The sequence below is a fragment of the Artemia franciscana genome, chromosome 14 (assembly GCF_032884065.1).
Source record: "Artemia franciscana chromosome 14, ASM3288406v1, whole genome shotgun sequence".
In the NCBI taxonomy this organism is placed as follows: domain Eukaryota; kingdom Metazoa; phylum Arthropoda; class Branchiopoda; order Anostraca; family Artemiidae; genus Artemia; species Artemia franciscana.
The window spans coordinates 21,018,985-21,087,398 of NC_088876.1; the positions used below are offsets into that span (position 1 = coordinate 21,018,985).

Sequence of the window (68,414 nt, forward strand, 5' to 3'; positions counted from 1 at the left end):
CACTGGTGAGGCTAATGAGGCCCGTCTTGCTCTTTTCATCTATGTGCCGGTAGACCTGTGAAAACAATATTTTATGCTACATAGAAAAAAAAAACTTTTACAATAAAGAAGGGGGCACTGTTCACCTCACTTTCACCGATAATACAGAAGGAAACGGAAAAAAAAGAAAGATTTAATACCAATTCTCCCCTCCCCCCTATACTCTTTCCTAAATTGGCATTAATATGCACTCTGTAGGCATCTGTATCCCGCGGAACATACCATCGTATAATTTTATGAAATTTGGAGTAAATTAGTTTAGTTAACCGAAGCTTTAAAATAAATATCGGAAACATTTTTCTGTAGGAATCACTTCGTACCACCCTTAGTCTGGCCTAGTCTAAACAATGAAAGATGAAATACTAAATGCAACCCCTCTCCCCAACACCTCTTACTGTATTTGCCTTAAGGCTCAGGGGGATTTTGAAAGTCGGGGCATTAAAATTTTCTCTTTTAGGCATCTGGCTTCTGCCTACACATCAACCCACTGCCCCTCCTTCATAATAACAAAAAAAAAATAAAGACATCCGAGATCTTGCTTCTGGCAAGATGAATAAAATTCCGCATTTTGCAGGTATGAGCTTTAAGCATATAGGTCAAAGATCCGGTCTTTGACCTATATAGATCTAAACTAGTTTTATTGTTTGGCCAGTTGCCAAATTTTGGGATAGTTATTTCATTGCGCAACGATTGCCTTTGGATATAGTTGGATTGATCTGGTTTTTGTCAGCCACTAAAGACAAATTTCTGAGAAAAGCTCAAAGGCCGGTACGAGGGTAAATAAGAAAGGGATATCAAAGGTAAGCTTTTGACATAATATTTAATACACTAAGATGAGCGGCGAAGGTATATTACAACTGATAAAGGAGATGCAAAGTCTAAGAGCCTCAGTAAATAAAATAGAGGTTTTGGCTGAGGAAATTGAAGCCGATTTTTTCGGAATAACCTGCAAGGTAGAGGAAGCCAACAGAGCAATTAAATCGGAGATAGCTGGACTGGCATTAAGCTGCTCGACTGTTAATAAATATTTGCGGAAAACCCAGTCCAAGATAGATTTTCTTGAAAAATAATTGAAGAACATGAATTTCATTATATACAATTTTGACCCAAAACATCGTCTAGCGTCAGATATTTTGTCATGTTTAAATGAAATTTTCCCGAATTTGGTTCTAGAGAGGCGAAGCATAAAGGATATTTTCCGCCTTCGTTCTAAAAAAATGGCGTGCCCCTTGTTGTCATTAAATTCATTAGGAAGCCTCTAAGAGATTTGGTGTTGAGATCTTCTGGGCTATTTAGCCGTCATAAGTTGAATATATCCCCTGATTACAGGGAAAGAGAGCGTATGGCTCGAGATAAGCTAAAACCACTTCTAGCGGAGGCTAGGTCAAAAAATATGCTTGCTAAATTAAGGGGGGTGAGGCTAATTTTACAGGACAAGATCTTGACGTATGATTTTGAGGATGAGAAAACAATTGAAGTAAGAGGTCCGAGTGCTAGAGATATAGTCCCGATAGCTTTGGGAAAGTTTCAAGGTCAGAGCCGTCAGTCCCTTGACCATGAGACCTCAACGCGTAGCAGGTCAGCATCTATAGGTAGCTTGCAAGGATATTTTTCAGCCAATGAAAATGAATTGGACGATCCAAACACGGAAATTCGAACCATAACGACATTTATTACACCGAAAAATACGGTTGCTTTGAAGATGCCCAGGATGCCTGAACTACGGGCCAAACGCGACCATGCTAGGGTAATAAGTCCAAATGACGATCAAAATCAGCCTATCAGAAAGTCACGATTAGTGGGAGTACTCAACCAGGAAGCACCAATTGAGGGCAATGATGGTGAAAGCGTGTCAATAGAACAGCCGAGTCAAGGGACTATTGTAACTGTCGGTGATGAATAGGAAACGGGGGGCCATAGTAAAAATTCTAGTGAAAGGGTAGTACGTATGGTGCATTGGAATATACAAGGTTTTCAGCGACAAAACTAAGTAATCTGTTGAAGGAAACGTGCATTGATAATGACAAGAAAGATATTGTTGGACTAGTAGAAACATGGAGTGATAGGAAAAACCCATTAAGTGTTGAAGGGTACGATGTTTTTGAAAGAGTGAGAAATAAATCGAGTAATGGTCGACATTATGGGGGGATAGCGATATTGATCCGAGATGATATATTTGATAGCATCCGTAGGCTATTAAGTGCGTCAGAAAATATAGTGTGATTGCAAATGTCCATGTGGGATAAGAGGTATGTTATAGGCTGTGTATATATATACCCCCTGAAAATAGTTCTTATATGAATGAATATACATGGGACATATTAATTGAGGAGTATGTTAATTATGTTGAGCTGTTTAGTGACCATTTTTTTGTATTACTAGGTGAATTCAACGCCTACACGGGTACGAGTACGGAGGTTGAAGACACGCAGGTGGATATTGGCAACCCTTGTTTATCAGGAATGGAGAGTATGGTTGAATGGTATGGAAGAAATGAATGCCCGAAAGGTAGGACAAGCAAAGATGAAACTAGGAGGAAAAATAAGTGGGGCCATAAGCTGATAAATTTTTGTAGTGAGGGTCGGTTGATAATTTTGAATGGAAGGGTGGGTAAAGATCATGAAAGGGGAGATTTTACGTGCTTTGGCTCAGGGAAGCCTAGCGTAATTGATTATATTATGGTTGATAGGAGGTTATGGGAAAATTGTTTGGATTTTTATGTTATGGATGTTGTAGGATCAGACCATCAGCCAATAGATGTAGTCATGAAGGCAGGACAGGTGAAGAAATGGATGAATGAGATAGAGGGTGAGAGATATAGTTGGAGGAATGAGGGAAAGATGGAAGATAAGGGTAGGAAGGTAATGAAGCAGCAGATTAGGGTAGATTGTATGGAGGAAAACCGTTTGACAAAATTTTTGGAAAGTGAATAGATGCAGAAAATGGCGGAGGAATGCATATATATACTGGGAGAAGGGAATTTAGAAGAAGCTGTGCCAGAAATATCAGAGGAAATATAACAGAAATGCAGTGGAATATCAAATAAGAAGGAGATGATGAGAAATACAAACGAATTCTTTGATGAAGATTGTCATTGGCTGAAAGTAAACCTTATTCATCTTCTCAGGAAAGTGAAAGGAGCACTAAATGACCAGGAAATGAATAAACACTTATCAGAGTACCGAACAGAGAGAAAAATCTACAAGAGGCTAATAAGAATGAGAAAAAAACAAGTAGAAGAGATTAGGGTTATAAAGATCAGCGAGGAATACTTGTCAAAAGACCCAAAACAGTTTTGGAGTGAAGTAAGGCGGGAATTCAAGGCCAATGACAAACACGCACCTCCAGCTGAGTCGTGGAAAACATACCTGGAGCAGGACACTAGCAAAAGGGAGCAATATGGAGAATGTATATGGAGTTTAGCAGAGGAGCTACGAGAGCAGAATGGTTTCTCCTTAAGACAAGAGGATTATAGTCTATTAGAACCGATCAAGGTAGAGGAAGTTTGAGCTAGCCTAAAAGGAATGAAGGGATCTTCGGCGCCGGGGGTGGATTGAATACCAGCAAAGATTTGAAAAATGGGGAAAACAGTTCTAGTACCAGTTTTAGCAGCAGTTTTCAGTTTTGTGACTGAAAAAAGGAAATGGCCTGATTAGTGGAATGTGTCAGTAGGAATACCAATTTTCAAAAAAGGTAACAGGCAGGATCATAGTAATTATAGAATAATTAGTTTAGGAAATGTGATGAGTAAGATTTTCTGCAAGTTTATAGAATCAAGATTAGGGAAGTGGTTGGAGGTAAAGGAACTGTTATCCCCTTTTCAGGTAGGGTTTAGAAAAAACCATAGTGCAGTAGATCATATTTTTGCTTTGAGAATTTTGGTAGAGAAATATAGGAAAGGAAAAGGGGGGGGGAGGTTATTTGCAGCCGTTTTAGACCTGAAAGGAGCATATGATAATGTGGATAGGAACCTGTTAATGTTGAGCCTGTTATCTTTAGGACTGCCTCACTATTTCGTATTGTTGCTGTGCGAAATGTATAAGTACGTGAAGTTAGTAGTGAAAGTGGCGGGAAAGTGCTCAACTCCGGTGCAATCTTTATTGGGACTAAAGCAGGGATGTGTGCTGTCACCGAGATTGTTTAGCCTTTATTTAAATGATGCCAATGAATTTTTCGTTAAGAAAAATGCACCAATGTTATCGATAGATTTGCTTAAACTGTGCTTACTACTATTTGCTGACGACATCGTATTACTGGCTGAAACAAAGGAGAAACTGCAATAATTATTAGAGATTACGGAGGTTTATTTGGAGAAGAAGAAGTTAATCCTGAACACGTAGAAGTCAGTGGTGATGGTATTTGGTCGTAAAGCCATGGAAAGTGAAGATGTGAATTTTTTCTTTAAAGGTGAAACTATACCAGTGAATAATGAATTTGTTTATCTTGGGTTAAAGTTTACTAGTAATGGGAAATTCAGTGGGCATCTGGATCTAGCAACTGCAAGGGGGAGGTATATTAGCGGTGAAATAGTGAGGAGTAGCCTTAGACGGGTGAGAGATATTAGAGCACATAAGAGAATTTGGACAAGTAAGATAGTACCGGCGATGCATTATGGAGCAGAGATCTGGGGCTATTGGAAAGGTCCAAAACTTGAGGTGGTTATGATGAGACATTATAAGAGGACGTTAGGACTATGGGATTCGTTTAGTAATTTGGTAATCCAGGGGAATTTAGGGCTAGTATCGCTACGATCTATGAGGCTAGTGACTATGGTGAGATATTTGGTTAGGATACTGGATATGCAGAGATTTGTGGTAGCAAAGGCAGCATACTTAGAGGCGTTGAGACAGAATAATAAAACAGGATGGCCGGCGGAGATTAAGGATATCTTAGATAAGTGTGGATTAGGGGAATGGTGGAATGAAGGAAAGGGGATTATGGGTATGGAGGAAATAGCAATAAGGGAGGTACAAGAGAGGTTGAAGAACCAAGAAATACAGATATGGTGGGCAAGTCTGGATCGTTCAGGGTCGTTAAAATTGTATAAACAGATAAAGGGTAGTTGGGGGGAGGAGGTAATTTGGAAGGTTTTGTTAAGTAGAGAGGATTTGAAGGCTTATTTGGACTGGAGGGGAAATGGATTTTTAATTGGGGAGAAAAGAAAGTATCAAGGGAGAAAAGAGGAGAAGGTAGAATCTATTGTTTGTCCTATGTGTGGATCTCAGGATGAAAGTTTAATACATTTTTTGTGTGAATGTGTCGAATTGAATGATTGGAGGCGAGAGATGTATGGTAAAGAAAAATTGAATGACATGTGGATCGTAGATAGAATGAAAGAGACAAATTTCCTCAGTATTAAAAGGATAGCAAGATTTGTAAGGATTGCAGGGGCACATCGGGAGCGTTTTCTTTAAATAGTATTAATTTAATTTAGTTAATTTGTTGTTTGTTTGTTGTTATGTAATTTTCCTATGGCCCACGGGCTTTTTCTGGAATAAATTATTATTATTATTATTATTATTATACTGTAGGGTTCTGTGATACGCTGAATTTGATGCTATGATTTTAATTATAATTTTAAGACTTCTTGAGGGACATTCCACCTTTTTTCGAAAATCGGACACATATTTTCAGTCTCTTAATGAGTAAGACCAATCTTAATAAAACTTATACATTTGGAATCAGCATAATCAGCCAATTCTTTTGATATATCTATTGGCTCCGTTTTTTTTAGTTTTAGTTACTATTGAGCCAGGTCGCTCCTTACAAGTTTACAAGATTTTAAAAAATTGCGTTTTCTGGATTTATTCTGGGTTTACTTCTGGGTTTATTAGGGGTAATGGACCTAAAAGAAGCAACATCGAGCCTCCAACACCCACAATCTTAGTTGGTAATCAACTAAGAAACTTGACAAAATTTATTATTACCCAGGAGCTTATTCGACCATCAAATTATGACACACAGATGAAAAATGAACAATGTGAGAAAACACTAGAAAGCACTTTCCAGAGTCATTGCTGAAAGAAGTTACAGATGAATTTAAGGAACTAATTGCTATTGTTGCAGCCAAAAATATTCAAGTTCCCCAATGATTAGAAAACAACCCCCCAACTAATTAACAATGTTAGTGATATAGATAAACTGATAGTGTTACAATTGAACGCTTTTTCACTTAATAATACAAAAATGATGGAACTTTGCTCGTATATTAATAAAGAAAAAGTGGATGTAATTTGTCTCCAAGAAACACATTTAAATAATCTGAAAAAAGTGTCCATACCAGGATACAAATGCTATCGAAAAAATAGAGATTCTGGCAGAAAAGGAGGTGGAGTGCTCATTTTTATAACTGATAAAATAGTTCACTACCCATTACCATTAAAGCAACATGACCATGAAATAGATGTGGTAGGAGTATCAATGTCTTTAAGCTCAGGAGACACTTTAATAATTAAATCTATGTATAACCCAAAGGGGGATACTGATATATATAATATTTTATCAACAGAAGCAGAGGGTCACAACTCCTTTATTTTTGGTGACCTAAATGCTCATAGCACTCATTGGGCAGATATTCAACAATCAAACCGAGCTGGGAAAAATGTTGAAAGACTACTGTTAGAAAATAACCATATAGCAGTTGTAACACCATATAATTTGACAATATATTATAATATAAAAAACAAAAAAATTTCAACCATTGATATTCAACTAGGTCCCGCTGCTGCTGTTGACCAGGTTTCAATAAGTAGAGTAACAGATCTACAAAGTGACCACTGCGCTATTAAGACTACAATCTCTAATATGTCTCACCAAACTAAACCTGGAAAAAGGAAGTTTATCAACAAGAAAGGTAATTGGCCAATGTTCAAGCAAATCCTGCAAGAAGCCAATTATAATTTACTTGATGATTTTTCCCAAATTCATGATACAGTAAAAATACTTAACAAAACTATGATGGACGCTGCTCACAAAGCAATTCCCAAGACATGCCCCAACACTTGGGCTCCAACTGGCAGTAAGATAATTAAAAATTGGTGGAATGAGCTATGCTCTACTGCAGCAAATTTATGACTAACATAGATCATCAAACTGCAATATCTAAGATTCACCAATACGTAAGCAAGATGAACGGCAAGAGAATGACACTTGATGATCGCAAATATGAAATAAAACACCAGGGTCAACTAATAACTTCTGACTTCCTAAAAGCTGATATTTTTGCAAACACATTCATGAACAAACCTCTAGACACTGTTTTGCCAAATCCACCCCAATCTCAGACAAGTTTTAGAAAGAGTCATAGTGCAATGGACAACATAGATAGAATAGAAACAGATATGACAGATGCTTTACAGGAGGGCGAAGTTGGTATTGCTGTATTGTTTGATTAGACAGATGCATATGGGAATGTAAAACGTAAAAAGTTACAAGAAATTATGCATAATAAAAATTTTCCACCTCTGGCGATCTCAATTATAATGGATTTATTATGTGATCGTTCCTTTCAAGTACAGATAAATGAAATACTGTCTGTAAGAAAACAAGTTGAAGATGGTCTCCCACAAAGAACTGTCATAAGCCCTCTTTTATTTACACTATATATTTCTGAACTAAAACTTAGAAGCCAGTCAAAACATGGAGAATTTGCTAACGATCTCCTTGTGTGGAACAGACATAAGAACATAACTTTACTCCAAAACATCATTCAGGTAGACATATATGATGTGTGCCTGTTTTCTAAAGCTTTTGGACTCCCATTTCTATACCAAAAACAAAAGCAATTGTGTTCCATAAACGACAAGTAACCCTTCCGAAACCCTTAAGGATAGAGGAGAGTGAGATAGTCTATGAGCCGTCAGTTCGGCTACTGGGCATGATTCTTGATTCTCGTTTAAAATGGCAACCATATTAACAACCATATTTAAAGACTTGCAGGATCTAAATGGGGATCTTCACCAAAGATGATTATTGACTTTTATAAAATGTATATTCGATCTAAATTGGAATATGGCATACAATTTCTTACAAATATTCCGGTTACTTTGTTCAATACCCTTGAGACACTCCAAAATTCAGACATCAGAATTGCTTTGGGGCTCCACAAACATACTGCAGTGGTTAAGCTCAAAGAGCTTTCTGGACTACCTGCTCTGAAAGACAGGGTTACTATGCAGAGAAACTGCTACTTCACAAAAATGCAAACATATGGCAAAATCCATGCAGTTTTTCCTTCCACTTTTGGAAATCCTGCCAAGCCCCAACACCTACTATCTTCTTTTAGCCACTATCTAAAAGATTACCCAAATTGGAAAAAATGAACAGGCGGATAGTTACCCTTTTCCAAAATCTCCACCATGGGAAATGGTGGCTCCTGAATGTCATCTTCAGTTAGTTTCTAAAAACAAGTCACATTATTCAGATCAGTATGTCTGTCAACTCTTTGCTAATAAGATATCCTCACACATTCCTGAACATATTCTAGCTTTCACGGATGGTTCAGTAAAAGGATCAAGAGCAGGAGCAGGGGTGTGTGTTCCTCGTGTTTCCTTGAATATATCAGCAACTCTTCCATCCCACACTTCAATTCTGTCAGCAGAGTTATTTGCCATACATAAAGCACTTGAAACTATGGCCAGACTAAACCTTTCGTCAAAGAATGTGTTAATCCTTACAGATTCAAATTCTGCAATTCAATTAATAAGAAAAATAAATTATGAGGCTGCTGATTCAGATTTAAAATTAATAAGAGATGATCTACAAAGATTAAAAAATGTGGTATTTTTGTTTGCTTCCAGCATATTCCTAGTCATAAAGGACTGATTCATAGCGTGACTGCTGATAGGCTAGCAAATGAAGCAGCAAATATTGACCCCCATCCAGAATCAAAATTTGGGAACCTACGAGATATATGAAACGCCGTGGACAAATAAAGTGTCTACCATTTCGAAATTCCCCATTTCGTTCTAGAGAAGACACAGTGTAGTACTATAAACTGAAATCTGAACAGAATTTCTGAATTCTGTCCGATTTCAATGGAATTTGTATCATTCTCCACTATGCAGGTGGTGTTTAACAACAGAGGAAACTCCCCAGCACATATTTTTTGATTGCCATATACTTGCACCTGAAACGAATAAGATTAAGATAATTTGTAAAAAACAAGAGATTGAAAAAATGTTTGACTCCATCATTAGTTTTCAACTACCTCCTAATACTGAAAGGCCGATCTATAGGGTGATGATTCAAATTATGAAAAAGACAATGCAAAACGAGCTAATTTATTAATGAAGATCTACTGTGCAGAAGAGAGCGACAGTGAGTAGGAAGAACCGTATTGGTACCGGCCGGCCTCCTGGCCTTAAACTGCTGGGGACAGGTAGCTCAAGTGCTCGCACATCCCACAAACCAAACAGAAGAGAAGAGAGGATGAAAAAGAAGGATTGATAGTGCCACCTTGAAGTCAAAGGGGTGAAAGGACTGTATGCAGTCTGTATAGCATCATACAAATTCTGGAATTGGAATTATTCCAAGATAGACTCAGGCCTAACTATCATTGCTATGGCTATAAAATCGACTGTAACATTTCGCTATATTTATCATCTACGGAAGAAAGGATAAAGCATATAGGCTAATAGAAAAGAAGTTAATAAAAAATGGAGTGAATTAAAGCATAGAACGCATCACACCCTGAAATGAAACGTGATTCAGTACTTTAGATACATGCATTAATGTAAAGAAACTATCAATGAATCGTGGCGAGATCAGCAATGTATGTATTACTTGGGTAGCCTATGGCAGTACAGCTTTTGTGTTTCATCTACGAATTTTAAGAATTAGAGGTCTTAGTACTAATTATAGTACTGTTGATAAAATTTTAGTTAATTGACTTCTTGCTATCTCGGGAAGGGTTCAGGTTAGGAGAATGAAACTTTCAGGGATGGGTCTACAGGCTAAAGTATGTCCCAGGAAGGTGTTTTAAAGTACCCACCTCTGCTTCTTCTCTCTCTAGAGGGCCCTGAAATTTGTCTACAAGACAGGTCTATACCTATTGAAATTTGACAAAACGACATTATACCTTAATTTTCAGTTACTAGTTGCTTTTTCTCTGTCTTTAGTTCTGAAAATGTATTTCCTGTTATTTGAGTAGAATTTTGAGCCATATCAATATTTTTTTTCAAAATTTAGGAAATGTATTTGTATATCTTTAAAACCTTATAAAATGGAATCAAGCAGAAGATCTATATATGTAAAGTTTCACTTCTATAACACATATTTTTAAATGTCATCAAAGGTCAGGGCCCTCTAGAGAAAGAAGGGGTGGAGGTAGTTACTTCAAAATACCTTCCCAGGACATACTTTAGTGTGTAGATTCATCCCTGAAAGTTTCAATTTCCTAACCTAACCCCTTCCTGAGATAGCAAGAAGTCACTTAACTAGAATTCTACTTTATTTTTTTTTAGTTTTCTGGGTCAGATAAACTATGTGGTCAACAGAGCTTATTGTAATTAGCCTGATTGTAATAGCCTATTTAATATTATAAGTATAATTATTTTGCCCTATTGAATGTAGGGTAAAATTGTTTAAACATTTAAAAAGACACTTACTACAGAAAAAAAACTTGCTAACCCATGGGACCTTTAAAACCAATCAAGATTATATTTGAGCAACATTTGGCTATCATAGTCATTGATCCTTTATGTATAATAAGCCACAACTATTATGATTTACATTATTATGTTTCCTCTAAGCATGGAGAATGATCAAAAGTGACTTTTCTTCTGTATAACTTTTTGAACATCAAATATGATAGATAAGTATGAATAAAGTTATACAGATGACTTTTTGGTTTTCTCCTTTAATTCATTGATCCAACTAAAATGTCATTCAAAAGAAACTATATTACCTTACTGAAACATAAAGAAAAAATAAAGGTAAATGTTTACTTTTGTTCCAAGTGTTCTAAACTAGAGATTATGCTGCAAAGCAGCTTAGTTTCCAGTTTAGAGCACTTAGAAGTGCTTCCATTTCTGGCTGACCCTCCTCCTACATGGGGCCAACTAAAAATGCATAAAGTGGACTTGCTTACAGGTAACATTACCTATAGAGTAAAGCATATTAGCCTTGTCCCTGAGCCCTGCAGGAGGCAGGGCAAGGTCTGTATTCTATATTTATTTAATAAACCTCATTTGACTAGACCTAGCCCTGCTGCCTGCAGGGCTCATGGACTAATATGCTTTGCTCTATAGGTAATATTACCTGTAAGCAAGCCCACTTGATGCATTTTTAGTTTGCCATGTGGAGGAGGAGGGTCAACCAGAAATGGTTACACTTATCTAATAATGACAAGGAAATAATATATGATTGTCAGAATCTTGCTATATGCAGTAATACACACTTTAGAGTACTTGGAACAAAAGTAAACATTTACCAAAATAAAAAATTTTATAGATAGCTTGTTATAGTCTGTGCCTACATAATTTCATGCATAAAGCTACCTAAATAAAGTTGTGCAGATCACTTTTTTGGTAATAAAAAACTTTTTCCTTATGTTTAACCAGTAAATTATTGTCAATTACTACTATTTGCAATACAGTATAAAGTCAAAACCAAAGACAATACCATGCTTTTGCTAATTATTTAGAATGGCAATAAGTCATACAGATGACTTCTTAATATATCATTCCATTAAAAAGCAAAATGAATAAAATCTTACAGATGACTTTTTTGGTAGCCTAATAGAAATTTTTTATACCTGAGTAATAGAATATTGTCATTACTACTGTTCAGAATGCAGTATAAAGTCAAACAGAAAACAATATCATGCTTTAGTTTTCTCCTTAGACATATATGATGCACTAAAATGTTATACAGAAGATGGTAATGTTTAGTTTCATTCCAAGTGCTCTAAAGGGCATATTACTGCAAATAGCAAGATTCTGATGATTGCATATTGTCTCTTTGTCATTTATAGAGAAGTCCATCTGTTTTTTAGCTTTCTAAAATCCCCCTCCAACAAGACTAAAAATTCATAAAATGGGCTTGCTTACAGATAACATTAGCTATAGAGCAAAGCATATTAGTCCAAGAGCCATGGGGCAAGGTCTATATTCTGTATTTATTCAACAAAGAGTAGTAAAACTTAAAAAAAAACTCAAACAAGGTTTAATAACAGATTTTGATGATTCTGACTTTGATGATCAACAAGTTTTTGAGGTCTTGAAGCATCTTGACACAAATAAATCACCAGACAATCACGAATTTTCAAACCATATGAACTGAGAGCTTGCAACAGTACTCACTGAACCACTGACATATTTGTATAATCTGTGTCTGGCATCTGGTACTTGCCCTTTGGCATGGAAAAAAGCAATAATTAAACCCCTGTATAAAAGTGGCACAAAAACGCAATTTAAAAACTATAGACCAATATCAAACACTTCATTTTTTTTTTCCAGAGTTATGGAAAAACAAATTGTCAAGAGAATACAAAATTATTTCAAATCAATATCTTCTTTGGCATCCATCTCAACACGGTTTTCATAAAAAACGTTCATGTAATACACTGGTTTTAGAAGTAATTACTAACTTCCATAGGATGGCAGATGAAGGTTTCAGGTTTGATTGCATTTATATAGATTTTTCTAAGGCATTTGATAAAATTTCTATTCTGCTTATACTTCAAAAGTGTGAGGTATATCACCTTGGTGCCAGAACATTGAATTGGGTTGGTGATTATCTAACAGGCAGGATGCAGAAAGTGATTGTAGGTGATGCTTTGTCCTCTGCTGAGATAGTTTTAAGTGGCGTTCCACAAGGTAGTTGCCTTGGTCCAGTACTTTTCTGCCTTTTCATGACTTGCCTCTTGTTGCCCACCATTCCACAATTAAAATGTTTGCAGATGATGTAAAGCTCTACCACTCCTTGACAAATTCAGATGAAGCTTCATTGCTTCAAAAAGACTTGGATGCAGTGCACAATTGGTGTAATGCTAACTCCATGTTTGTCAACGAAAATAAGTGTAGGGTCATCCATTACTTCAGCAAAGTAGAACAAAGTTACCAATACCATCTTGCTGGACATTCAATCTTACCTGTTGAAAATGTATGTGACCTTAGTGTTCATTTTGATTCTAGTATTAGGTTTGACAAGCATGTCTCTGAAGTAACTTGTAAGGCAAACTATCAGCTATTATGTCTTAGACGGAATTTCTGTAAGTTTAATCTCCATTCATTCATTGCCATTTATAAATCAACAGTTTGACCAATACTTGAATACAATTCGTCAGTATGGTATGCATTGAATAAAAATGACAGAGCAAGGTTTGAAAAAATACAGCAAAGAGCAACTAAGCTTGTACCGTATTTGAAACATTTGCCATATGAAAATAGACTGCACAGGCTAGGATTGTCAAGTCTTCAATTCTGAAGGGATAGGGCAGACATTGTTAACACATTCTGTATGATCAAAGGCATTGATAATATAACTACATCAGAGTTCTTCACATTTAATGACACTAACAGGACCCATTATCACCTACATAAATTGTACCCCTCACTTTCAAAAAGGAAAATAGGCCAACATTCATTTTACAGCAGGGTGTGGAAGCCATGAAATGACCTTCCACCTAAAATATTTTTAACAGATGACATAAACAAATTCAAAACAAAACTAGCAGAAACAAATTTTCAAAGTAAATCATTTTTAAATAATTTATAGTATTATCTGTCAATGTTTGTTGTAGTTGTTATTTTCATTGATTTGTATGTGTGCATTGTTGTCAGTTTTGTCATAACTTCTATTTATTATGTTTATTGCAACAAGCTTGAAAGCTTACCATATTTGGTATTAATAAATAAATAAAAATAAATGAATATAGGATACAGACCTTGCCCTGCTGCCTACAGGGCTCATGGACTAATACATTTTGCTCTATAGATAATGTTACCTGTAAGCAAGCCCACTTTATGCATTTTTAGTTTGCCCTATGGATGAGGAGGGTCAACCAGGAATGGGTGTGCTTCTAGAATTAACATTTCTAAGTCCTCTAAACTTGAAACTATACTTCTTTGCAGCATAGTTTCCAGTTTAAAGCACTAAAAATTTGGTTTTACCCAGAAGACCTTATATTACCCCACTTATATATAGAAAAACAAAGTCATACAGATGGCTCTTCATTACATCATTCTATTGTAAGACAGTATGAATAAAGTCTTACATGTGACTTTTGGGGGGTTTTCCTTATATAAATATGGTGCACTAAAATGTCATTCAAAATATATTATATTGTCTCACTAAGGAGTGAGACAGTCTAATGTCTTTTGTATGATATTTTAGTGCATTATATATACATAAAGAGAAAACCCAAAAAGTCATATGTAAGACTTTATTCATGCTGCATTACAATAGAATGATGTAATAAAAAGTCATCTGTATGACTTTTTTTTTAATGTCAGAGTAGGGTAGTGTAATGTCATGTATGACATTTTTGTGCATCATTTAGGTTTGAGAAAGACAAAAAATAGAGAAGTCATCTATGAGACTTAATTAACACTGCTGTCCAATAGAATGATGAGCCTATATTAAAAGTCATGTGTTTGACTTTTTGTTGTTTTTTAATGTAAGAGTAGGGTAGTATAATGTCTTCTACATGATATTCTTGTGCATTCAAGGAGAAAACCAGGAAAGTCATCTGTAAGACTTTATTCATGGGCCTACTGCCCTATAATAGAATCATAGCCTATATTAAAGTCATCTGTATTACTTTACATAGGACAATATTCTAATGCATCATCCCTTGCTCTTTGTATTGAAGTTATATTTCTATTGCAATTTTTTATCACCATTTTCACATTACAAATGCTTCACATATCTGACAACTTTTTTTTAAACTATATAACCTAAACTGTATTTAGTTTAGAATCAAATAAAGTGCCAAATGCCTGTTAGCATATTTAAGAGAAAAAAAACATTCTACAAAGCCTACTTTAAAACAGAATACAATACAAGTTGACATTTATTTATAATGTTTTCATAAAATTGATTGCTTGCTTGATTTGACTGCTAGATTCACCCACCATGAAGCTTCAGTGTTTTTGTAAACTATTGTGCTTATGGAGTCCATTTGTACAAGCTCCTTTACAGTGATTCACATCAGGGGGTCATTGTTGGCCTCAGCTGGACTTTCAAAAATATTTAAACAATGATCATCTTTTCTCTATAAATAGAAATACATAATTACCCACATACAAGGTATAAAATGTCATTTATAAGACTTTATTCATGTATCCTTTATAATTGTATGAAGAATAAAAAGTCATCTGCATGACTTTATTTATGTCTGCTCTATAATGACTTGAAGACACAATCTGAATAGACAATGGCAATACTAAGAAAAGCATGTGGTAAATTTCTTGTTTACTAGTGACTCTTGTGTTCTAAATGACTAAGCCTGGCATCAGTACACTGAATAGACTAATGAACATTTTTTGAAACCCTTGATCATCTATTAGACCAACCTCTGCAGCCCAAATTTATTTCAGGCAGGTTTGCCAGATTAAGGCTATTAGATAGTGACTTACTTGTTCTGACAATGAGTTCAGAAAGGTTTCAGCAGTCCCCAAAAAAGGGGTAGTTTTGTGCAAATCTTGTGACAAAAAGTTAATGGATGATTTGGCAGCACTTTTGTTTGATGACTATGAAAAATAGCTGTATATTGATTGTGTAGAAATGAGCAAGCCAGAATATCAAATTTTCACAAAGATGAGTTGGTAATTGGATTCAGTTTGGAGGTGTTCATTTTGCAAACAGAAAAGGCTAAACAAAAAAGTTGCTGCTAAAAGGGAGATGAGAGAAATTGTGCACACTGAGATGAGCAGCTTTTTCACTCAAGTCAGAGAAGAATTCAAGTTCAAATTAAAGAAGGAAGTGGATCCTATCATTCAAATAATTTTGAACCTTGAAGTTGAAATTCAAAACAAATACTCTATGGATGATGTCAAGCAAGTAGTGATAGAGACAGCTAAACAAGAAATACAAAAAAAATATACAACAAAGCTTAAGGCATTTGCTGCACCATCTAGTAAAAGCTGTCAATACTTGTCAGATATTGTTCAAAATTACAAAAATCTGATAGTTTTGGGTATTGCAGAAAACATGCATTTGCAGACAAGAAGAGAACAAAACGTCATTGATTTTGTTGTTTTAAACAACAAAATATTTCAAGATTGCTTCCTTAAGTGCAGTTTTTCTATGAGGCCTAGAAAACCACAAGAGAATAAAGTTAGACCAATTAAGATCATGTTTAGATCCCCATGTGATGCAGCTTGTCATTATCATTTTTAGATCCCCATGGGATGCAGCTTGTCATTTTCTCCTATCAACATTGAAATTACTTCAAACCTGACGTCCTCAGCTCAGAATATCTCATGATCAAATCAGTGTAGAACTTGCTGAGAAAAAGACTTACAGTACATTTAAAATGCAACTTGAAGAAAAAATGTCAGCCAGAAAAAAGGGTTAGCAAATACATTGTGGTAGTAATGGAACAGACTTTGCGAAGCTGGCTAATTTTCATGCCCCATAGGAAGGACAAGTTCAAAATTGATGAGTCAAGTGTTTTGTATACTGATGCTTACAGTTTATGCAATAAGTTTGATGAATTTAGTGCAAAAATCTCTAATAGAAATCAGCAAATTATAGTAGTCATGGAAGCTTTACCAAAGAACTACAGTGATCCATCTGTTTACTGTTTGCACTTAAATGAATATTCCCTTGAAGTTAATGTGACAGCATAGAGAGGAGAGGGATTTTTGTGTGAATGTTGTTCACTATCATACTGCAGGATTTTCAATCTCCTGATTTAATTGAGTCTATTTGTCTTGACATACATGTTACTGGTCCTAGACAAAATAATTAATTTGGTTGCACTTTATAGAAGTCATTTTTTAACTGATTGAGTTTGAGTTTTTTGAGTGTTTTCATGAGTTGTCTAAAAATAATTGTCCAGTCCTAGTAGTTGGTGATTTCAATCTGCCAAAGATAGATTAGCAAAAACTGTGCACAGAAGCTTCTGAGAATAGCAGGGATCAAAATTTTCTATCTGCTCTTGTTGAAAATCTTTTTTTTTCAGCATGGGTTTGAGCCAACAAGGTTAAGATCTGGTCAGACTTCTTCATCACCAGACTTAGTTTTAACCAAGTTGAGTTTTAACCATGTTTAACCAGTTTGATTATGTATCAAATATTGATTCTTGTCTGCCATCATGGAAAAGCAATCACATTGTCTTAGAAATTAGTTTAAGATTATCTATTCTGGAAGTTAAATTAACAAAGATATAGTATGATTATGCAAAAGCTGATTATGATGGACTTATTAGTCCATCAGATCAGAACTTATACAGAAATTTATTATTGACTTAATTTTATGTGACCAGTTTAGGAAACATCATCTATTGATAGATATGATTTTCAATATTTTGCTCAAAGGAATATCATGAGGAAATGAAAAATTTGTCCCCAAAATAAATTTCTGCCCAAGGTTTAAAAACAGAGTGAGGCTTCCTAAACTGGTACTCTAATCAATAAAAGAAAAGAAATGCAGCCTGGAGGAGGTTCATTGCTGATAGGAGTGATGTGAATATGGAAACTTGTAAAAGAGCTAGATACCATGCAACCAAACTATTGCATGAAAATAGGTGGGAGCTATTTTGATTAGGATTTCTGAAATAAATATTGATGATTGTTAGATTAAAAGATGCTGTAAATAAAAAAATTTAAGAGGTTGTGGTTTATGGAAGGAGAAATAATGCATTGACCAAAGTTTTACTTGGTGCGGTTAAGGTAGGAAGTAAGATTAGGAGTAGCTTTTGTGTGGAATCAGAAATTGAGCAGGGTTGTGTCCTATCCCTGTTCACATGGATTATATTTTGATTAAGTCTTTCCTAAGGAACGCTGTATTGACTATTTGAGAATATGATGTCAAATGGGAAAGTAAAGATTTCCTAGACTTAGATTATGCAGATGATTCTATTGTCCTAGATAAAAATATTTTGAATTTGAATGCATTTTTAGAGGTTTTGAGAGTTCATGGTACAAGAATAGGTCTGAAAGCACTTTTAAGAGGACCAATTTGCTTTGACCAAGAGTAAATTAGAGTGAAGAAGTGATGTTAGGTAACAAGAAAATCACTCACTTACATGGCTAGTAATGATGGTGGATAGTGATTATTAAAAAATTTAAAATAGCTACATACATACAGAAGCCACATGCATAACAGTAGTCAAATATGGCTCTGAAGTATGAGCGCTTCAGATGCCTTGGGAAGGTTTGTTTATGTGTAACAAAAAATGCTCTGAGGACAGCTTTTGGTACCTGTTTGTACTGGCTGTACAAACTACAAAAAAATGCAGTTTTATCCCATTTTCGAGGGTTATAATAAAAGAACTGTTTAAATGTACTGGCCATATTTTACGGACGAAGGATGACATATTGCCAAAGATTGTGCGTTTTGGCTATGATCTGAGACTTAAGGAAAAGCAGATTATCCCCAAATGGGTGGAAATATGTCATAGCAAATGATTTAAAAGACACATGAACTACATGGGATGGATAAACACAGAAGCGTTTGAATATACTGAAGTGAAATAGAATGTGCTGTGCTATATTTGCCTTAGGTGAATTGGTGCTGCAGTGAGTTGTCAGTAATAGTAGTATTACATCTTAGAAAGTTGACCCACTGCAAGAAAATTAAATTCTGAAGTAAGAAAGATACAATTTGGAAGGAAAGATACAATGGAAATGTATTTATGAGATATGTCATTGTAGTAATCTTGAGGAATTGACAACTTGTTTGTTGGGATGCACATCAGAACAGAAAAATGACAATAACTCTGCTCCAGAATTTCCATAGAAAGTAGGCCTGTTGTACCTTTTTGAACCAGAATCATGTAGGAATATTTAAATTATATAAATGAAGAGCCAAAGTGGACCATTATACATATAAATTCTATATACATATATTCTGTGAGTTTGGTTAGACTGGCCTAATGTGCAGTACTAATAGTCAGTTTGTATATTGATTTCTTTAGTCTATAAAAAATGTTCACTGTCTTTTGTTATTAACAATTTAAAAAAAAACACTTTTCTACAAAATACGTTTTTCAAAGAATAGGAAAGAACTCGATTAAACTTAAAATGAGCAAAAATAGAAGCAAATATGTACCAAAAATAAAGCTACCACAAATCAACATCAATAAATAAATAAATCCCGAAAACGACATAAATGACAATAAAAAACCAAGTCAAACCGAAACCAAGTAGAAATTAAAATGAGGATGGCTCAAAATTCATTATGCTAAGATCAGAACATGATTTGCTCTTCATTGAAAAAAATACAAATGAATGTGCATTTTCAGTTTAATGTACATTTGCCAAGGCTGTGTTCTTTCAAGGAGGGGTTTTAAACTCCTCCCCCTTTGAAATGTTTGTCTGACTTTAAAACTTAACAAAAATGGATAGAAACAAATTTTGTATGCGTTTTTTGAGGGTTTTTTGTATAATCCCCCTCCCCCGGAATTTCAAATCAAATGAGACCCATCTAAATTTTTTTTAAATTGCCCATTCCATAAAAACCTAATATGCCCCCAGGGCATAACTTAAAACCCTCGCCCCAAAGCTCTCGTCGTTTGTACAAACTCCAAAAGCCTTGTTATATGATCTTTGGACTATTTTAAACGGAATTGACATCCCACAATTTCAATCAGCATTGTTTGATGAAAAGAGTGGTAGTTGGGGGGGGGGCTAGTTGACCTCCATCATTTTCGACTCTTAAAAGACAACATTTTTATTTTAACTTTCATTTTCAATCAAATGAACCACCTCTGGAGTTTAAACAACCATCCCTTCCTTAAGAACCTTAAATGCCCCAGGGGCATAACTTACAACCATTGCTCCTAGGCTACGGTGGTTTGTATCAACCCCAAAAGCTTTGTTGTATGATCTTTAGACTATTTTGAATAAAAGGACTGTCTCAATCTCTATTGGATGCATCTCGGGAAAACAAAATGTGTTGGGGGTAGCTGTGCTCTGATCACTTTTGACTTAAAATGACACTAGAACTTCTGATTACCAATCCAATGAGTCCCCTCCAAAGTATATACGACTATATTTTCTATAAAAAACCTTATATTTTCCCCAGGCATAACTTAGAACCCTTGTCCTGAGAGCTGTGGGGGGGGGGGCAGTGTCTTCTTCACAGGTATACTTTCCGAACCCTTAACTACAATGAAAAATTTTCATCTCCAATTTCTGATTGGAGTTGTTTGGGGAAATGACGGGTGTGTGTGTGGGGGGGGGGGTCTGATTGCTCTCAAATCGCTTCTGCCTCTAAAAAAGGGCACTATAACTTCGAATTTCAAATCGAATGAACCCCATCTGAAGTTTATATGACTGTCCATTCCATAAAAATCTTACATGCCCCCAGGGCATAACTTACAACCTTTTCCCCAGGGCACTGGTGGGTTGCATCAACCCTAGAGGCATAGTTATATGTTCTTTGAACTATTTTGAACGAATTCAGTATCTCACCATTTTAATCAGATGTGTTTAGTGTAAAGAGGGGTTGTTGGGGGGGGCTAGTTACTCTCCATCGCTTTTGACTTTTAAAAGGGAACTAGAATGCATTTTTCGACCAAATGAGCCTTCTTTAAAGTTAAACAACTATCCCTTCCATGAGAACTTTAAATGCCCTGAGGACAGAACTTACAACCCTCTCCCCCAGGCTCTGGTAGTTTATATCAGCCCCAAAAGTCTTGTTATATGATCTTCGGCCCATTTTAAATATAATAAATGTCTCAAAATTTCCATTTGATGTATTTCGGGAAAACACGACGTGTGGAGGGGGAGGGGCTTATCTGCCTTCTGATCACTTTTGCTCTTAAAAAAAGGCACTAGAAATTCTGATTTCCTATCCAGTGAGTCCTCTTCAAATCATATATGACCATCCTTTCTATAAAAACCTTATATGCCCCCAGGGAATAACTTATAACATTTGCCCTGAGAGCTGTGGGGAACAAAGTCGCCATCTCCCAATTTTAATTAGATTTATTTGGCGAAAAGAGCGGTAGTTAATGGAGGGAGCTAGTTGCCCTTCACAACTTTTGACTCTTAAAAGGGAACTTGAACTTCCAATTTTTAACCAAATGAGCCTTCTCTAAGGTCTGTACGACCATCCCTTCCATAAAAACCTTGAATTCCCCTGAGGCACAACTTACAATCCTTGTCCCCAGACTCTGGGGGTTTGTTTCGACCCCAAAAACTCGTTTTATGATTTTTAGACTGTTTCGAATAAAATGGCTATCTCAAAATTTTTTTCAGATGCATTTCGGGGAAATACGAGGGGGATGGGGGGGGTGGTATTTGCCGTCCAATCACTCTGACTCTTAAAAAGGGCACTAAAACGTTTGATTACCCATCTAAAGTTAGTTTCTTTAACCAGAAATTTTCAGATATGCTTTTGAGATTAAGTTTAATATCTTCTAGGTCAATTCAAAGCTAAGTAAAGATGTTGATATCTACATTAAGCTCATCAGAATTTTTGGAAGATGGGCCAGGCTAGACTTCGAAACCAGCTTTGATGAAGAGAAAAAGGATTTAACAGTCAAACTTCTACGGTAATAAGAATTTTGGAAACTAAGTGAATCTTAACTATGGATATGTTACTGTAATGAAAGTTATTTTTACATATCAGCCCTTCAGGAGCCAAATTGACTTCAGAAGCCAGCCTACATCTTATATTTGTAAGGTTTTAGTGTCAAAGCCCTAGATTTATCAGTTGCTTTGTAAATTCTCTTGATATTTCCTAAAAGTAATAATTGTTAGTTAAAAAAAAAAGCATTTTTTATAAAACTAACAATGAATAATGTACTTAGAAGGCATTTTGACCGTCTTTATACTAAGAAGCTCTTCATCAGGTTCAAACACATAAGTGCACACCCAAAAAGAATGCAGAGAGATGTTTTTCTGCCAGATGATTGGTGGGTCTTAAAATGATTACCGGTAAGGAATTCTATTTGGAATTATCACTACTCTGTTTTTTCTGTCAACTTATGTCAACTCGACTTCCAAACAGTTCAAATTTAAAATAGGATTCAAAGACGCTCAGTGGTTAATTTAATTTAGAAACAGAGGAAATTTCAAGGCGCTGTTGCTGCCAGCATGGGTTCTGCTCATCCAGGGTGTTTATAGACTGGTACTGGTTTTATGTACTATGTTGTTAACTCTCTGCTGTTTATAATTACCGAAATTAAGATTTTCACTATTGGAAATGATCTTGAGATTCAATTTTGTTGTTTAAAAAAACAGTAAATCCAGTTCCAGTTCCAAAAATTGTAGGAAGGTATATGGACTAAGTAAATATTATGAAATGTAGAGTGGGGTTTAGAGGGGACGATATATTCTGTTTCTTTGTGGCAATTCATGGTAGTTCAAAGTATTACTCTTTACTACTATAATTAATAAATTAATTATAGTACCCCAAACAGTTTCCGTCTTGCTCGAGAAAGATGGTGGCACTTGCGAAAAGTATGTCTGATTGCAGATGAATGTTCTGCTATTGGGGCAAATATCTTGTGTTCACAAAACCGATCCAATCCTCTTAAACCTTTGTAACATACGGGAAGGAAGATTATTTGATCGGATTCAGAATCAAACCTCTTGCTGTTAAACAATGAGGATTAAACTAAAGCAACACCCCAGACTAAAAATTCTCCTTAATGGATGCTTTGTAATTTAATATGCTTTAATTTTCAGTCTGGTCTTAGTTAAATATCCTGATTCATGAGCTGCCTATTTGAATGAAGCAAAATAAATTCAGTTTTTCTCTCAAGGCCCGGAATCATCAGCCCGCACCTACAAGAGAAAAAAATTGAAGCCCTAATCCCATACACATGACGGAAAGGCATGATTGTAAGAGCTTTAAGTGTAGAAAGCCTACATTTGCCACAACAATCCCAAATACCCAAGTAGTGTCAGGAAGAAAAATGGTTAGGATGGATTGATATAATTTCTTTCAGAAACTGTAATATTTGGATTATAAATTGATTTAAAGTCTCCTAAAGTACCACAAGTCTAATGGTAAAAAGTAATTGCAGCAATTGGTATAATGGGGCCAGTATCAAGTTTTCATTGTCTGGATATATATAAAACGCCATCTGTATTCAGATACATATGTATATTTTCAGATAGGTGAATATTGATGGAAATCGTGTATCTTCTATTTTCAATGAATATATTCCTCATAATGCTGATCATTAAAGTCCATAAGTTGCTTTTTTCTGTTCCACATCACCAAATAATAAGAAAATAATTCCTCGACTACGCATTGTCGTTCTACCACGCCCAAGTCTTTTTTTTTATGTATTATTGGAGTCGAAATTTCAGTAAATTTATTTTTATTGAAATTTTATTATTGCAGGTTTTATTCACAATGAATACTCCATAGTTTTGGAATCATCAAAGATAAAAGACTTCAATTTCTAAGATAGATGAGACATTTCTAAGATGTCTAAGACAATTTCTTAGATGTCAAAGACAATAAGAGCTTTCTAAGACAATTTCTAAGATGATGAGTATAATATATAAAGAGCATTATTGTTGGGTTTTTGGGCGAATTCTTAATCATGAGACGTTGTATTAGTAACCTGTTTCAAGGTTAAATACTTAACTAAATTTTCAAAACCAGGCTATTGAAAATATGATTTTTTCAGACTTCAAAATTAACTATGTAACAAGTATTAGACTTTCTAAAAATGATGTATGGTCAACCTAAGTTTAGTTTTTATCCCCAGATATTACTGCTAATAGGCTAATATGGATATACGTATATGTTGAGATTAGTAAAGCTTCTTATTAAGACAATGACAATGCAAATTTAATCAGGATATTTTGGTATCATATCCATAAGTGTTGTTCAAGAGGAAAGACAAAAATATATAAAAGAAAGAAACTGTTTCGTAAAAATAAAAATCAACCGAAAAACAAATAAAAAAGCAAAAAATCTTATATAAAATATAATTTCAATCATTCACATTGTGGATAAGAGCAACTTGGAGAAACTTTTCCTTGTAGCCAAAACTGTGCAAGATGTAGAATAAAGAATGTCGAATAGAGTAAGTAGAAGAGAGTATCCAAGCGAACGTGTTTTGGGATGAGTCTCTTAAAATAAAATAACTCTTTAAGCCCAAATATAGACAGAATATGTGCTGTAGAAAATCTTATAGAATTTTGTTTTAAATTGTTATTTTGTTTCTTTTTTCGTTTTCTTGGGGTTGTGTTACCATAGCAGAGTAACATAAAGATTAACATTGGGGCTGTGGGGGTAATATCAACACTGCTCTTTTTGTGATTCGTCTGTGCTATAGCTTAAAAAGAAATTCAGGAAGCGAAATCAAGATGTCCAGATTATTGTTTTTTTTCTTGGCATTTGCCAATGCCGTAGGCTTTGGTGAGCTGTGCAATGTCGTTAATGTAACCGCAACTCAGGAAAGATGCACAAAAAAGTCTAATAAATATTACAAAAACTTGAGGGCTTGAGCAAGTTCATATTTGACATCAGTTAAAGGCTGCTGTGCATACAAGCCGAACAGGTTTTGGTCTTTCTAAATAGATTTTATCACAATAGGATAGGTTGCCAGCCCTTTCAGTATAGCAGTACATATTCTTGCAAAGTTCTGATTGGTTTCAGTTTTCAACGACTTTTCTGAATCCACATTATTGTATGTACGTATTTTCTTATAAAAATGGTCACAGAATAAAATAGTTGAAAGAAAATGATGCTATTACTGTGATAATCAACTGCTTCTTAAATAAGAAAAAAAATATATAAACCTGTTAAATGAAAAACTACATATTTTTAACCTATTTACTTTGACCCAGATTCATCAGGTTTCATGAAAAATATCAGGAAGGCTATATATTTCGATTGTTACAGTTTATCCTGTATGTGTTTTTGAAACTGATAATCAGTATTGCTTACCTATGTTCTCACATATAATATTATTTTTGTAGAGACACATTTCGTATCATTTTACACCCAGATTGGCTAAAGTACTACAAGGGTCTGAAGCAGCATGCACTCCAAATCTTAAAGAAAGCTAGGGAAAGTATTTGTAAGCATGGCTGTTCCAATTTGATTCCTATCAACTGTTATGCAATTCTTGCTGCACCGTGGACTTACAGGGAGCTAAAAGCTATTGTAAATGTTCCTGTTTCCCAGGAAGATGGTAATTCGTTTTTTTTTTTGTTTTTTTTTTGAAATCCCAGATTATTCACATTAAGAGGATTGAAGACATGAGAAGATCATATCTGATTATTTTTTTTTATTTTTTTTTGTTAGATAGCGCTTTTGCGCTAGCACAGATGCAGAGCCCATCACCAAGTTTAGCTCAATAGTGCCCAATATGTGTGTGCTGGTTCGTCAATGGCGTCACCAGTTAAAGCAGTGGCTATCCTGACAGTTTTTTGTGCCATCAATATGCAAATTAAGTACAGGAAAGATACTTTATTTGACCTGTCTTCACCCCTGTATACGGTGGCGCCATCTACTTTTTCGAATTTGGTGACTTTTAATCTTCTGACGAAGCCACCAGATGCTGCTACCGTCCCTTTTTTTTGATGTCAGCACTGTTCACAGTAGAGCTACTTCTACGCACAAACCGCCACGCAAATTGTTTGTACCTTTTTTTTTTGTGTTAGTTTGTTATTTAGCATAGCGAAGCAACGCAAATTAGCTGTTAGCTACGATGTTGTTTTAAATAAACCTCTCTCTCTCTCTCTCTCTCTCTCTCTCTCTCTCTCTCACTCTCTCTCTCTCTCTCTCTCTCTCACTCTCTCTCTCTCTCTCTCTCTCTCTCTCTCTCTCTCTCTCTCTCTCTCTCTCTCTCTCTCTCTCTCTCTCTCTCTCTCTCTCTCTCCTAAACCAGAATATTGCTTTGTAGTGGCTCTGATGACCGCACTTTTTAATATTGAACAAGTCTCAATAATTTAGTGCAATAAACTTTGAACAAAATCAATTTAAACTAGTATGTAGTGCTATAATATTTTTGTTTGGTTTTTCTCTGACTAAGTCAATTTTTTTTAAAGAGGAGGCTAAGCCGTTAAAACTTACGTTTGCGACTGAAAGAGCTAGTTCCTTCCAATTGTGCTCAGACATCCAACCGCGGCAGTAAGACCCTTGAGTTGTTTGTTTTTAGTCTTTCATATACGTTTTAAGTGAATGCCACGCCTGAAAATTCTTTCTGTTTTCTTTTTTCTTTTATTTTTAGAAGGCGCAAAGTGTATGCGTTTAATGGATTTCCTCAAACGTCATTTAACAAACATAGCTAAGAGATTAAATATAAAATGCCAAAACATGTAGTAAAAAAGGTTCAGAACAAACTTTAGAAAATCAAGTACTAAGATTATTTTTTTATTATGACAGTTCCTTTATATACGCCCAATCTCCCTCAAAAGCTCTTGGTTGGTGTGACATGCCAGTTGAAACGGTTTGGACGGCTACAAGTAATAACGCATCACCTATTCACTCTACTTGGCATATTTAAATTTGCCAACAAGGATAAACCCTACTCCTATTTAAGTACTGCAAGTCTATTTCTAACCTTAAACAGGTTGTGACCTGTAAACAGGACATAGAAGCAGTTTCGGGTGGACCAGAAAGGTATTATTCAAATCATTTATCCCTGTAATTTGTATCAATGGCCTCCAGAGCCTGGGGCGCTCCTAAGATCAAGTCTGAACTGGTACGTGATTGAAAAAAAACTGACTACTGAACTATTTTGGTGTAAATGTGAACGAATTCTAAGTGAAATTACGGTGGATTTCTACCTGAAGCAGTAGGATTGTTTTCTAAGTTCTGCTCGCAGTTTAACGTGTATTTCTAACTTGTCAGACACTGAGAGTAATGGAAAGTCTCGCTGGCCCCGTACGAAGTTTCTCAAATGGATCGTGAATGAAACACTGGATCAAAAATGCTGAACTTGTCAAAGCTAGAACTGCTGCCAAGTTTGGCTCGCAGTTTGGGACGAGTTCGACTGACCAAATTCTTGCGTCCTCAGTGATTTGATGAAACATCGTAGCAAGTTTGAACTTGAATCGGTAATAACAATCATTTCTATAGGACAGAGTGTTGTTTCTGTCCATTTATATATGCACAGGGCAGAATGCTATGGATATAAATGAGGAAACATTGGTGGATTACTTTGCTGATTTAAAATCCCCTCCTCCTTCTCTCCCCATTTCAAAGTTCAACTCGGCTTGGGTTGTACCTATGCTTTGCATGTAGCTGCAGAAGCTGTGTTGGATGAGGAAGTTCAGTTATATTTGAATTGCTAAGCCTTTTATTCGGTTATCCATTCCCAAATTATGGTGAGTTGAGATATTTGGGCGTTGGCCGTGCAGTTGTTAGATCCTTAAGTGATATGTATACTAGGGTAAAGACTTGCTTTAAAATCTTCGCTAAAGTTAGGCGTAGTGTATTATGATGAAGACACTTATTGAACAAAAATTCATATCATCGCCAGATTTGTTCAGCAACAGCATATTGACTGCCCAGTCACAAGTGGCTCCTAGCTCTATCCTTCAAGGTATGGGCATATCTCTGTTGGGGTTTGTAGACGACCATCATAATTTTTCAAGAATTTTAACTTCTTTGGAACCTTACTTAAAACTTTTAGAATCAGAATATGACGAAAGTAGGCTGAGTTTTAATTTCACAGAATATGAATTGCTATTATTAAATTGAAATACTTCCTCTCAACCTGAAATCCAACTACAATCACAAATGGTCATGCCCTCTAAGCCGATTGTATACCGAGGTGTACTGATCAGTGAAAGTTTACAACATGCACGAGTGCTGATTGTGAAGCATATTGCGAAGGAAAGTCGTCTGCTTACGCCGCTTCAGTTTCTCCCAAGCGGAATTTCAACAAGTCATTGTTTGATAAAGTTATCCTTTGTTTAACCATATCCTTTACGTTTTGCCGTTCTTAAACCGACCCAGTAATCAGAATCTATAAAAACAATATTTTTCAGATAATTCAAGTTATTACTTGAGGTGCAAGTGAGAACAGGTAATTTGCATCTAATGAAATGATATTCAGTACGTGACCCAATTGTCGTGGAAGATGCGTGTTTAGGAAACTGATACACAAGAGTAGAGGTCGTCAACCATCCACAGACAGGCTTAATAACTTAGTTGTTTGTATTTCTTTTCTTCTTTGTCGTGTTGTTTTTTCTTTCTATTTTCTTATTCGCCTTTTGGTGAAGTGTGACGAGTTTTCCAATGTGTTCATTCATTCATTCATATATTCATGTACAACGTAAGCAACAGAGCGGAAGAGTAGTCAATCAAAACAGTTATTTTGTCGATATTGTTTCTTTTATGGTCAGTGGGTGGATTAAGTATTTAATTTTGGGAATTGTTCGGTAAATATTTAGTGTTAAAAATTCTTCTTCCTTTAATTCACTAACATCGATGGCTTTAGCCTCTTGATCGTCATTAATAGACCTATTACCCTTAATTGAGTGGAATGTGTCGTAAGTTTTTGAACGTTAAGGCACCAGAGATAGTTCGGATTTTGGGTGGGAGACTTTTGTCTGCATGGATTGATGTTCCTACCTAAGTCGGATCATTTTTCTTTTATATCAAACAGTTCGTAATAACGAACTGTAGTAAGGAGCGACCCGGTTCAATAGTAACCGAAACTCTAAAAATGGAATTTTGATACCATTAGTTAAATCAAAATAATCGCATTTTTATGCTGATTCTAAATACATAAGTTTCTTCAAGTTTAATTTTACGAGCCTCAGAAAATTTGTCTTATTTTAGAAAACAGGGGGAACGCCCCTTAAAAGTCATAGAATCTTAAGCAAAATCATACCATCAGATTCAGCATATCAGGAAATCCTACAGTAGAAGTTTCAAGCTCCTATCTACAAAAATGTTGAATTGTGTATTTTTTCCCAGAAGGACGGATCACGGATGCCTGTTTATTCGTCTTTATGACACTTGGTATCTACCAAATGACATGTAGCGATCGCAAATTCTGTCGGTCTGTCTGTCCTGGTTTTGCTACTGTAGGCACTTCCTAGGTAAGCTAGGACGATGAATTTTGTCAGGCGTATCATGAAACAGGCCAGATTAAATTAGAAATTGTCTTTTCTCCGATTCGACCATCTGGGGGGGGGGGGAGTGGGCGGATTGTTAAATCGGAAAAATTAGAAAAAATGAGGTATTTTTAATTTACGAACGGGTGATCCGATCTTAATGAAATTTGATGTTTGGAAGGATATCGTGTAACAGAGCTCTTATTTTAAATCCCGACCGGATCTGGTGACATTGAGGGGAGTTGGGGGGGGGGCTAAAATCTTGGAAACCCTTAGAGTGGAGGGATTGGGATGAAACTTGCTGGGAAAAATGATCACAAGTCCCAGGTACGTTATTGACATAACCGGAACGGATCCGCTCTCTTTGGGGGAGTTGGGAAGGGTTAATTCTGAAAAATTAAAAAAATGAGGTATTTTTAACTTGCGAAGGAGTGACCGGATCTTAATGAAATTTGATGTTTGTAAGGATGTCGTGTTTCTGAGCTCTTATTTTAAATCCCGACCGGATCCCGTGACGTTGGGGGCGGGGGGCAAAAATCTTGGAAAACGCTTAGAGTGGAAGAATCGAGATGAAACTTGGCGGTAAAAATAAAAACAAGTCCTAGATACTTGATTGGAATAACTGGAACATATCCGCTTGGGGGAGTTGGGGGGGGGAGGTTAATTCTAGAAAATTAGAAAAATGAGGTATTTTTAACTTACGAAGGAGTGATCGGATCTTAATGAAACTTCATATATAGAAGGACCTCATAATTTAGACCACTTTTTTAAAATCCCGACCGGATCCAGTGTCAATGGGGGGGGGGACGGAAAACTTGGAAAACGCTTAAAGCGGTGAGAGCAGGATGCAACTTGGTGGGAAGAATAAGCACAAGTCCAAGACATGTGACGGAAATAACCGGACCGAATCTGCTCTCTTTGGTGGAGTTGGGGGGGGAGTACTTCGGAAAGGTTAGAAAAGTAAGGTATTTGTAACTTACGAACGGTTGATCAGATCTTATGAAATTTGATCTTAAGAAGGATCTTTTGCTTTAGAACTCTCATTTTAAATCCTGACCAGATCTGGTGACATTAGGGGGAGCTGGAGGGGGAAAACGGAAATCTTGGAAAACACTTAGAGTGGAGAGATTGGGATGAATGTTGATGGGAAGAATAAGCACAAGTTAGAGATACGTGATTGACATAATTGGAACGGATCCGTTCTCTTTAGCGAAGCTGGGGGTTATTAATTTGGAAACATTAGAAAAATTGAGGTATTTTAACTTAAGAATGGGTGACCGGATCTTGATGAAATTTAGCTTATAAACTTAAATTTTTGGGGCGCTTATTTCTGAAAAGCGTTTTTCGTTTTAATTTTCAAAAGTATAGAATAATTTGTTGACATAAATATACAAAAAGGTTTGATGAATAAAATCAAATGAAGCTTATTTTGCGAAAGAGATTAAAAAAAACTATTTTTCTTTTCACCTAACGAAACTCGGTCCTCTGTTATTTAATAGTAATATAAAAAAGAGCAAAAAAACACTGGTATACCAAACTGTAAAAAAAAACACTATTTCTGCAGAAATGATGATGTTAATATCAAAACTTCTGAAAATTTTGACTTCTATCAAATTTTTTATTGATATATTTTCACAAAGGCATTCTTCCAAGCTCACAAAATGAACAAGAGAAAAAAATATTTATTAAGTCGGTTATTTTCAGGTTTAAAAGCTAAATTATATTGTTGTTTTTTTCGCAAGTGTGGGGCATTGCGCCCTAGTCTATACGTACAAGTTTGGGTTTGATTAAACCATTTATTTCTTCAATTTTACACTTCCTGCGCGAGTCTGGGAGTGTGTTCTAGTATAGTTGTTATTACTTTAAATTAATTATCTGGAAACTGTTAGTAAACATTCTACAGTTCACCATCGCTTTCAAACCCCGTTTTTTGAACGAAAAAGTGGTTTGGATCCTGGAGTCTTATGCGTGAGACACCTTAAGAAATTTCATTATCCCCAAAAGTCTTCGACTATATTGGTGCATGTTACTCCGAATGAATTACATTCTACTATAGTATTCCTTTTTTTATATAGCACTTCGTTTTTGCAACAATGAAGGTCCCGTTATCCTGCTCCTGAGACTCCATTATTTTTTGCAAGACGCAACACTGGTATCCCTTGCACATAGATTGGCTGCAGCCTGTGTGGATGCATCACGATCCGAAGATCCGTCCTTCAGAAACAGCTGTAGTGAGGAAGAACTTCTCATTTTTGAGGATGTGTTGCTTCTCTTGATTTCAGATCTGGATGAGGATAGACTATACAGCGAGGTAATTTTTTAGTGTTCTGTTCTCTTTTTCTTGGGGGGGGGGAGGCCTGGTATCCAATAGTGACAATAATGAATACAGAGCCACGCAACAAATATAGTTGGTTTCCTTAAATAGCGCATAGATATTCAAATGAATTTTGTGCAAAAGAATTAAGCCTAGTAGCTAGACGGCTCATACCAAGAGGGGCAAGATAGTCTTTATGTCCTTGCAACTGGCCTTTGACTTCAAATTGTTAGGTTGTCAACGCAAATTTGCTTAAGGTTGTTTTTATTGGGGAACCTGAGGCTCCTTTACGGCCTCAAATGTGATAAAAATGTGATGGGACAAATTTATCACAATCAGTTGAGTGACACGTTCATTACAAACCCCTGAAGGTGATTTTGTACCACCTTTATATGGCCAAATGTGCTTTTTAAACCCCGATGAATCTGTTGAAGAACGCCTTGCCCATCCTATAAATTATTGGAACTCTGGTAACCTAATGGATCTCTTGGAAGAAATATTGTGAGACACAAACAACTATGCCAAAGTTCACATGAAAATGCAAAAAGTGGAGGATGATGTAAATCAACGCTCTGCTTCACTAGAACATTGGTTAGAAGACAATCGACAATTGAAATCAATACATAAAAGCCTGCCGCGTAGCCGTGCCAGGGACCGGCAGCGAAGCTACATATAAGTGAGCAATAATTGTGTATGTATTCTATTTCTCGAAAACGGCTCCATGTTTTTTTTTTTGGAAAATCGGTATCTTGGGATATTATCGCATAAAAAAAAACGATCTAGCTAGGTCAGAAGTCTGAGAAACTTTGTTGAGCCTTAAACTTGTTTTTTTGTAAATGACGTCATGTGCTATGTTAGTACATCATGTGAGCATTTTTTATGACATCACATAAGCATTTTCTTTTATCATCTCATGCATTGCATAAACAAGATTGTTGGGTTTCCAACGCATTAATTATTTATGTAATATTATGTCTGTTGGAAGGCCAAAAAACTTAAAATTTATAGTTGCAGTTATTATAAATGATGATTCTTTGGAACCAACACCTGAACTATCAAACGTGATAAGATGTGAAGATCGACAACCTGGATCATCAATTATCAATATCAATACGGGCAGCTAAAGCAAAGGCCATTGTTAAATTGTCTGAAGTAATCAAAATCCATAAACATGTCAAAAATGAAAATGAAGAGCAAAGATATGGGCGGTTAGAAGAAAGCGGCTGCATGTCAAAAATTAAAATGAACAGCAAAGACACACGCAGTTAGAATACATGCGACACCGGGCATGTGAGCGAGTCAAAAATGAAAATTAAGAACAACACACACTCGGTTAAAAAAAACAGTGGTGGCGTGTCAAAAGTGAACATGAAGAGCAAAAACATGCACATGTCTGAGCATGTGAGCGAGCCATTGAAAGTCAACCTTGACAGCGAGAATCAAAACATGTCAAAATTGAAAATGATAGCGATGGTGATTGGGTTTGGGATCTTGACATGGATAAGGTCATCAATGCCTACCATACCTTTGTTAAAAAACAAGGGTTTGGCGATATGTGTTTCATAAAGATGAGATACAAGCCGAGATAAAAATGAACCGAACAAATTGAAAATGATAGCGATGATTATTAGGTTTTGGATTTTGATATGGATAAGGTCACCAATGGCTACCATACGTTTGACAATCAAAAACCTGGACTTGATAATCGTTAGAAGAAAAAGAAGTTTTTGTCCCATCACCTGAACAATTAAAAGAAACAAAGGTTCGGGATTATGTCTTACATAGAGAACGTGAGCAAGTCAAAAATGAAAAGCAAAGACACACGCGGTAAGAAGACTTGCGATACTAAACATGTGAGCGAGGCATTGAAAATCAACTTGGACAACGAGAATCAAAACGTGTCAAAATTGAAAATGATAGCGATGATGATTGGGTGTGCGCGATTTAGACATGGATAGGTCATCAGTGCCTACCACACCTTATCTAAAAAACAAAAGTTCGGCAATATGTATTTCATAATGACGAAATACAAGCCGAGGTAAACTTAACCAAGCAAATTGAAATTGATATCGATGATTATTAGGCTTTGCATTTTGACATGTATTAGGTCATCACTGCGTACCATACCTTTGGAAATCAAAAACCTGGACAGATAAATCGTTTGAAGGAAAAGAAGTTTTTCTTCCAAGAAAAACTTCCACCTGAACAATTAAAAGAAACAAAGGTTTGGCGATAGGTCTTTCATAATGACAAAAGACAAGCCGAGGCAAAAGTTGAAGGTCCAATAAAAAAACGTAATTTTACAAAGGCACTACTTCTAATTTAAGGTCCACTTGAACGTCATGACATCAAGAAAAGGCTCAAATTATCTTGCGTTTAGAAGACAAGTGACAGTGGGAATCCATATATAGAAGCCTGCCATGTGTCGAGTGCCGGGACCTGGTACTATGTATATATATCTATATATATAAAAATAAGTTGTCTGTGGATGTGTCTGTCAGGTGACGTCATGTTTGTGTGTTGACTGACGTCATGAAGTTAGTTGTCGTCATTTTTGTTATGACGGTGACGTCATTAAAGATATATAAGACATGCGTTCACGTAGAAATCTATTAATGTTTAACTTTAAAATGACTGATGAACTTACAATGGCAACAGCCGAGGAAGATGCTCAAAGAGTCTATGGACAAAAAATTTGCTGCTGATAGAGACAGTCAGAAAAGAAAGCGTGCCGAGGAATCAAAAGAACAGCAAGGAAACAGGCTTGAGGCTGATAGAGAAAGAAAGAACAGAAAGCGTGCCGAGGAACTACCAGAGCAACGCGAAAGCAGACTTGCTGCTAAAAGAGAAAGTGAAAAAAGAAGGCGTGCCGAGGAACTACCAGAGCAACATGAAACCAGACTTGCTGCTAAAAGAGAAAGTGAAAAAAGAAGGCGTGCCGAGGAATCACAAGAACAGCAAGAAATCAGGCTTGCTGCTGATAGAGAAAGTAAGAAAAGAAAGCGTGCCGAGGAATCAGAGCAACCTGAAAGCTATCGCCTGGCATTCAGGTACAGCCCAGTCGATGATTATAGCTTGAGTAGATGTTTTCAAATCGGGACTATGTCTAAAATTTGTCCCTATTGCAAGGCCTTGAAATTCAATGGTGAAACAATGGGAATGTGTTGCGCCTCAGAAAAAGTTAAACTTCCTCTATTGGCTGCACCACCAGAGCCATTGAAGACTTTCCTTACTGGAACTACGTCAGAATCTAAGCGTTTTTTGCAACAAATCAGAAAATATAACTCATGTTTCCAAATGACGTCGTTTGGAGCCCAAATCGAAAATCCAGATCAATTTATGTCTACTTTCAAAGTAAAAGGGCAAATTTGTCATAGAGCAGGGTCCCTTCTACCATTCTCAGGCGAGAATCATAAATTTTTACAATTGTACTTCATCAGTGATAGAAATTCTGAATTGAATGCACGTTGCGAAATTTCTCCCAACGTTGAAAGGACAATCGTTTCCCAATTGCAACATCTTTTCCACGAAAATAATAATTTAGTGCGTCTGTTCAAAACAGCCATCGATTTATGCCTACTGATACGCATAAAATTGTTATTTCCGCTGACAAAACGCCTCCTGGCGAACATGTGCGTAAATACAATGCTCCAACTATCGACGAAGTGGCAATCGTTATGGTCGGTGATCAGTTTTTACCTCGAGATATTATTCTTAATAAGCGAAACGCTCAGTTGTTAAGAATTGCTGAAACTCATCGAGCTACGAATCCAGCCACTAACAAAGAAATGAATAAGAAATGCAGTGCAATGCATTATTATTCCTATAGACTAATGATTCGGCAGGATGAAGAAAATTATATTTTAAAATGCCGTGAATTGTTTCACCAATTCGTCGTTGATATGTATGCTAAAATTGAATCAGAACGTTTGCTATATATCCGCCTGAATCAGACCAAGCTCCGCTCTGAACAATACATTCATTTGCGAGATGCAGTTGTAAATGACGGTAATACCACAAACGTTGGAAGATTAACAATTTTACCTTCGTCATATGCTGGCAGTCCCCGTCATATGCATGAATATGCTCAATATGCTATTGCGTATGTTCGTCTCTATGGTCGTCCAGATTTATTTATTACATTTACATGTAATCAATCTTGGGACGAGATACTGCAGCTTTTACTTCAAGGACAATCGGCGGTTCATAAACATGACATTACGGCCCGTGTCTTCCGGCAAAAGATGAAATCACTGATAAACTACATAGTAAAACTTGAAGCGTTTGGGTCAGTGCGATGCTGGATGTACTCAGTGGAATGGCAAAAACGAGGTTTGCCACACGCACATATACTAATCTGGCTACATAAAAAAATTACTTCGAACGAAATTGATGATGTGATTTCCGCTGAAATACCTGATGAAAATGTCGATAAGGGGTTACATGATATTATTGTAAAAAATATGATACATGGACCTTGCGGTGCACTGAACGAAAATTCACCATGCATGGCCAAAGGAAGGTGCACAAAGCAATATCCTCGACTTTTAGTATCCAACACAATTACTGGCTATGATGGTTACCCACAATATAGAAGAAGATCTACTGAAGATGGCGGTGAAACAGCAATAATAAAGAAGCGTAACGGTACCACCATCGAAGTAGATAACCAGTGGGCTGTTCCATATTCCCCATTATTATCAAAAACATTTAATGCACACATAAACGTTGAATACTGTAACTCCGTAAAGGCAATCAAATACATATGTAAATACGTCAACAAAGGCAGTGACATGGCAGTTTTTGGCTTGCAGCCCGAAATCAAAGATATCGACGAAATCGTACAATATCAGGCTGGAAGATACATAAGCAGTAATGAAGCTGTTTGGCGAATTCTTTCATTTCCGATACATGAACGTAGTCCAGCTGTTGCTCAATTAGCGGTACATTTACAGAATAGTCAACGTGTTTATTTCTCGGAAACCAACGTGCAACAAAGAGCCCTGAATCCACCGGATACAAAGTTAGCCGGTTTCTTTTCGCTTTGCAAAAATGATTCTTTTGCAAAAAAAAATTGCTGTATACTGAAGTGCCTTCGTATTACACGTGGAATACTAAAAATAAAGTATTTGAACGTCGAAAACAGGGTAAGTCAGTCGACGGCCAACCTACCATCTTCAAAGATACCACGATAGGAAGACTCTACACCGTTCACCCCAATCAATGTGAATGCTTCTTTCTACGCCTGCTTTTGGTGAATGTACCCGGTCCGACATCCTTTGAGTATTTGAGAACTGTAAACGGTACTATACATGACACTTACCCTAGTGCATGGCAAGCTCTGAATTTATTGGAGAATGACCAACACTGGGATAACTGCATCAATAACGCGTGCGAAACGTCAACCCCAAGTCAAATTCGTGCATTGTTTGGCATCATTTTAACAACTTGCTCTCCATCAGCTCCTACAGAGTTGTGGGAAAAATATAAGTCAAAAATGTCCGAAGATATACTCCATCGAAAACAGTTAGAGACGTCAGATATGACTTTTGATTTTACATCAGAAATTTATGAATACACTTTAGTTATTATAGAAGATTTGTGCGTACGTATGGCAAACAAACCTCTTCAGGATTTGGGAATGCCTTCACCTAACCGTATCGCTGCTGTTTCGACATGTGTAGAATTGGATCGTGAACAAAGTTACAGTACGAGTGATCTATTGTCGTATGTACAAAATAACATTTCCAAGTTAACGTCGGAACAAAAAGACATTTATGATATGATAATGCATTGTGTCGATAACAACGTAGGAGAAATTTTCTTTTTGGATGCGCCAGGAGGTACTTGTAAAACGTGTGTGATAAAACTGATTCTGGCATCAATTCGATCAAAAAATGATATAGCGTTGGCAATTGCGTCGTCCGGAATAGCCGCAACATTGCTGCCTGATGGAAGAACTGCTCATTCCGCTTTGAAATTGCCTCTGAATTTGCATTCTACAGAAACTCCCACGTGCAATATTTCCAAATCATCTGGGATGGGTAAAGTATTGCAGCAATGCAAACTTATTATTTGGGATGAGTGCACAATGCCACACAAAAAATCGCTCGAGACTGATTGTTTTTCCCATGGACAATTGTACGTTGCATGTTCGAGGGTCGGTAAACCTGACAATCTATTTATATGCAGCGACAATTGGACAGCGAAGAATGTTGTATATTCGCAAATTTTACGCAGTTAATTTGTATGGTATCTATCTATCTATATAAAAACGAGTATATTCGCAATTTTTACGTAGTTTGAAACACATATATAAATCTTTCTATATTCACAGGTGGGACACAGGGACACAACTACAATTGCGCGTAACGACTTACGCGCGCGGGGGGGCCTGGGGGCGCGAAGCGCCCCACCAACTAGGTTTTGGGGTGGCGCGAAGCCCCACCCCAACAGCTAGTATATATATATATATATATATATATATATATATATATATATATATATATATATATATATATATATGTATATATATATATATTGTCTTTAAGTGAGTAACAATTGTTTGTTATTTATGTCTCTTTTTTCGGGGAAAAACTTTTTTCTTCTTCTTTTTTTTAATTTGTACTCTAAAAGTTTCTAGCCTGAAAAAACAGTTTAGATAGATCACGAATTTGAAAAAATTTGTTTAGAGCCTTAATTTTGGAAAAATATTTTTAATGAGAATGGCGTCACATTGTTATGTATTTAAAGAGCAAATTACATCATTTTTCTCAGGAGTGGTATTGTTTTTGGTATCTACACCGTATGCAAAACTGTACGAGATGACAAATGACCCCGTACAGCTAAAACAAAAGGCATGGACAAGCGACAGCAAGAATCAAATTGAAGATAATTTTCCATCCTATGACTCAAACTAACGAATAACACGATAATTATGCTAGTGCGTAATTCAGATGTTTCAGAATGTCTATGCGATGGAACACGGAGGTCTATTAATGAATTATATAACGACGTAACTTAAGTAATACTATAATTACTTATGAAAGGCTGGAAAAGATTTTTTTTCTATGCCTCCATGATTATACAAGATGACGAATCAATCCAATAAGCACAACGAATTTCAGGAGAACGCAAATTCAATAAATATATGATTCCGTTTAACTTTACTGACAAATGGTCGCACTCAGACTTTTCTACACTGGTAACTGGCAAACATTTTATTAGTTACTCTTCACCAGCAACTAAAAGTTTTTTTTCTATTAAATTAGTAACTAATAAGTTGTTAACTTGCTTCTCACTGGGGACTAACAAGCCGGGATTTAAGTTTGTATCTATGCATGGTTATACACTACGTGAGCAAGCATATCTCTTTGATTTTGGTTGGATATTAGCGACTATCCCATACTCATATCTCTTTTCTTTTTTTTCAGTTTACATCTAAACCGGTTGAAATTATTCTAGTGGTTGTGCTGAGACTCATAAAGAGATTCCAGAGCTCTATTGAGCACTTAAATTGTGATAAATCTAGTCAAGTGGTATGTCGCCTTTCCTTTTATTCTTACTCTTTTAGTTTGGTTTACTCGTTATTTTGAAAGTTGATTGTTTCCATATCTGGTGTTGTCATTTTTTTTTTTTTTTTTTTTTTTTTTTTTTTTTTTTTTTTTTTTTTTTTTTATGGCAAAGAGGAATTCATCAATGTACCTATAAAATTTACCACCTAAAATCTTGGGGGGGGGGGGGGGCAAAGTTGCAGATCCATGTATTACCATAATAAAGGCAAAGATATACTAAAGAAAACGGACCCGTTTTTCTGGATACTTTAATTATGCAGGCTTATCTTGGTTTTGACCAGATTTTTTGCAGAAACTAAATTTCAGATGGGGGGGGGGCAAAATTGGGTCTGGTAAGGGTAGTTCCCCTCCCTACCCCATAGCAAATAACGCCCCTGCTAAATTTTATCTTGGCAGTATTTCTATCCACCAAAAACTACGAAAAATTGCTATAAAATCTGAACCATTAATCATGGGTTTTTAAAAGGAACTGTGAGTAATTGCTATGATAGTTGAAAATTATTTTCAATTATTTTATTTTAAGTTTTTTACAGCCAATAATCATTATAGTGATGCTTTTTGACCAAACACAAAGGAAACATTACTGCATTTCTTTTTTTATTTTACACAGATAATCTTTAAAAAAATGTCAAAAGCTCATATTCAGACTGTACTTCGGAAAAGCAGCCATTTATACCAAATTTGTTATGTGTATGTTAAATTTTTATTTAAACTCTCTTCTTAGCTCTTATCAAATCCAACGGAAATTCGAACGCACATTATGAAGTATTTCTGTCTCAGATTTTTCATTTCTTCTCAAATTTTTGTTTGTTTGATACATAGGAAATGTGTTGTTTCAATTTTCGGTTTCAGTGGAAATGTTTCTGGGTCAATAGTAATTTCAGAATAGAAGATCTAAAGCAGTGACAAAACAAAGAAAGAAATTTTGATAAAACAACGAACCTGTAACCAGTAGGAGAAAAGAAAAGAAACAAACACACGAATATTTAGCCGGTGTCAAACAAGGCGTCTGGAGAATAAAGAGATGCATCTTCGGTGAGGACACCTTGTTTGAACAAACCTTGTTGGTCTATATCAAACAAGGCTTCATCAGCATGGAGAATAAAGAGAGTTTTCACGGTGAGGACGCCTTTTTTGATACAGGTGAAATATTCGTATTATTGCATCTTTTCTTCTTTTTTCCATACTGGCCATAGATCTGTTGTTTTGTCTAAATTTCTTTCTTTTTTTAAATATATGTTTGTATTCGCAAACCTACTACAGAAAGCTAAAAAAAAATCGAGTTGACGACAAAAATCGCAAAGTTGAAGGCAAAAACTGCACAGTTGACGGTCAAAGTCGCAGAGTTGACGGTGAATTCGCAGAGTTAATGGAAAAAATAGTAGAGTTGACGGCAAAAATCGTAGAGTTCACTGCAGAAATCGCAGAGTTAATGGCAAAAATCGCAAAAAGTGCAGAATATGTATGCTGTGTGCTGTAAATTATCTCTAAGATATGGTCTTTTGCGATCAAAACTGGTGAAAATGTAGCATTAAACCTGTTTGCAAATAGAATATCTACAATCTAAAAGATAGACTAAAATAGAAAAGAGAAAACTAGAAAACTGGTTTTTATCAAATTCTATGACTATAAGTATTAAATGTCTATAATTCAGAATTTAAATATTTGTGTGCTATTATTTTGTATTCTATGTTACATGTTTCCAATTTTATATTCTCTAAATAAGGTAAGAGATAGCATTGGATTTGGGTCAATTTCTTTTTCGATTTCTTAAAAATATTGAACCAATTTTATGGTTGATATACCGGATCTAATCCACAGTCGTCAGCTATAGAAACTAATTTTTATATGGCTTGTTTTACAAATCCTCAAATAATTACTTTGAAAATGTTAGTTTTGTCGTCCCGTAAAATTATGAGCGAGAAAAACACCCTTTTGTTTTGGGCCTTGTATCATGTAATTGCTAACAGTGGGGATTTCAACAAGTACATCATGTGATAGGGTATACGAATGCTCCAGAAGTTTGATAACAACTGAATCATATATCTAAGGCATTCGAGAGAAATCCGGAGGGGTCAACTGAATAACAGAGTGAAGTAACAATAACTTCGTATTATCACAATAAAAATGAAAAATAGCATAGATACGTAATTTCTAGCATAGAAATATATAATTTATAGCATAGATTATGTTAGAAATGATTAGAATTTACTAGATTCATAATTGTCTTTTATTGACCTAAATGAACCTTTACCAAGTCAAGTGGATATGAAGATCGAAATGATAGGAATAACTTACAGCCATATTGAAAAATAAAAACGCTAAAATAGATAAATTAAATTTAAAAATATAGGGAACATAGACATTTTGAAACTGGGAATTGGAAAATTGTTGAAAAGTAGAAATCTCGGGATTAGGGTGCGTTTAGCCCAAAAGGTCGGGTTTTTTTTTGTATTGATCTAAAAAAACTTTTTCCACAAGACAAGTTTTTCAAAGAAAGTAAAGGACTCTATTAAACGAAAAATGAGTAGAAATAATTAAAATAATCTATCAGGCGTAAAACTACCAAAGTCAGCATCGATAAATAAATGAAACCCAAAACGAACAAAGATTACAATAAATAACTGAGCCAACCTCAAAACGAGCAGAAATTAACATGAGTAGGTCTCAAAACCTACATGCCTTGGGAAGGCATGAATGCCTTCCCAAGGCCAGAACATAATTGGCAATTTACTGAAATAATACAAATGAATATGCATTGTCAGTTTAATATACATATACTGATATTTATTAATTAAAATGTTGATGATGTTTGGTTTATTAAAATTATAAAACTAAACAAACTTTTTAAGTAAGTACAAATTATGTATAATACCGAAATTACAATAAATAACCGATTCAAACTCAAAACTAGCAAAAATTAACATGTGTAGGATTGACAATTCCCATGCCTTTTCAAGAGCAGAACATAATTTGCACTTTACTGTAAAAAAATTGCATTTTAGATGTTTCACCTTTTTCCTTTAATAAATAAAAAACAAATACGACTTTATTTCTTCTCATTTTTGGTTTTATCTAGATTTCTTCAAAGAAACTGGTTTCGTGGGAAATTTTTTTGAGTTAATTTCTGTTCATTTTTATTGACATAGTCTTTTTCGTGAAAAGAAAATATTTTATGTCTTTACGGCTTTTTTCTGTAAGAATCCATAGTGTGCCTTGCTATTTGTATGTTTGAGAAACTTTTTCACCAATGTTAAGTCCTGACGCAAATAATATTGATTAGTTTAATTTTATACCTCCTCAATTTGACCTGAAAAATAAAACGTGAAAAATATTCCTATGCTCTTTGACATCTTGGATGCGTTTACACTCTTTTGATTTATTTAAATTGTAAGAGCATAAGGAGTAATAGTAGTAGCCCGAAAGTTTCAACTTAATACCCCCAGTCGTTCTCGAGATATTGCTTAGGTGTCTTATTGGCAACCATACACACAGTGCCTTTTGATTTGGTTTTAAAGCATAATGGGTCAATTTCATAATTGTAAGGAGTTTACATACCCAATATCCCTAGAAATATAGTTACTGGACCGTTCTAATATGCTGAACAAAATGGCTATCCAAAATTTTGACTGAATGTGTTTGGAAAATGAGGGACTTGGGAGGAGGGCTGCTTGCTTTCCATTCTGTTTTTCTACTCTTAAAAATGACATTAAGTTTATTTATTTAGGTCAACATCTGCCTACATGTTCCTTGACAGCTTCACCTTATTACTCGTAGCTTGCGTAGTAGCAATAGTTGTTGTAGCATTAGCAGCAGTATGTGCATAGCACCTATGGTTTCTTCAACATTCCCTTCAAAACACGGAAGGTTTAAACTTCGTACGATTAACTGTTCCTGAAGCATTTCTGATACGACCTCTTAACAACCTGTATGGGAACAGCATGTTTCGATTTAGTCCCATACAGTTTCAATATTTCCCAAATGTTTCGCCTTAATACCCTTAGTTTTAGTAGCAGCAGTAGTAGTAGCAGTAGAATTAATAGTAGTAACCTGAGCTTTAACGACAGTAGAAGTAGTAATAATAGTATCAGTATTAGTTGTATGGGTAGAAGCAGAGGCATTAGATGTAAATATTTTCTTTTGATTAGTTCAACATCCTTTACAACAAGCCATGTTAGTTTTAACTTCACACATTAAACTGTTCCTAAGATATTGCTGTTATGCCCTTCTGACAACCTGCATACAGACGGCGCGTTGTAATTAATTTTACCCCCCCCCCTAATTCTTTGAAAATTTGAACTTCTTACCCTTAGGCAAAGCTGTAGTAGTAGTCTCAGTAGTAGTAATGGTATTGCTAGTAATAGTGTTAATAGTAATAGCGGTACTACTGGTAGCACCAGTAGTATTAACGTATTGCCTTTGCAAGTAGTTGCAATAGAAGTAGAAGTAGTAGTATCATCTCCCTTATTATTTCCTGAAAGTTGCAAATTAATATACCCAGTCATTCGTGAGTTACGCCCTTTTGACAATCCTTATGCATATAACATCTTTTGATTTAGTTCAATACTCCCCCCAACATTCTCTGAAAGGCTTGCCTTAATACCTTTTGTCTTTTTATAAAGTAAAGTTCGAACACCTAACTTACAGCCCTTGCCTTGAGGACTTTGTGGAAGTTTACATCCCAAAGACGTAATTACTGGACCTTTCAACAATGCTGAACAAAATAGCTCTCTAAAAATTTTGATCAGCTGTGTTTTGGGGAAGGATAGGCTTGTGGAGGAGGGGTTTGTTGCCTGAAAGGCTTGCCTTAATAGCCTTTGTCTTTTTATAAAGTAAAGTTCGAACAGTCATACCTCTCTCAGTAACTTATACTATATGTCAACAATGAACGAATTACCTAACTTACAGCCCTTTTCCTGAGCACTTTGGGGAAGTTGACATCCCCAAAGACGTAATTACTCGACCTTTGAACAATGCTGAACAAAATAGCTCTCTTAAAGTTTTGATCGGATGTGTTTTGGGGAATGATAAGCTTGTGGAGAAGGGGTGGTTGCTCTCCACTTACTTTTGATTTTTAAAAAGGGCACCAGAACTCTCAACTTCCAATCAAATGAGCCCCATCCGATCCGAAGTTTAAACGACCACTGTAAAACGACCAAACCGTTTAAATGTCTATCCGTAAAAAGCTTATACGGGCCGGGGCATAATTTACAACCCTTGCCCCTGGGATTTGGGTAATTGTGTCCAGCCTGAAGGCATTTTTATTTGCTCTTTGGACTATTGTGAACAAAATGGCCATCTCACAATTTTGATCGGATGCGTTTGGTGAATGTCAGGGAGATGGGGGGTACTAGTTGAACTTCATCTCTTTTAACTCTTAAAAAGGGCGAGAACATTAAATCTCCAATCAAATGAGCCTCCTCTGAAGTTCAAACAACCACCCCTTTCATAAAAACATTATATGCCTCGGGGCATAACTTATAACCCTTGCCCCCAGACTATAGGGGGTTGTGTTAACCCCTAAGTCCTTGTTATGTGATCTTTGGACTGTTTTTGAACAAATGGCCATCTCAAAATTTCTATTGGATGCATTTGGTTAAAATAGGCTGTGAGGGGGGAGAGGGGTTAGTTGCCCTCTGATCATTTTGACTCCTAAAAATTACACTAGAACTTCTCACCTCTTATCTAAGGAGCCCCCTCCAAAGTTTATAAGACCATCCTTTCCATAAAAACCTTACATGCCCCCGAGCTATCTCAAAGACATAAATGCTGGACCTTTCAACTACGCTTACCAAAATTGCAATCTCGAAATTTTGATTGGATGCATAAGGGGAAATGATGGGCGTGGGGTGGGGGATCTGGCTGGCTGCTCTCCGATCACTTTCGACTATTAAAATGGGCACCAAACCTCGCAATCGAATGAACCCCTTTCGAAGGTTTTACGACAACTTCTTCTAACGAAGTGCTGGTCTGACAAAAAAAAAAAAAAAGTTAATTTTGCCCCCAGCACTTTTTACTTAGGCAGCACTATTGCACTGCGTATATGTGACCTTCCACTTGGGTAAAACCAAATGTTATGTTTTGCACCTAAGTCTACAGTTTGTTTTCACACAATACAATTGAAGAAGCATTCCAAAAGGATTCTAAAAATGCAAACTCAAGAAAATAGATGGATTTCTCATTCGAATGATGCTAAACTATAATTGAAGAGTATTATTCGCTCTGTGGGCTGCTTAGTCAGTTCTTTTTCAGGCAGTATTCTTGCTTCTTTTTTTACATCAGTTTCACTAACTGTTTCATTTAAGGATGTAATTCAGAGTTTCTCTTCATTTTGGTTACAAAACTGGAACAGATTAGTTCGTGTGATAGAGTATTTTCTGGGCCGGGCTTTAATTGAAGAGGAGGCCCATCCGGATCTATCTGAAATTGTTTCAATGTTCACATGGTCGCATGTAAGGAGTGGGCTATCTGGAGCTGAAATCGTTGATAGGCTTTCGTCTTTTGTTGATATCTATGGAAAAGAAACTGATCATGTATATGCAATATGCGATGGAATGTATCAAGGGGTAAGTTGTGTTTAATCGTTGTGCAAAATGTCTTTTCTGTCTTTTTTTCTTCATTATTTCCTCTTTTGCTACTTGTTTCAAAGAGTATGAGTAACTTATAAGCGTGAGAACTTGCGTTAGTATATACAAATATATATATATATATCAACGCCATCTAGTCTTTATGACATTTGGCATTTTTATTTTATTTTTATTTTTTTCAGTGTAAAAATAAAAAAAAATTAATTTAATTAGTGAAATTGGTAAAATTAGGGTAGTAATAAGTATTTAATTTCAGTCCTTGACACAAATTTGAATACAGATCTTGAAAAAGGCCAAGTGTCACAAAATTTTTGATGGTGCTGGTAGTTTTTTTCTGTTGATATTAGCGCCGGTTTCTACTCTTATAAGTTACAAATACTCTGACGTGTTTAATTTGTGTCTCCTTTTATTTCCATCCTTTACATTGTCCAGTAACGCATTTGCGTACTTGCGAATCTGTTCCGAGTAGGGTGGCCAAACTCGTCAAAACGACAAAAACCAGGTATATCTGGTTAGCTTGTTGCTTTTCAGTTATCTTTGGTACTAGATATGATAAATTTATAGACGAACAGACCAGTACTTTTTAGGAGTCTGCTTGTAGACAATGTGAGCTACTGAAACGTGTTTTATTTCTTTTTTGTTAGTTGTATAAAAATTGCCCTGTGGTAACAGAGTGGATTGATGCTCCGCTTGGCAACAAGGGGCCAAAGGATTGATCTCGGCTGCCGCTAGGCTGGACGACAGGCCTGCTACTTGTCTTTGAAAAAAAAATCAGCACCTGTTCTCAAATAAGCACTGTAACAAAATTCTTACCTTCCTACTTTTAGAAAAGTTACTCTATCCCGACCCACTTCGCTCAATGCTTAAATATAGCCATGGACTACATACAAAAGCTTTTTAATGCTGCTACTTAATATAATTTGTGTACTCATTGGCTCATAATTGCAATTTCAGAAGAAAAAAATCAGCGAAAATCTATATAGCCTATTGCTACATCGATGCATTAGGGGGGGGGGGGGCTGATGCATTTACTCTGGAAGATACTGTAATGAAATAACAGTTTACTATTGTAGGTTTTTTGTTCAAAATTTTAGCATTGTATTTTTTAATCCAGAAGATGATAAACTGAACAGTTACCAAAAAGAATACATTCAACCTTGAAATTGCAATCAAAAGAAATTTACAGAGAGTAGGAAGAAACGTAGTAATAAGTTGAAAAAGATGTAATATAATGTAAATTTAGCTTTCTCAGAGAACAAAATTTGAAATCACTTGGTTATGGAATGAGGAGCAGTAAAAAAAATGACATCAATAACACATATAAAACATTAGTTACCTCTATTCCAGGTACTTATATAAGAATTGGTCTCAGGCAAGCTAAAGGAGTTCATTTGCAAAGAAATGAATGAATGTTGAAGTTTAAGTAATTACCGACTAAAGATTTTGGGCGAGGGTTTGGGTCCCCTGGATGCGAAAGTAGTTACACCTAGTAGTTACATTGACGTTATACCTAGTAGGGTACGAAAGTAGTTACACCTAGTAGTTAGACTCAAGTTACACCTAGTAGAATACGAAAGTAGTTACACCTAGTAGTTAGACTCAAGTTACACCTAGTAGAATACGAAAGTAGTTACACCTAGTAGTTACATTCAGGTTACACCTAGTAGGATACGAAAGTAGTTACATAAATAATTTTTTAGACCACACTGCTTTTCCATTTACGAAAAATTGATTGAAGAAAAAACGGGTTTAATTTCTATAAAGCAATGAACAAAATAAAATATATAAACTATACTTTAACTGAAAAAAAATAAAAATACTCCGAATATTCGGAGTATTGATTCTTCAATCAATTTTTCGTAAAGTAGTTACACCTAGTTACACCTCGTTGCTACATTCAAGTTACACCTAGTAGAGTACGAAAGTAGTTACACCTAGTTCGAAATCACTTTTTAGTACTTGATTAAGCATAATGTTATTTTTACGAAAAGAATTAGAATTTGGATAAATAGAAAATTGTCAGAATTTAGAGGCTCTTTAGTCTCAATGGACTACAAGAAGATAAACCGTATTTTACCCTTTGTAGATCAAATTGACTGCATTAAGACATCTTGTTGCGTTACGTTGGAATTGCTATTATTAAATATGCATTTTAACTTTTATGTGTATCAGGAATTTATTTTAGAGGACTTAAATTTCGAATGGGTGTGGCGGGCTTTGATGAAGTGAGAAAAAATGACCTCGGGAAATTTTTTGAGATAAAATCACCCCAGGAAAAATTCTGGATAACACAACTTTGTTAAAAACAACAATGGGCGTTTTATGTGGAAAATTTAATAAAGAATAGGAAAAAGTAAAAAAATTACGAGTGCTTGGGTGTTATGAAAAATCAAAGCCACATGGAATATCATGATTCCCTTTATTATAATAATATTATAATATATTATTTGTTCATTAGCTTTTAGATATCAATTGCAATTATTGCAATTTTATATCTTTGCCATTATGAGCAAATAAGTAATTTTAGGTAGGTAGGTAGGTAGGTAATTTTATTCAAAAAACAATACAATAAACTTTCATTCATCAGCTAAAAAAAATAGGCCGCAATGGCCTGTAAGCATAGCTGACATCAAATATGATCCATTTCTTTAACATATTTCACTTACATCAAAAAGAAAAATAAATAAGATAAATAAACTACAAAAAAGAAAAAAAAACACAAAAAAAGAAAACAAAACAAAAACCAATGGTCAATTTAACAAAATGGGGGGGGGATACCCCTCTCTCAATCTAAAATACTCAACATTACTAATTGTTCAGAAGATGGGCCTTGAGGCGTCGTTTCAGCTGAGGCAGACTTTCTGATTCCTTAACTTGCTGTGGGAATGGATTCCAGACGGACGGTCCCATGTATCTGATGATTTGAGCCGACCGGGAAGTATTCCGAAATTCATGAACAAGATTATTTGAATTTCGCGTGTCATAATCATGATAGGAAGAACCCAAGCTAAAAAAAATCATTAAAAATATCAGACCCTAAATTATGTAGACACTGATATATTAAAATACCAATCTGCATGTCTCTGATTTTTCCAACATCCAAAATATCAAACTTCTTATACATAGACACAGTGCTAGCGCTTCCACGATCATAATTACCTAGAATTCTAATTGCCTTATTCTGTTGCACTTGAACCCTCCTGTAATTAGACTGAAAGTTATTAGCCCAGATTAAACAACCGTAATTTATATACGACGCTATTAAAGTATGGTACAGTGACATTAAAACTTTCAAAGGAAGCACATTTCTTAGACGCCGCAGCATTCCAACTCCCCTTGACACTTTGCAGGAAACTAGGTCACTGTGCGCCTTCCAACTCAGTTTGAAGTCAAGAAGAAACCCGAGGTAACGCGTTTCTCGGATTTGTTTTAAAGAAACACCATTGTACTTAATATCGAATTTTAAATGTGAATTTATATATCAACATATTGATTAGCTGTAGTTTAGCACGTATGAAGGGATTGGTTTGGGGCTGGAGGGAGGTTATTTGAAAAAAAAAATTGGAAACGCAGCAAATCATTCAACAAAGATTTTAGAAGAGGGTCTGGGCTCTCTGAATGTCGATAAACCTATTGGTGCAGGAAGAGTCCAAAGTGTGGAGTCCAACCGCGTCCCCCTGCTTACATGCCTGGTCTGAACCTTCTTCGTGTCAATTGTCCATGTTTTATTTCGAATGTTGTTTTTTTGTTTTTTTTTTAGAATGCAACTAAGAGAGCAGTTTTTAACTTTCCCGTCTAAGGGGGACATTTTCTAGCCTTATCTTGGTTGCAGTTTCTCTTGAATATTCACTGATATGCTGACAACCAACGAACCTGTCAAATATTCTAAATTTAATTATTCTATAGAGCTTAGACAAAATCTTTTTCTTTTAATATTGCAAACTACAGAAAAATAAAAGGAAACAGATTCAGAAAAAAGGGCAACACAAGGAAATAAATAGAAGAGAAAGACCATAGGATAAAAATTAAAGTCAGGTAGTCGGACAGGCTTGTAAACCTGATAAGACCGTCTTGGTGGCTTTTAAGCCTGTGGTAGCAAAATGAAGGCTCATTGAAATACTTTATTATAATTATTTTACAAAGCTTAGACAATATTGTTTTCTTTTATTATTGTAAGCTACAGAAAAATAAAAGGAAACAAACTCAGAAAAAAAGGACAACACAAGCAAATAAATAGAAGAGAAAGACAATAGGTTAAAAAGTCAGTCGGACTGGCTTGTAAACCTGATAAGACCGTCTTGGTGGCTTTTAAGCCTTTGGTACCTAAATAAAGTCCCATTGAAAACAAGAATAAATTAATAAGAACGTATAATAAGCTGATTACTAGAAATTTCGGGAGGGATTCTTGTTCAAAAGGCCCTCAGGGTCCGTACCTACCCGTTTGCTTGAGAAAGTAGTCACATTAATTTGAAAATGCTTAACAATCCTTGATTAATGCATGATTTTATTAGACGAAAGAAGGGTAATATTGATTGATATTTGAAAATGTCAGAATTCACAGGCCCTTTAAGGGGATTCGATACCACAAAGAATCAGCCCATCTCGTCGATTATAAACTTTCTTAGTTAAAATTGATTGGTCGGTCTTGCCATATCTTGTAGAGCTTGAATAAGCGATCCGAATAAGCTGCAGAAAACAAAAAGCCGATATCCAATTTCCTTGAAATCTTAGAAAAACTTCGTAACTCCTCTTGTTTTGTGTTGGAGGTAGATATATTTAGTTTCAGAGAAACTTTTATCATTAGAAAGTGTATTTTCTTTTATCAAACAGAACAGTATTTTCTTTATAAAATTCAAGAAAGGATTTTCCCTAAAAACGTTCTAGCATACCTGCTAGGAGAATGATCCAAATCATCTAAAAAAAAAATGTCATTTGATCAATTTGACAGCTCTTTGAACTTTGTGTGGTGCAACCCGCTTTGATTGAAAACTTTGCCGGCAGAATTTCAATATCTTTCCAATCAAATCACAAATTCTCAATAGTTTTCTATGATAAGTAGTCTCCTGGGAGAATTCGCTAATGGACCCTTTGCCTTTGAGACAATCAGCCGTGTTGACCTCACAAAATGATGCTTAAAGTATTGAATCCTTTTAGATTCAAATTATTTACTACGAAAAAATGAAACTTATTTTGACCCTTTTTTATAGTTTTTTAACTTTAGAGAAAAGTTTTTTAACTTTTTGGAAGTTTTTTGTTAGACTAGTCAAAAAGTTATCTAATAATTTTATTTTGAACTGGAAAAATGTCTGATATGTTTGAACCTTGCAAGTACAAAGTGAGTTCTTTAAATTTGGAAAAAATATCCGCCAAATAAGTGAGCTTGATAATGAATTCGTCGTCCAGTAGATGATTAATATATTGAGTTTTTCCTTCCAAGTAAATTGTACCTTCATTACGCAATTCCAATAATCGTGTCAGTACTTTACCCCTGGGTGAACTTCCGTATGCAGAAGAGATGTATAGCGGCCACCCATTTTTTCACACATTTTTTGAAGTGGGCGAGCTTGTAAGGGTTTGGGTCTAATATAATTTACAATTCTAACAGCTGTATCAAGTACTTTTCTGAAATCATTGGGCAATGCTTTGGAAACCAGTGCTTCTCTATGAAGGCTAGAGTGTGTCCACAAAGCACATGGACTTCGTTCAAGAACTATCGTAACTACAGCGCTGTTTTTCCAGCACGTAGCTCGCGCACCGTCAGCGCATATACAGTTGTTCAACACAGTTCTGCAACTGTAGAGCTTTTTATTTTATATGCGAATCAGCTGTATTGAAAATTATCTCAGTAGTTTCACGACTTATTGTGGCTCTTATATTTAAAAGTTTGTTGGCCTGAGTGGCTCTGAAGGATGAGGCTAATGGAGATAAAGGGAAAATATTCTAAACCAACTTTTCATGCTCTTTTCAGTGATATAATTTATATTTGATGATTCCGAGCGAATTCAAAAGTATTCCGTTTTTTGGAGTGAGACAAATGCCAGGTTCCCATATTATAGCTTCATAAGATAATTCTCTTCTGTCATTCTGAATTGTAACAAGACCTGATAAAAAAGAGACGTATGTCTCTTTTTATCTTAGTAACGGTTTAAGATCGGAAATTTCTGACTGCACCATTCGCTTTCGTGCTGGTTAATTCATCTGCCATTTTGTGAATTCGTGGCGCAATAGTATTATTGGATTGGTGTATGCGCACTGACAAACTTTTTGATTTACGTAGTGAAGAAGTCGTAAGCAAGTAAAGAAGGCATTGTTTTACTAGAAGATTCGTTACTGAAAATAGTTTTAATCATAAACAGTTATCGAAATTCTGGCTCTCAGCTGCTTGTAACTATCCTTGTCAGTTTGATGAAGCTAAGAAAGTCCTCCTCCTCTTTACTAAATCATATCTCTGTGAGACCGGATTTTCGGCTATGGTTTACGTTAAAACTAAATACAGAAATAAATTGGATATATTAAACCCACTGCGATGAAAAGTAACTAGAGTAAAAGTTGATGCTGAGACTAGTGAAGAAAAATTGGAAACAAATTTAAGTCATGTTTATTATCTTAACGGTCTGTCATTCATATTGGTGACACCTGTAAAAAGAAATTCATTTCAATTTAGAACAAATAAGTTTCACTACTCGCCACAACGGAATTTGAGCATTACCAATATTAGTGCTCGTGACCATAACCCACTCAATGATCCCTCGCGACCCATAGTCTGGGAACCACTGCGGTTCAATTAGTCTAATTGAGCTCTTTATACCAATTGAAATCCCCCCAAAAATGTAAATACTTAATCAGAAACCTTTTATTTAGAAACGCTCAGTTTTTTTTCTTCTTTTTTTTAATAAAATCACATCATTTCGTTTCCTTGATTACACTTCAACCCTAACATTTTATTATATCAAGTAGCACGAGCGCCGCTGTTATTTAACATGCAATTGACTGTTATCTGTTGCAAGTCTGTATCCATGACTTTATTTTACATAACCCGTGTTCATTTAAACACAAGTTCAATATAGTCCTGATTTTATTTTTGTTTTTTAGGCTGGGATCTCGGTTCGTGGTTTTGTTTTGAAGCACTACATAATTGCTATGACAGCTGATATTAATCGCCACCGAGATTTGGAGGAATCTGAAGATACTAACGCGAAGCTACGACAAGAAGCTAAGCTGTACAAGCTGTTTCTGAACCTGTCGAATATAGTTCGTGATCAGAAACCTATTTTCGAAATGTGTGTTCGTGCTGCATTTCTACTTAATCCAACAGAGGATCTTCTCGAACTATTGTATCTGTTTAAAAACAAAAAGCGAATTAAAATCTGTAAGTGCAGCGATAAGCAATTCATAAGTATTGGACCAAGAAGTGAAGATGCTGATATTTGTGAAAACATCTCTGAAGTTAATGACTCCTCTGTTGCTGCAAGAGAAGAAAGCCCCAAAGAATCTTTGGGTGACAAAAACTGTGATAATGTGTCTATTACGGAAGTTTCTAACGAAATCAACTTATTTATTGAAGTACCTGAACATTCTAGTGAAGGAACTTTGATGCCAACCAGTTCCTGCGCAGAAGAAGCTAAAAATCTGCAAGAAGAAAGCATGATTTCAGCACGTTTATGGGCAGAGGACGATAGAATTTCGAAGCGTTCCCAGGCAGACGAAGGCGCAATGTCAGGAGGTTCCCAGGCAGAAGGAAGTGGAAAGTCTCTAAGTCCCCAGGGTGCAGAAAATGGGATTTTAGTAAGTTCCCCGGAAGAAGAAAGTGCTATAATGACAAGTTATAGGGCAGAAACCGATCTTTTAGCAACATCTTCACAGACAAAAGAAATTGCTCAGAATGGAACATTGACCGAAAATGTAATTCCTGGTAGCCTTATAATGGCCAATGAACATTCAAGGTATTTTTGTCCTAGTTGTAATACGAAATGCAAAATTCATACATGTAGTCAACTTCATCTTCATGATAGTAGAGAATGTGACTGTTACTTTAAGCCAGTTTCACTGAATAATGAAACAATAGGTAAATCAAATTCAACGTCTTCTACAAAGGCCAGTATATCAACTGTTTTTGCTGAGACTTTTGTTAATGAAACTAAAGACCCATCTGAAAGTCATGAAAAGTCAGCTGAATCCACTGAAGTTCCACTTCCTAAAGAAGACAAGTCAAATTCCTTAGTTAGTGGTACTAGAGACATGTCTGAAAGTACGGAAGACTCGTTGAAACAGCCGAGAACTGAGAGGCCACGTGAAGATGTGCCAGGTATCTTAGATACTCTTCACAGCAATGGAACACCTCCAGTAGATTTTGTGACTTTAAAACATACCTTGTCTGAATCAAATGAGAATGAAAAAGAAATCACCTCGCATTCTCCTAGCCTAGAAAGAAGGGTTGACCAAATAATTAGCTCAATGAAGAGCTATGACCTAGATGTCAGTTATTATTCAGAAATACTTGGCATCCCGGAAGTAACAATGGAATCTCTATGTATTTTACTGGAATATAGTAATCGCTATAACTTCGATTGTGACCCTCATTTAGTTTTACAGAAGTGTGAGGAGTACTACTGTGACCCTGAAACGTTTAAAAACTGGGTGAAGGAATTGAACTTTAGGCAAATAAGACGTGAAAGAATGGTTTGTTTCGATGATAGTAATGTCCCCATATATGCGGGTATTGAAGAAGGGTATGAGAAATACTTAATAGACTACGTGGGACCAGATAAGGTTCTAACTGGAACTGCAGAAAGTGAAGGGCTCATAAGTACCTTTCAAGGGACGTCTGACTCAAAGAAAATAGCTAAGAAGAGAAAAACACCAAAGAAAAAGGAGGCATTCACAACGAGAGTAGTAAAATCCAAGGATGAGAGTTGCTGTGAAAAGAAAACCAAGAATCCAACTAAGAAAAATAAATCCTCGAAAGCATCAAATATTTTGGACCCTCTTAGTGACCCTAGCTCTTCAGCAAAGAAGGCTATTAACGCCAAATCCAAAATGCTTGAAAGTCAACATGAGATCAAAAAAGGAGATGAAGGACTATTTTTTGTAAAAGACGAATATTTAACAAACAATTTGCAATCTAACTCTTTTGTAAAACCTTCAAGTTTCAAAAAAAATTCTGTAAATTCCCAAAATTCTTGTAAACAAAAAAGTGATCAGCTTTCGCAGTTTGATGATGAAAAATATTTAAAACCGGAAAATGTTCGCTCTAGCCATGTTGAAGAATGTTTAGGAGTTGGAAAGCCTTTTATGGACTTAAGTGCTTCAAGTAAAGAAGTAGAAAGCGGACGAGGAGTGAAGAGAAAAAAGAGAACTAAAAAGTGTAGAGTTTGCCCTAGTCACTTGGATAATGACACAGAGAATGAAGGTATTGTAGACTCTTTGTTGCCATTTCACTCAGCTTGCGAGCGTAATACTGAACTTTTCGTACCAAAAGTTAAAAATAGAGCAAAGATTAGATCAAATCAGTTTACAGAAGCGTTGGAAAACTCTTGTGTAGATCACAACGACAGCTGTTCACGAAAAGCCCCTGACTTGAATGAAGAAAACTGTCTTGAAAGGAATTCTTCTGAACCTAAAGCTTTTGTACTGAGGACATCCACAAGACTAGCAACTACGAAGGAAAAATTTACATGCAAATCGGCCAACAACCATTGTATAGATTTTGGAACTTGTTTTTGCCTTGAACCTAAGCTAGTATTGCAGCGTACACCAGTCAAGTCTGACGAAAATCGCAATGATGTGCAGTTGAAAGGAGATATTGCTTTGAAAGAAGACGCAATGTCAAACAAAAAACCAAATTTTGTATTTAAAAAAATGAAAAAGTCACTAATATTAGACATTTCTGGTGAAATGTCAAGTGTTTCTCGTTGGTCAGATATACCCAGATCTTTGAAAAAACAGAAAAAGATCAAATCAAAAAGTGAAACCTCCTCTTTTAGCAGTTCAGGACAGTGTCTGACACTGGAAGAAGAGTTTGCTGCTGACTTTGTGGATATAAAAGCAGAAAGTAAGAGAGCAAAATTAAAAACTGGCCCAGAAAAAAATCACAGAATTTCAGAAGAACAAAAAGATGAGAAATTTTTTGCCAATAAGTTAGATATACAAGAAAAACTTCAGAAGGGAAAATCAAAAATCGCTACGGGAAAAATTTGCAGAAAGTCAGAAGAACAACTTATTGAAATATCCAGTATGAAAGCAGTGAGCAAGAATGAAAAATCCAGAACTACCATTGACAATCCTAACAGAAATTTAGAAATCCCAATAGAAGAAGAACTTGCCATATTTGATGTGAAAGTGGGGAACACAGAGGAAAAATCCAAAACAACTATTGACAAACTATGCAGAAATTTGGAAAAATCGATAGAAGAAGATTTTGTCAACATATTTGATATGAAAGTAGAAAATATAAATGAAAAATTTAAGACAACTAAGGGAAAATTATGTAATAAGTCGGAAAAAATCATTGGTTATTATGAGGAAACTAAGCAAAAAGGGAAAGGTTTACCTATCTGTTCTAATTTTCAAGCCAGTTTTGAAGAAAAGATTAGTCACTCATCAGAATCTTTGTCTTTAATACAAGCTCGATTAAATTTGAAACAGTCAAAAGATCAAAAGGCTACGAAAGAAGTACTTAGATTAAGTCCGTCGTTGGATTCATTGGAGCAAAAAATAACCAAGCAAGAATACCAAACTGAACGAGATACAATGCTTACCGTTCCTCGTTCAAGTGTTTTACTTTCAGACTTGTTTCATCCGCGATATATGAAACCGCTGCCTCAAGATCATATCGTCAATATGGTTCAAATACCGCGTGAAGCATCGGCTGCAACAAGTAATGCTCTTAGTTCTCAAAATACTCCAGCAAGCCCTGCAGAAATACAGCTGTCGGTTCCTCAGTCTGTACGATTATCTCAAAATCGTCCAATCGGTTTACAGCAAGTGCGTGCTGTCGTTACTGCGACGACGAACCGAAAAGTTGATAGACTTTCGCCTGTTTATCAGAATGCTAATGAAGCATCTGTGCCGGTTATCCACAGCCCTTCAATGTCAAGAAACCAGAATGTTATAAGATCTAATATAGAGGACAACGGACAATATAGAAATATTGATACTAGGCCATCAACTAGCCAGAGTCTGTCTTCAGTTGGAAATTCTGCATCTCCAGCATCTCATGAAAAACGTGATAGCGCTGGTGCATTAAATTTAGCCAATAATCATAGTATTTTAACTCAGGTGACATATTCTTTTAGCGGTAGTAAGCCTGTAGAAGCTCATCGGTCTAACCCAGATTCATTTAGAGTTTTAGCTGTTCCAAAAACAGGAACGAGGCAGAACTCTAAGCTGAAACAAATGCCTAGAGAAAAACAAGAAAGTTTAGGAAGTATGAGCGACTCCACTGTTATCAAGTATCCAAGTGACTCAGTTGAATGCCTCGAGAAACCTTCTCCTCATGCTGTAAATCCAAGCTTGAAAGATCCTAATGAAGTACCAACAATATCAAGTTCAAGTGACAAATCGCATAAGAATTCTACATTAAATTTGCATTCATCAACTGTAAATGATTCGAACTCAAAAATGGGCAATCATGTCTCACGACTCACTGTGGCTCCTTCAAACGTAAATAAATTCATTACCGCAGTCAAAAGCTCGCCTAGCCAACGGCACAGCCGACAGGATTCTTTTGTTTTGAAACAGGCAATATCCCTCGCCAAAAAACTTGATTCTGAGCCAAAGTCTACTTCAAGTGGCAAGGATGCTAAAAGAAGCCAAACAGGTGACGTGCTAGAAGAATTTGAACAAAGAAAAAATGAACATGTAAATCAACAAAATTTATTGCCAAAGTTTAACCAAGTTTTTGGTAAGAAATCTGGTTTTGAGTCCCCGTCTTCGCCTAGCTCCAGTGAATCTGTCTTAGCGAGTAATCAATCTCTTCCTTCAGTTGATACGTTTTTTCGTGCTGTCAAATATACCTCTGCTCCTACAGTGCAAAAAGTGGTTGTCAATGTCCCTCTGTTACGTGCTAACCACTGTTCCGATTCTCCGGTATCTGTTGCTCAATCTGGGATAAAAAATGAACCGAATTCATGTGCTACTGAAGAAACAAGTCTTTGTCGCTCGGATTCTATTACGTTACCGGTTCTCTCGGCAGTAAAATTACGGGGCGAAGATTTGAACCTTGACCCTTTTTCTGAACAGCTAAAGGAGTTCGAGACAGTATATGAAATGGTCGCCAACGGTAGTTCTACTTTACCTTTATCTCAAAATAACTGCAGGGAACTTGAACCATCTTGCAGTCAGCCACCTCAGCAATTTGATAACCTGGATTATACAGACTATTCGAGTGCTGAAAGTTTCACATCTAACGTTAGCATGTCCTTGTCGAACCATGCGCACTCAGCATTGGATAATCCAGTGCTGTCACTGTCTAAAACACCTGAGGATCAGAGGTCAGATTCTAGTTTAACAGAGATTAAAGTTGAATCTGCTTCTCCTTCCCCCGTCCTTGTCAGAGAGAGAAATCTTCAGTCAAGATATGTTATTTTACCTGGTGTCTCTGGTCTGGCATCTGTCTTTGCTATACAACAAGGAATGCAGAAGTCTGGTATAGTGAGTAAATTAAGTCCAGATCTGCAGCGCATTCCATCTGGACAAATAACTCCTAAATCGGAGAAACGGTGTAAGTCAAAATCACCTGTAAAGGCTAACGTGGGAGCTGCAGTACCAGTGAGAGTTTCAACTGGTGTGTCCCCTCAAAAGACACAGCCTAAACCAGCTGATGACCATGACACAGTTCTTCGTGTCCAGCAGATCCTAGAGGAATATACAGCTCAAGTGCAAAAATCACCCGACTTAGTCAACAAACCCGCACCAAGACGAAGGTCAAACCCTCCCCCGAGTCCCAATCAGTCTACAAAACGACGCAAGCAATCTCCTACGAAAGTCAAGTTAATGTCAGAACAATCAAAACAGAGTGAATCTGAGTCTTCTCGGCCTGGCACAGCTTGTGGTATGGATAGCCAGCCTAAAACTATAATTGATCTCACGGAAACTTCTCCCATACCTCCCGAAAATGAAGAACCGCCTGTCGCGACCGCATCTTCTCAGTTCCACGTCATGAAACCTTTAATTGTTACCAACGGCCATCCCGGAGGAGTAAGAATGCTCCTTGATCCTTCAACGCTTGCTAGCATGTCAGGGAAAAACCAACGGTTTTTGTTAAGCCCAGTGAAAGGGTTGAAAATGCTTACCTTAAGAGGCCAACAGGGGGTTGTAGGTTTGCCCTTTTCCGGTCAGACCTTTCAAATTCGGCTATGCCAACCCACCACTACCAAATCTGAATCCGTACCAAACTCAACTGATCCAAATGAAGCGCATCAGCTACCTGAAGGTGTACTCCCTGATGTTGACGCCTTTCTTGCTGAAGGAAAATCTTCAGAGGTTGTTAAAAATGAAGTGTTTGTTGGTTTTGAAGACATGATCAATTATCAGCTCGCTGAGTCTCGTTTTCAGTCTGTGAGTCCTCAACCTGAAATGAAGCCCACGCTTGTAATGGGTCCTGACGGTGAAATGAAAGCAGTGCAACCTCACTCTCAAGTTCTTCATGCTTTCAATAACCACGGAAAATACGAACAGTTAACGCTTTTTCGAGGGGAAGAGGACGATAATGCTTCGGAATCAAAGCGAGTGAAATTGGAACTGAGTAATTCATAGTGTTTGCATGTTGTTTTTTATTTTGTTCGTCAGTTTTTCTTTTACATAGCTTGTTTGTGTAATTTACTGAAACTTTGCATAATATTTAAGTGATAGAAGTCCTATAATGTTTAGCTTAACGTACTCTTATAAGCTCACGTTCTACGAAATTAACTGTAAATTCAACTAACGCGACGTTCTTATATCCTTTTTTAGAATCACTAAGCTAAAGGTTTTCATCGTCTTCCTGGGAAGATCTTGAACAGTAATGCAATAAAATCGACTTGAGGGTCATAATTCGATTCAAATACATTTATACGGAATAAGCTTAATCTATTTTATATGGAGGATTTTTTGGTGTAAATATACCGTTAAATATTCTTAAATTAAAAGAAGATCATAACACAAAATGAATAATTACTTTTTCATGGGATAGCTTTACCGCCGTAAGCGAAGCTGACAAATCACGAAATGACTTCGTATACCAAAATGAAAATATAATGGGTTTTTTTTTCGGAAATACGTCAAGTGAGTAATACAAGTCATTTTCAACTAATTTCCGTGTATTTCTTGTTTTATGTCAGGGTTTAAAGCCAAGATGATGAAAATTGAGTCAGTGTAATTTTTTATTATTTTTAGTTTATAGCTTTCCGAGCATTTTCGGCGGCTCTTGTTTTTTAGATAAAAAAGTGGCGTTGGTGTCACAATTAAAAGGAAATGATACAAACACGAGTAAAATTTCTAATTAGGACAGTGAAAAATATGTGCCCTACCAAAACCCGAAATTTTGGCTTCATGTCGGGAATTTGGCTTCGTGTCAATGGAAAATAGAGATAAACTATAGGCTATTAAATAATTAACAAATATAGGAAAATGCCATAAAAGGATGGGGAAACGTTACGCAATAATGGGAAATAAAGGACAAAACGAGAGGACTTCTCATCTGATAAACTATAGTTGTTGTTAAGTACAAAAAAAATCCAACATGGTGTCAACAACACCACACCAATCCAGACAAATTATGGTATAATTTACATTTAGGTCCGTAAGGTTGAATAGCATCTTCTGATATTATATCATCTGATATTTTCTGATGCAATATCAGAAGATATTATTGAATTTTATGGTCCTAAATGTAAATTACACTGTGATTTGTCTGGATTGGTGTGGTGTTGTTCACACCATATTGGATTTTGTTTCGTACTTATCAAAAACTTATATTTAACAGAAGATAATATTAAATCTTACAGACCTGCCCGATCACATTTTGTCTGTATCAGTGTGATAGTTTTTTACCATAATTCTGTTTAGAACCTGTACCAAAACATCTATAGTTTTCTTTTGTCTTTTTTCTTTATTTTCCGTTGTTATTCTTATCTCTTTGTTTTTTCTTGCATGTGATATCTGTTTTGTATAGTTTTTGTTCTTTTTTTCTGTCGATTAAGGCTTCCCAACGTTAATTCCAAATTTTCGGGATTTTACTTTTATATGCATATTTTCCCTATCAAGTTTCACCCGTCCTTGTATATTTTCATTTGTATTACAAATGAAAATATTGTTTGTTCTAATAAATTACTGCTCATGGGGTGTTCACCCCTCTCTAGATAGCTATAAGCCAACTTTGGGAACCTTGTGTCGCTTTTACAAAGGATATTGACACAAATATGGCTTTTGTTCTTCATAGATCAAATTCTACACAATATTTAGACTCGAGGGAGGAGGAGGCACTGAAAAGGTCTTTTCTATCAACTGTGTAAACACCCTTCGTTTGTATTTTTATGAAATTTTAGAGTCAGGGGGTTGCCCCTCTACTACCTAGAGACAGCCTTGACAAGGTAAAAGAAAAATAGGATAATTCATTTTTGCTATTCTGCAACTGAAAATTAATATTATTTTTGATTGAAATTTATGGATAAGCCCCTTTCTCGTCTAATCAGTATATTCTTTTAAGTGGGTAGTAGAGTTGTTTGTTTACCTGTGCTCAATACTAGTATGTTCATTATAATCCTTTTGATGACACTATAATTGTTTCATAGTAGGCTAGATGCACAATTTTGTCGTTTATTCTTTGTTCATTGAAGTATTTTCGTTATTAGTGCTACTTTTTTTATTTTATATCTTTCAGGCTTTTTTCTAATATTCTGCCAAGCATAGTAAATAATTAGACTAATCTGTCAATCCTCCCTGCGGATTAGATGATGGCTTTTTTTGAATCATACTATGCAAAGACAAAATACGTGGGATAGATCATTTGGCAGATGGCCTATATACTGTATAGCAGACTATTGGGCGTATAATCTAACTCAAAATATTTTGTATTTGCATCAAATGTTGAGGCTGTTCGGTAATATTGTCTTTAATATTTAATCAAGCTCATTTAAGAAGCCAAATAAAAGGAGCAGTGAAAAGATATGTGTACACCCTCCGTCAGTAAACAAGATCCAGTATTTACCAAAGTAGCACACTTTTCACTACTAACGCTTTTAACAAATAAACCACTGTTTCAGTTATGAACACTCGTTAGATAATTTAGAGCCCATTCTGTATTAAATTGCCATGAATTATGCAATTGTCTAGAATGTATTTGCGTCATTTTAGCAATGTCGCCGTAAAACCGATTAGAGTGTAACAAAGTTTCGGTTTAGTTTTGTACTTTAGCGAAATTGTCTGGACAGAAAAAGAGAGGTATTAAGTCAAAAATCAAGGCTAATATAAACAAATATATACCTTGTGATACGGGTTGAAATATTACTTACAGATTAGTGAAGACTCTTCTAGTAAAACTTTTGAAATCAAAGCATAAATATGCATAAAAATTATAGGATTTGAGAATAGAAATATGCTTTAAGCATCAAACTTGCATAATGTCTCCAGTCAGATAAGTGTGATTTTCTATGTTGCAGCTCATCTGAAAAGGTCTCAATAACGATGAAAAACGGATCCCAATATTGCTTATGCGACGTTTTGGCTGAGGAGATTGGTTTCCATTTAGTTGTGTCTCAAATTCATAAAATTCTACACTTATTTTGAGTCATGCTTATTAGAGGTGTCTCTTTTCCCTCTAAAAGGTCTCAATAACTTCTCCTTAAAGCATTTGCTCATTCAAAAATGTTTTATGCTTCAAGTCTTTTTTCTGGCTGTATTAATGTGTATCTCATCTTAGCGTAATAGTTGACCTTCAATATCTGAAATGAAAAAAGAGCCACTAGAGAATTTAAAGAATCAAACGTTGGAAATGTCATTCTGGTTAAGGAATATTCTAATTTGATCATTACTTCCAACTTAGTAAGTTTCGTGCGAAGATGGTTTCATAATTTTTATCCGGCTTGCAGCTGTGGCTAGCAACCTAGCAAGAGATCTATACCAGATTTTTCGATTAGTAATAAGCTCATTTGTCAGCTGGTAAACTTTATGATTTGTTAACTGAAAGAACGGTAGAGAATATTGGTTGAAAAGTGATCCTCTAGTTTGGTGCTTAAATATAATTGGAATAGAACTTATTAGAAAAAAGAATGATCATATATGTTGTGCCATATTTCGTTAGAGTTTTATCCATTATCTGACATTTTCTTGTATTTCCTCAAAGAGGTAGGCTCGGTATTAAAGTACAACAAGTCTACGCTTTGCGCTGGTCAAAATACTAAAGCCTCAGTATAGATGAAACCCAATATCCTTTTTCGCGTATGAATGAACTAGTTCTGGCATCTATTAAGATATTACAGTCTTTACTATAGCGCTAGGAAGATTCCTTATTTAATTTCAGAACAACATTGAACCAAATTGAATTAGCATTGTTCGTTCTTTTTTCCTGAAAATTAATATTTGTGTTCATAGCAAATTGATGGTAAGAATTTCTTCGCTTACTTTGTAAATTAGGACTGAAAGTATTTAATTCGATTTTCGTCATTTATTGTCATAAATTTATTTATTCAGTATCGGTTTACTGGACTTCGATAACTTTGGTATTGAACCTTTTCATTGATTTCTAATAGAGGCTATTTTGTGAAATCTAAGTGAACCAAGTCCTATATGATGGTTTGAAATCTTCTTTTTTGTTGAAGGAAACCATTTTCCAAGATGTTTCAGCCGCGCCATTAAAATATGGAAATGGTTCTTTCCCCATGTGAATCCATTGAATCCATGTTCTGTAGATTTTCATCCAGTAAATGTTGGATTCTTGTTTGTATTTGTGCTTGAAAGTTTTGTTGAACGTAAGGTACTGGCTGCTGTTAAAGGTTTTGATTCAGTGTTTGCGGATATGTTTTTTCTCCTTTTATGTATACGTTCTAGCTTAATCGTAAGCAGTTTTGTAATTATTTTCTTTTTTGCATTGTTAATTGTCGTTAGTATTCAAGATAATCGATCGATGTAAATTCATTTTTTAATATTAAAAATTTTCATTAAATACTCATTGATATTACTTTCCAAGGAGCTTTTCTAGATAAATTGTTTTAAGTAATAACATTTGCCACATTATGTGAAATATTTTTCAACAATTAATAAAATAGACTCTGACGAACATGTGGGGGGTGTGGTTTTGGCTTCTTCACTGGGACGACAAGATTCTGGCGAATTTTTATACGGTGGGTTCCGCAGACATTCAGGCACAAATTTTTCTTATTTTATTGACTTTAGATATTTTGAAACTCAGCGTTGGGATATTTTTTGATTAATTCCAAAAACAGGATTGTTTTTTATGCTTAAAAAAAAGAAACTCATAAAATCCGTATTTCTCAATAAAGCTAGTATTCTACCTAAATAGTATATATCTAATAACACCAACTAATTGTCTTGAACCGTTCCAGAAATGGAGCTGTTCTAATATTTTTCCAAAAGTGGCAAATGTTATAATTTTTCCAAAAACTTATTTATTATTCGCTAAAAGACTAGTTAAAAAAAAAAATATTGAAAGCCAAAAACCCTATCTCCAAAGGCGAGCCACTCACCAATATCTAAAACGAGCAAAACACCTTTAAGGGGTATTTTTTTTAAGTCAATTTGAATAGATATTGAGTCAAAACTCTTAATTAAGGACCAACCAAAAAAAAAATGGCAGAAATCCTTATTCTAAATAGGAAAGCAATAATTTAAGGAGACAAAGAATAAGATTTTTGAAAAGGATACGTATGCTAAGCTACGAGTCGACTTAAATCTCTCTTAAGAAAGATGAACTCTTGTGTCAGATGTCTTGCTTTCTTTCTGGTCTTGTTTCGTCACTTATGCTGGTGACATTTTTAACCTCACCCGAACTTTATAGAAAATCCCTGAAACATTCCAAAAACTGCAAACAGAATACTTAAAATCTGGTCTTGAATTCTCCGCTATAAAATCCGACGTTGTCCTTTTTAACTTGAAAAGTACACTTCTTTATGAAATTTTGCTTGGAAATTCAAAGATCTGCCCTTGATAAAAATCTTTGTCTCGGCATTCCCGTCGGAAACACCATTTCTCGAACTCGTCGACTCCTGATAGAACACAACAAACGCTGCATATCAGCTTCATACGCTTTCTCGACTATTGCTAAGCTTGGCTTTAATCAGTGTTATCTATCAACTCTATATAACTATTGCTCGCCTCCAAATCCTCTATATTTTTCCTCCTGTAAGATTTTTAAACACGCTGATAAACTGAAAATCTGCTCTACTTTCTTCTGGTTTACAAAATAATTACTGAGATATTCGAATTGAACATGTAGTTCTAAGCTCATTAAGACTTCATATAGCAGATCTTGATATAGCTGCTGCTAAAATTACAGAAAAACGCAATCAAAAGATTACAAGTCATGGCTGGAAACAACTACTTTTACACTAGTTACGTTTATATACTATCATAGCTCTTCTTATTCGCTTGTGTTACAAGTACCTGCGTTCTTCTCTATTTTTGTGTTTATCGAATTATCTTTCGTCCTAAAAAGTATAGTGCTCCTTTCTTTTCTCTTGTTTTTTGTAGTGCTCTGTCATTTTTGTTGCATAAAGACGGGTTTCCAGTAAAGAATCATAATAAAAAAAAACAAAAAAAAATCGAGAATGGAGTTTTATAAGGCCAACAGATATGCTGGCCTAAACAAGCCGAATATTTGGGAGGACAAATGCTTCTCTTAAGAAAATAAGAATACGAGTTTGAAGAATTAAAAAAACCTAACAACATGGAAAAAACTAACAGCAGATGAAAATCAAAATTGACAGAATTAAAACTGAAAAAGCCAAAAAAAACATCCAAAGGTGAGCCAATCACCAATATTCCAACTAACAAAAAAAAATCATCTCATTGGAGCATAAGAGTAGTATAAGTAAAGAAAATTTTCAAAAAGTCATTAGTTCTATTCACTAAAAAGTACTGGGTATCGTTCACTAGACGTACATCAAAAGGTTTTTTTCCATCCGATATACATTAAAATTGCTTTTTATCGTCCAAAATACCTTGAAGTGGATTTTTTCTTTCTTGTGGACTTGATCTAGTGCCTGTAATTATTGTGCATGATATCTGTTCTCCCATTGGGAACGGGATCGCGTCCATTAGGCGTACGTCATAAGGTTTTCCCATCTGAATTTACCTCTAAGTGGTATATTTTTTATTAAATATAAATAACATGGAGTCAAACACTTAAGTTAGGACCAAGTAAATTTAAAAGTGACAAAAGTCCTTATTCCAAATAAGAAAGAATGGGTTTAATCAAAGAAATTTCCCAAAAAGTAATTAGGGCAGCAAGCAGAAGAGTCTAAACAACCTGCTGAAACCACCACATAGGTGCCTGCCGGTCTGAATCAGCCTCAATATTGCGAGGAATAGGTGAACAGGTCTTGACGCTTGCCTTGCTCTTGGCTATCTGTACGGCTACTTTGAGACATGTATTTGATCGGTCTTAATTTTAGTGGATGAGAAGCGAGAGGAATGGCCAAATTCAAATATTTATGTAGCTCATTATTAAATCTCGCTCAGCGTTCACTGAATTTCAAAGAAATTCCCCATGAATCGGTAGTAAGCCGTGTCGTAAGATTTTTTCACAAGGAATCTGTCACATCCTCTATAAGATCTTTGTAAGAGCAGTGAGACAAAGAAGGAACTATTTTGAAAGAGCGCAGAAATACAATTAGTATATTAAATAAAAAAACTAGTTTTTTTAACTGAAAGTAAGGAGCGACATTAAAACGAACAGAAATTACTCCGTATATGAAATGGGTTGTCCCCTCCGCAGTCCCACGCTCTTTACGCTAAAGTTTTTAATTGTTTGAAAAAGTAGAATTGTGGCAAAGAGTCAAACTTCAGCGTAAAGAGCGAAGGACTGCGGAGGGGACAACCCATTTCATATACGGAGTAATTTCTGTTCGTTTTAAGTTTTAATGTCGCTCCTTACTTTCAGTTAAAAAAACTAGTTTTTTATTTAATTTCTGAACGTTTTTGAATTAATGCATGTTTGATTTTGGCTCTCCGCACATAAATTATTGAAATGAAATTAGTATATTAATTTTTTTTTGGCTAAATGGCTTTCTCTTACTTTTGATCAGACGATTTTGAGAAATAAGGGGTGGGGAAGGAGGCCTAGCTGCCCTCCAGTTTTTCGGTACTTAAAAAGGCTACTAGAACTTTTAATATTCAACGAACGTTTTTATTAGTAAAAAATGTACGTAACTTAAGAATTAACTTACGTAACAAACTTTTATATTCTTATATTTTTTATTATGTGTACGAGGGGGTTTGTACCCTCGTTAATACCTCGCTCTTTACACTAAATCGTAAGTTTTGTCCCAATTCTTTAAGAATGACCCCTGAATCAAATAGGCCGTAGAATAAATAGTTGAAATCACTAAAAATATTTTAGCATAAAGAGCGAGGTATTTATCTCCTCCTAAATACCTCGCTCTTTATGCTAAAGTATTTTTAGAACCCCTCATATGCGTAATAATCTCTGTTCGTTTTAAATTTCAATGCTATTCCTTACTTTCATTTGAAAAAACGTTTTCATGTTTATTTTTTCATTGTTTTTTTATAGTAATGCTAGAAAATCCTGCGCCCTTTTCATTGAATTTTTCTTCCCCCATGACATATTCCTCAAAGGAAAAATCCTCCCACAAAGCCCTCTCCCATCAACCCCAAACCAAAAAATCCCCATGAAAACGTCTGTACACTTCCCAATAACCATTACTATATGTAAACACTGGTCAAAGTTTGTAACTTGCAGCCCCTCCCTCAGGGATTGTGGGGGAGTAAGTCATTCCCAAAGACATAGTTATTATGGTTTTCGACTATGCTGAACAGAATGGCTATCTTAAAATTTTAATCTGTTGACTTTTGGAAAAAAATGAGCATGGGAGGGGGCCTATTTGCCCTCCAATTTTTTTGGTCACTTAAAAAGGGCACTAGAACTTTTCATTTCCGTTAGAATTAGCCCTCTCGTGACATTCTAGGACCACTTGGTCGATAAGATGACCCCTGGAAAAAAAAACAAACAAACAAATAAACACGCACCCGTGATTTGTCCTTCTGACAAAAAATACAAAATTCCACATTTTTTAGATAGGAGCTTGAAATTTTTGCTATAGAGTTCTCTGATATACTGAATGCGATAGTGTGATTTTCGTTAAGATTCTATGACTTTTAGGGGATGTTTCCCCCTTTTTTCCAAAATAGGGCAAATTTTCTCAGGCTCGTAACTTTTGATGACAAAGACTAAATTAATTGAAACTTATATATTTAGAATCAGCGTAAAAATTCGATTCTTTTGATGTATCTTTTAGCATCAAAATTCCGTTTTTTAGAGTTTCGTTTACTATTGAGCCGGGTCGCCCCTTACTACAGTTCCTTACCACGAACTGTTTGAAAAGAAAATAATTCGGTATTTCGGGGCTTCTGACATTATTACTCCTTTGCAAAAGTTAGGCTCAAAATTGAAAATGGATTATATTTTTTCTCTGGGCCCCTTCCACCTCTTAGTTCGTTTATTTTCCCATTAGTTTTCACCTGTTTTCGCTTTATAGTTGTGTTATCTCTTAGCAGTTCTTTCGTTAGT

At 35.7% G+C, this 68,414-nt stretch overlaps 1 protein-coding gene across 1 annotated transcript; it reads left to right on the forward strand.

Annotated features, from left to right (window-relative positions):
• The first annotated feature begins 9,637 nt into the window (after window positions 1-9,637).
• Window positions 9,638-59,620, forward strand: LOC136035442 (uncharacterized). Its single transcript, XM_065717250.1, has 7 exons — window positions 9,638-9,811; window positions 21,579-21,709; window positions 25,104-25,318; window positions 31,274-31,509; window positions 38,946-39,050; window positions 45,392-45,652; window positions 52,766-59,620. Exons 1-7 carry the CDS (start codon window positions 9,788-9,790, stop codon window positions 59,426-59,428), a joined length of 7,635 nt encoding a protein of 2,544 aa, XP_065573322.1. The 5' UTR covers window positions 9,638-9,787; the 3' UTR covers window positions 59,429-59,620.
• Window positions 59,621-68,414: the final 8,794 nt, after the last annotated feature.

Bases quoted from the DNA above. Each gene is read 5' to 3' on its own strand.
- LOC136035442 (XM_065717250.1), top strand. From the start codon at position 9,788: ATGAATCGTGGCGAGATCAGCAAT. The intron at 25,319-31,273 runs GTAATTCGTTTT...TTTTTTATATAG, and splicing joins TCCTGTTTCCCAGGAAGATG to CACTTCGTTTTTGCAACAAT. The intron at 39,051-45,391 runs GTATGTCGCCTT...GTTTCATTTAAG, and splicing joins GTGATAAATCTAGTCAAGTG to GATGTAATTCAGAGTTTCTC.